Source organism: Equus quagga, chromosome 20 (genome assembly GCF_021613505.1).
Source record: "Equus quagga isolate Etosha38 chromosome 20, UCLA_HA_Equagga_1.0, whole genome shotgun sequence".
Classification (NCBI taxonomy): Eukaryota; Metazoa; Chordata; class Mammalia; order Perissodactyla; family Equidae; genus Equus; species Equus quagga.
In genome coordinates this window covers 43187744-43254006 of record NC_060286.1, presented here as the reverse complement: position 1 = coordinate 43254006, position 66263 = coordinate 43187744, and the positions used below count along the sequence as shown (strand labels likewise).

General features: G+C 55.7%; 3 protein-coding genes across 13 annotated transcripts in view; all 3 read right to left on the bottom strand.

Moving 5' to 3' along the window:
- Positions 1 to 25114: 25114 nt before the first annotated feature.
- Positions 25115 to 39478, bottom strand: TNFAIP2 (TNF alpha induced protein 2). 4 transcript variants are annotated; one of them, XM_046647803.1, is made up of 12 exons: positions 39457 to 39478; positions 35268 to 35644; positions 34269 to 34908; positions 31955 to 32069; positions 31674 to 31796; positions 31369 to 31469; positions 30629 to 30727; positions 29949 to 30072; positions 28920 to 29042; positions 28550 to 28705; positions 28261 to 28382; positions 25115 to 26878 (listed from the first exon to the last, which is right to left on the bottom strand). In XM_046647803.1, exons 2-12 carry the CDS (start codon positions 35629 to 35631, stop codon positions 26737 to 26739), a joined length of 2109 nt encoding a protein of 702 aa, XP_046503759.1. In that variant the 5' UTR covers positions 35632 to 35644; positions 39457 to 39478; the 3' UTR covers positions 25115 to 26736. The 4 variants fall into 4 exon arrangements, with proteins under 4 accessions (XP_046503759.1, XP_046503757.1, XP_046503756.1 ...); XM_046647801.1 differs by lacking the exon at positions 39457 to 39478 and adding an exon at positions 37346 to 37541; XM_046647800.1 differs by lacking the exon at positions 39457 to 39478 and adding an exon at positions 37356 to 37541.
- Positions 39479 to 46303: 6825 nt separating this feature from the next.
- On the bottom strand, positions 46304 to 60549 carry EXOC3L4 (exocyst complex component 3 like 4). Of its 7 annotated transcripts, none has more exons than XM_046647054.1 (13): positions 60409 to 60549; positions 59062 to 59187; positions 55325 to 55755; positions 53754 to 54405; positions 52642 to 52753; positions 52248 to 52370; positions 51762 to 51862; positions 51446 to 51526; positions 49744 to 49858; positions 49060 to 49179; positions 48815 to 48967; positions 47995 to 48116; positions 46304 to 46807 (listed from the first exon to the last, which is right to left on the bottom strand). In XM_046647054.1, the coding sequence occupies exons 2-13, from the start codon at positions 59142 to 59144 to the stop codon at positions 46615 to 46617; spliced, it is 2286 nt and encodes a 761-aa protein (XP_046503010.1). In that variant the 5' UTR covers positions 59145 to 59187; positions 60409 to 60549; the 3' UTR covers positions 46304 to 46614. The 7 variants fall into 7 exon arrangements, with proteins under 7 accessions (XP_046503010.1, XP_046503011.1, XP_046503012.1 ...); XM_046647055.1 differs by having other exon boundaries at positions 48815 to 48964; XM_046647056.1 differs by having other exon boundaries at positions 48815 to 48955.
- Positions 60550 to 65185: 4636 nt separating this feature from the next.
- Positions 65186 to 66263, bottom strand: part of LBHD2 (LBH domain containing 2) — a 9180-nt gene continuing 8102 nt past the window's right edge. For both annotated transcript variants that reach the window (XM_046647023.1, XM_046647024.1), the window contains exon 4: positions 65186 to 65525. In XM_046647023.1, the coding sequence (XP_046502979.1) occupies positions 65428 to 65525 (98 nt within the window). In that variant the 3' untranslated portion in view covers positions 65186 to 65427. The remainder of the gene's footprint in view (positions 65526 to 66263) is intronic.

Sequence of the window (66263 nt, the reverse complement as noted above, 5' to 3'; positions counted from 1 at the left end):
CCCATAGTTTACCAGTAAGAGCCTCCTTCAAGTAGACTACTTGTCCTTTTGACATGTCCGCTGTTAAACATTGGGCACTTTTTTGCTTTTCCAGAACCTTGAGATGTCTCCCTGTCCAGTTCATCTGTATGGTCCCTGAAATATCCAGATAATCAAGCCCGATGACGGTGGACTACTGTCCCCTTACCCAAGTGGGAGCCCAGATCACTGCTTCTGCGCCAGGTGTGTTACCTTTACCAGAACAGATCAGCCTGGCCTCTCGCACTGCATTTCAGCGATTCATTTGGCAAATACATTCTTTTCAATCCCCATCAGTAAAGAGGACCAAATTATTTGCATTTACATGGAAGAGACAGCAGAACACATTTACTGTCCCCAGGACTATTTCAGTTCTCCCCTCTTTGTGACAATGTACTCCACAAAGGCCTTGAAGTCAGCTGAGTAGTGCGCAAGACCACTGTTTTTATAAATTATGCTAATTGGATGTGTTGAACAGGAAGTGGCAAGTACTCTGGATGCACGATTCAGTCACGTGTGTGCCAGAGGGCAGAACATAAACCCTAAATAAATTCTGGGTCCTATACATTGATAACATTTTTAGGGGTCCAGTGTTCTAGAGTATGTGGGGACATTCCCTGTAAGATAAAAGACAAGTTATTGTACATTGTCTCTTCACCATGAGTAGGGCCCAGAGCTGCAGGGCAAGCTGCCCTTCCACAGTGGATCCAATGGTACTAGAAATATCTGTAGTAGACAAAGATGCTATGCGAAATCTCTGGCAAGCCTAATAGGGGAGTCACAGGACAGAGCTCCTAGGGTTCTAGAGTGAGGTCATGACATCTGGAGCAGAAAGACGCTTGCAATTTGAGAAAGAGCTCCTGGCATGCCGCTGGATCCTAGCAGAGTCTGAGCACCTGGCCATACAACATTACGTGACTGTGTGGCCATAACTGCCCTCTCTGGATGGGATATTAGAAGATCCACCAAGTCGTAGAGTCTGGTGGGCCTGGGAGCAATTCATCAGACAACGTAAAATGTAAATGCAAGATCATACGCAGAAAGCACAAATAAGTTACCTGAGTAGGTGACCCAGACACACTTGTTACCTAGCTCTGTCGCACTAACACCTCTCCTTCAACACACACCTATGCCTTCAAGAGAGATTTCCTAAGATTGGCTGACAGAAGAGGACAAAACTTGGCTTGCTTCACAAATAGAATCACTTGATACTTTGGTGCAGGCTGATAATAGATCGCTTCCCCACTCAGGATTGTCCCTAAGGGACAGTGGTGAGGTGAAATCCTCACAGTAGGCAGAGCTGTGAGCAATACACATGGTCATCTGACTTAGGGGAAGGGGCAAGGGGTGAGCTAAGGATATACCTGATTCCTGGGCAACGGTGAATGGTTGGCTGTTCGGTGAGGGAGAAGAAAGGAGCAAGACTGGAGGACTAGCAATAAGGAGGTCTGGGGAAGAGGCATGTGAATGTGAGAGAGTGGGCAGAAAGTAAGCCGAGGTTTATGTCTCACCAGAGCCCACCCGAGAGCCCCCCCCCTTAATGAAGTACTTGACAACCTGGTGGACAAGATGACTCATCCAGCAGAAGTCAGCCAGCCTCTGTCCTCAGCCACCCTAGCACTTGCACAATGGGACCGTGACCAGAACAGCAATGGTGGCAGAGATGGAGGCTGTGCTGCAAGGGCTTCCTCTCACTGAGACCTGTCTCAGCAGTGATGCTGCCGAATGCCGACCTGTCAGCAGAAGAGATGGCACCTTCCACGGGAGCCCTCAGTGCGGTACTGTTCTTCGAGAAGACCAACCACTCACTTGGTCAGTGTATTATATCAGATCTCTTCCAACCAGGAGGGGAAGAAATTCTTCCTCAGCAGAATCAACACCTACTCTGGATATAGAGTTTTTTCTATGTTCATGGCTCCCTGGCCAGCTCTACATTTTGAAGGTTTACCAGATGCCCGAAAGACCTTGCACAACATCGCCTCAGAGTGAGGACCATATGTTACAGCAAAAGAGGTGTGACAGTGGGTTAGGACTGCAGGAACCTCTATTCCTAATACAGATCGTACCACCTGTAACAGCTGGCCAGACAGAATATTGGAATTACCTTCATCTAAGGCACCAAATTTGGGACATCACCCTGCAGGGTTGGGGCTCTGTCCACCAGGATATGGAATAAGCGCTGAACCAATGACCCTTATATGGCACTATATCCAAACAACCAGAACGTACTGGGTGGAAGTGGGAATCGCCACTCTCATCAGCACTCCCAGAACCCCACGTGAAGAATTTGTGCTTCCAGTCCCTGTAAACTTAGGTTCCACTACATTATTATCCAGGAGGTGGACTCTCCCTCCAGGAGCAGTAGGGTTCCACTGAACTTGAAGCTGTGACTACCATCTGGTCACTCTGAACTCTTTATCCTGATGGACCAGCAGCCAAAGAAATGAATTACTCTGTTGGTAGGGGTAATTGACCCTAATTATCACGACAAGCTACCGTGTTGCTATGTGATGAAGACAGAGAGGAATATGTCTGGAACTCAGGCAATTCTCTGGGGCGTCTCTTGGTGCTGACATACTCAGTGAAAATGGTGACCGGGCAATTGCAGCAGCCACATCTTGACTAGAGCAAGGCAACTAAAGGCTCAGACTCCTCAAGTCTGAAAGTCACGGTCACCCTATCGAGCAAGCAACCTAGACCAATTAAAATTATTGTTGAAGGTGAGGAAAATCTAGAATGGAGTGGCGGAGGAGGAAAAGGATGAATAGCAATTGCAATCTCAGCTTCAATTGCACCAGAAACTTATTCTCCTAATTTTTGTGCATTAAACCTTTTGTGGAGGTTGAAAGGAACTGAAAAATTGGGCTTAAAGTGTGGCATGAGAGGATCTGAGTGACACAAGAGGCTGCCTGTAGCTAACACCTCTAATGCCCCGTCACATACCATCAGCCCACTCTGTCTTCGGCCACAAATATAATGGACAGTTCCATGTAAGCTCAGACGCACCTCATACTGACGGTGTCTCAAGGGCCTCAGTGCCATGTGAACTCTACTGCTCTCTGCTTCAGTATAGTCTGCAGAGATTCGATCATCTTGATATTTTGTATGACATCATGCTTGTCCACTATATTGATGACATCATACTAATTGGACCTGTTAAACAGGAAGTGGGAAGTACTTTGGATATGCTAGTAGGTCTCAGATGTACCAGATGATGGGAAATTAAACCCCATAGAATATTTAGTGGAGCGTTACATCAGTGACGTTTTCAGAGGTCCAATGGTCTGGGCGGGCTGAAACATCTCCTCTAATGTAAAGTACAAGTTGATGCTTTTTGCATCTCCTACCACTGAAAAAGAGGGAGAGCTATGTACTTAGATAAGAGGTACAGCTGTGTAAGGGGGCTCTTTGTATTTTGGAGGTAACAAATACTCATCCATTTATTGAGTGATCCAGAGACTTCCAGTTTTGAATAGGGCCCAGAACAAGAGAGGGCTTTACAGTAGGTTCAGGATGCATCTTGAGCCACAAGATCCAGCAGATCTAATGGAAACAGAAGTATCTGGAGTAGAATTGAATACTATTTGGATTCTCTGGGGAGCCCGGATAAGAGAGTTGCAGCAAAGCCCTCTAGAGTATGGGGCAGGTCTGCACCCTTACCAGCACTTGTGAAACAGCTCCTGGCAAGCTATTAGGCTCTAGCTGACATCCAGCAGAGGATCATGGACACAAGTGACTATGCAACCAGAGTTCCCCATCCTGAGCTGTCATCTGACCCAGTGAGTCATAACAGAGGCAGAGGGCAGGCATGCACAGGAGCAATCTGTCATGTATTGGAGGGGGCACTTTCAGAAGCAGGCTCAAGCCAGTCGAGAAGACATGAACAAATTATATCAACAGATGCACCATCACCTCTCTACACCCACACCTGTGGCCTCATGGGGATCTCCTGATGGCAAACTGGAAGAAAAAAGATGGATGTGGGCCAGTGACCCACTTGTGGAAATTGTGCTTTTGTCCCTAAAACTCTGCCAAGTTATAGTTCCTGGGGGACTCCCCCAGGAGAGAATGCTTCAGCCAGGGACATCACAAATTTTGCTAATTATCACTTGGCTACTGAGTATCACTGGTAAGTTTTCCACTAATTGTCACGGAGCTCCTCATGCCAGTGGACCAGTGGACAAAAAGGTAACAGATTCTGATTACCATGAGGAGCTAGGGTTGCTCCTATACAATGGGGGTGGGGGAGGTTGTCTAGAACTTGGGGATTCACTGGGACATCTCATCTTGAGACTTCCAAGAGAAGATCACTGGCCACCACCTTGAAAGGGAATCTGTGATTGGTTGGAATGACACTAGCTTGTTCTCATTAACAAAGAAAAAAAGAAAAGAGGAGGCCCCATAATATAGCGTGGAAGCTAGGCAGAGTAGGAGGAGACCAATAGGCCCAGTGGAGCGAGGGAGGACTGTAGTGGACACAAACATCATGCACCCCAAGCTGTGGGATCTGCACCGACTCGCCACTGACGGACCAGATGAAGCGACTTAGAAGCATGGGAAAGTTACCTCCTTGTCGGGCAAGCTTGTCAATGGAAAACCAAAGATGGGCAGGATCTAGGCAGATAATTCCCTCCCTTTCCTCATTCCAACAAAATGCAGAGGAAAATTTCTCCTTCCAGTCCATCCAAACAAGTCCCACGAGCCAAGCAAATACACCTGCAAGCAATGTGCTTGTCCTTTTGTGACTCCTTGTGCAATGGTAGCCAGCACGTCAATGAACCTCTTCACACTGTGCCCTGTCTCCCCTTCTCTTCCTTCCTATGACTCACCCTCCCAGGGTTTGCGTCTCCCCTGAAAAGCATCAATACAAGCACCTTTGCTCAGGCTGTTTTCTAGGAAACCCAGACTAAGCCATACTTCATTTACCTATTTTCATTTTGAAATTTTTATTGGATAAAAGTATTTAAAGCTGTGATCTTTTCTTTCTGTAATTGTTTCCAATAGATTCTGGTACATAGTGTTTCCATTATCATTAATTTTTAGAATTTCTTCAATTTTAGTTATATTCTTCCTAATTATGTAATAAAGAGGTCTTTTTAAATTTCCAAATGGAAAGACTTTTTTTTTTTTTGAGGAAGATTAGCCCTGAGCTAACTACTGCCAATCCTCCTGTTTTTTCTGAGGAAGACTGGCCCTGAGCTAACATCCGTGCCCATCTTCCTCTATTTTATATGTGGGACACCTACCACAGCATGGCTTTTGCCAAGCGGTGCCATGTCCACACCCAGGATCCGAACCGGCGAAGCCCAGGCTGCCAGAAGTGGAACGTGGGAACTTAACCCCTGAGCCACTGGGCCGGCCCCTGGAAAGACATTTTAAAAAATCAATTTCTAGTTTTACTGCATTGTGATGAGAGAAAGGTGTTCATGTTATTTCTACTTTATGGGTCTTCTTGAGGCTTTCTTTGTGACCTTGTGAGCTAAGGTATGACTGATGCATAGTCATGAATGTTCAATGCACATTTAAAAAAGTAAGTATTCTCTTGTACTTGGTTGCAAACTTTTTATATATATAAGGTAATTTACCTTACTGATTATGTTGCTTATGTCTTCGGTAGCCTTCCTGATTAATTTTGTCCATATAACTTCTGTTAGCCCGAGTCCAGGAGATGTAGAAAGAAAAACAAGAGCAATCAGGTATATTTTAAATGGATCATGGTGGAGAGCCAAACACGATGGCACAACCATTTGGGAAAAATACTCGGCAGTACCTAATAAAGCTAAACATATGTATATCTAGGACCCAGCAATTTTACTCCTGGGTGTGAGTGTGTGTGTCCAACAAAATGAGGGCTTATGTCCCACAAAACATGTGTGGGGACATTCATAGGAGCTTTTTTCATAATTACTCCAAACTGGAACAACCAAATGTCCATCACTGGAATGCGTAAATAAATCGTAGTAAAAATTGTGGTGTAGTCATATGGTGGAATCATTTGCAACAATGAAAAAAATAAACTACAGATACATGCAACAAAAGGGATACATCTGATAGTGTTAGGTGAAAGAAGTCTGACATAAAGGAGAACAGGATATATGATCTATTTAATAGAAAATGAAGTCAAAAACAGGCAAACTTAACCTATGGTAACAGAAGTCACAAGAAAGTCACTCTTAGGGGGTCTATTGCCTGGGTGGTGACACAAAGGAATATTGGGGTCAGGGAAATGTCCCTGTCTTGATCTGCTTTGACCAGTTATACAGATCTAAACATTACATTCAAGACCTGTGCACTCCACTGAACATAAGTTATATCTCAATAACTTTGTTTAAATCACTGTGGTATTTAGATTCAATTAGATACATTTAGAAGAGTGACATGACCATTTTATTTTAAAACATCAATGTTGGCAATATGCCAGAAATTACTTCTTTATAAACACTTTAAACTTATGTTAAAAAAAAAAAGTTATATGGGGGGCTGGCCCCTGGCAGAGTGGTTAAGTTCGTGCACTCTGCTGCAGGTGGCCCAGTGTTTCGTTAGTTCGAATCCTGGGCGCGGACATGGCACTGCTCATCAAACCATGCTGAGGCAGCGTCCCACATGCCACAACTAGAAGGACCCACAATGAAGAATATACAACTATGTACTGGGGGGATTTGGGGAGAAAAAGGAAAAAATAAAATCTTTTTTTTAAAAAAAGTTATATGTTCACGTAAAAAAGTGTGAGTTTAGATTCCAAAACTGTTTGAGCTGGCACCTTAGCAATAAGTGTGACAGTCTATTCCATGCTTTTCCTTGGACTGATTTTCGATGTCATTGGCAGTTGCTGAGTGGCCTCTCCTCTGTTGTGAGAACCCGGTCATAAATCGCTGACTCCACCAGGAGTAAGGAAGGCGGTGGGTGAAGCACAGAAAGGGACGTGCCCGGGAGCGGTGCATTCCTAACTGCCACCAGTAGGGGACAGAACCAGCTCGGTGGAAGAGAAGCTGCGTGTCTGCTGGAGCTTCCAGATCAAAGTGCCCAGGCCAGGGTCTGCAACCTCCCCCTGGACAGCCTCCTGCAAAGCCTAGATGGCCTGTGTCCTCTCTCCCACGGGACCCTGCTCTCTGAAGACTCCCCTGCGGCAGGGGGTTCCTGGCACCCCCCCCTCCGCCCCCTCCCCCGGCATTCTCCCTCTCCCCCCTAACCCCCACTGCGGCCAGCTGTCTTAGCAGCCACGATTTCCACCGCCCCCCAGCATCCAGGGGCACTCGTTCCGTGAGGCTGAGAGCCCCACAGTCCTGGGCCATCTCTGGAGCCGCTGTCCGACTGAGGCCCTCCTTGTGGTGGCCGCGCCCTTCCCTGGAGCTGCCCACCTCTCGTGGGACGTCGCTGGGATTGCTGACCTTTGGAGGAACCTGCCATCTGCCGGGGCAGCCCCAGAGCACACAGGATAGGCTGGGAGGTCTGGATCTGGTGCCCTGGTCCCCAGGGCCAGTGATCTGAGGGATGAGTAATGTGAACAGGGCGGCGTCATCAGGGCAGCATCCAGAACGAGTAACGTCAGCCAGGGATTTACAGGGCGTTGGCGCTGGCCAGCGGCGGGGCGATCACCCCATCCTTTCCGAAGCCTCGTGGGGAAGGGATTTCACACGGGAGTAACGACTGAAGGCAGGCCCGGCCCGCTCCCAGCCCCGCGCCCACTCTCCGGGGCGTCGCTGTGGGTGACCCGGCCTGTTTCCTGTGCTCTGCCCGCTGACCCCAGCTCTGTGCTCTGCCCGCTGACCCCAGCTCGGCTCGCCCCGACACAGACACCCCCCCATCCCGCAGGGCAAGGGGAGGGGCCGGCCCCCGCCTCGCAGCCTCCTCTTCCGCACGCTTCCCTCAGCCCACCTGGCGTTTCTCCTTCGCCCCAGCTCCCATTTCCTGGGCAATCCCAACATTGCGTCGTCTTTAAGCCGATCTAGAAGTTCGCAAGGCAGCTCAGCGCTCGAAAAACGGTTCTGGAACAATCGTTGGATCGTTTTGGAAAATGAGAAGAGTTCCTCTTCCTCTGCTGCTCTTCCAGATTCCAGCTGTACACAAAGCTGTAGGGACCGCGGCAGTCACTGCTCTCAGGGGAGAGACCTGGGGGGCAGGGATCTGCCGCGGCTGCCCCTGCCCCGTGCGGGGTTCGGGCTTCGGAGCTGAGGTGCGCCCCTGGCGGGTTTGGGGAAGGCCCCAAGCGCTCCTGCACACAGTAGGGCCGGGTCTATGTCACGGAGCGGGGAGAAGGTCAGGGCAGCAGGAGGGTGCAGGAGGGCTGACAGGGCCGGTCCTGGGAGACGCTTCCCCACCTCCAAGTTCCAGACTCGGCCCGGCCCTGAGAAACGGCCGCCCTCCGGGTCCAGGAGCCCCTCTGCTGACCAAGCCCGACCCAGCTCCCCTTTCAGACCCCGTGACCCCAACGACAGCTTCCTGAGCAAACCTGCCAGGGTACTTGGTGGCCCCCAGCATGGGCTCCTCCTTCAGGCGGGCGGCTCTGCCCCAGACTAAGACAAGCTGCTCTTAACCCCCACTGCAGGGCCGAGACCAGGCAGTGAGGGCCAGGAGACGTTCCTGCCTGTCCTGGGGGGCCATAACCGCGCCCCTCGCACCCTACCTGGCTGGGCTCTGGGATTTGCAGGCCTGGGGCCTGGCCAAAGCTCTAGGTCGGCCCTGGCCCTTCAGGAACCGAGCGGGCCACCGCCGCCGCCTCCTCCCCGAGCCTAGGCCTCGCCTCCCAGGCCCTCAGCGCCAGCCCGGACCGGCTCCTCAAGGAGTAACTGGCAGAAGGATTGGCCCATCCCTTCGGGAGAAGTCCCAGCCCCACCCTCAGGGGCCCGTCCGCCCTCTGGCCTCGTCACAGATGTGCCAATGTGACGAGTCTCATTTTTAAGTAAAATCCTAGGCGTCCTTTCCTCTACTATATCGACTTTTATTTTTTAAAATTATTTTCTAGTTTCAAAAGCACCTCATTGTAGAAGATGTCCAAACTAAATAAAATATCAAAATAAGAAATTTCAAATTACTCATAATCCCAATAGGCTCATGCACTACACACATGAGTAGGTCTTAAACAAACGCTTTCCCAACGCTGTTTGTACAGAATCCTGGGGGGGGGGGTGTTCCCCAAAAATCTGAGCAAAGAAGAGCCACCCACCATCCCAAAGACGTTAAAGGATTATGTGAAGTACAAACTGGAGCTTCCCCGCTTCCCCCTCAGCCTATTCATCTCTCATCCCCCCCACCCCCCACCCCAGGCATGCGAACACAGCTGTATTTACCTAGCAGTCCTGCCCTAGATATTGTTCTGTAAATTTGCATTTTTCACTTAATGTCATGTCATGGGCATTTTGCCAGTCCGTGAAAATGCACCTGGCTCATTTTTTGAATGGCCACACTGTCATGTGTAGTGTAACTGTTTGTCTCTTTCCCTCTGCTGGGTATTTTGGGATTTTCCAGTTTTCCCTACAATGAGAATCCTTGTATATATAATGACATTTGTCCATTTGTTTCCGATACATACATTCCCTAGAAGTAAAATTGTTTCTCCAAAGATCTTTTTTAGGGTGGGACAAGACTCTCAATTTCTTTATTAAGATAAGAAATCTAGCAGAGATGCAAACCGTTTTCTCTTTGTTTAAGAAATTTCCCAGGTACTTGCACTGTTTAGGAATTCAGAAATGTGATTACACACAACTATGCAGGTGACAGTTATCAAGTAAGACAAGCAAGCAGAGTTCCGTGTTTGAAATTGTTCTCAAAAGCCATGGCAACAAATTCTCAAGTTTTAGAAACATAGTAAGACCCTTCTGCTTAAATAACAGATTCATTGTAACTGAGAAATGAGCAAGTTGGCAGCAGTTATGAATACTCAGACAAACCCCAGTTTTGCACAGGAAAACAAGATTTACGCTCTTGTAAATGGTCTTGAATTAACACCTTATCAAATCAAATTCTTCAATCAGTTTTATAATTCAGAATGATATCTTTCCCTCCGTGATTTCAGGGGAAAGGAAACATCTTAAACTCTTTCTAGGTTCCTTTTATTAACTATGTAGACTTTCATTTTTAAGGCCAGACTCTGGAAATTCATTAGTTGGCTTGAGAAGTAAAAAACGGAACTGTGGACCTCAATTTTACCAAGACAAGAAGTGAAATAAATTAATAGGATCTTAATTAATAACAACTGAATAAGGAGCACATATAATATTTCTTCTCCAAAGAATAAAACCACTTCTTAATGGATACTGCAACAATTAATTCCAAAAAGATCTATGCCAATTCATCCTTCCGCTGATAGGGAGCCAGTTTCCTTACAATTTTGCTGGAACTGAAGGCAATTATCTTGTTTAATTTTTGACAATCTGATGGGACAAAAAAAAGTCTCGTATCTTCGTGTCTGAAAAAAAGGCTTTATTGAGATGTAATTGACATGCAGTAGACTACACATATTTAAAGTTATTTAAAGTAACCAGTTTGATAAATTTTCGTGTGTATATACTCATGAAACTATCACAATTATAAAGATAATGAACATATCCTTCGTCACCAAAAGTCCTCATGACCCTTTGCTATCCATCCCTCCTAGCCCTCTGTGCTCACCCGGCCCCAGGCACGAGAGGATCTGCTTTCTTAGCTCGTTCAGTTGACATTTTCTAATGGCAAGGCTGACGGCCCCCAGGCGCTCTCACTCACCGCTCTGGGAGTGCAATTTTGCACAGCCCCTTGGAGGGCCATTTGGCAATATGAACCTGTGAACCAGCCCTCCCTCTTCGAGGAATGTGTCTTATCGATACTGTAGCATCTATGCAAAATGACACAGGTACCAGTCCCCTCACTTCGATTGTAGAAGGAAGATGTTGGAAACTCCCTGAATGTCCATCAGGAAACACCAGGGGAATGATCACTGTGCGCCCAAACAGCGGGCTCCTGTGCAGCCGTGAAAGACAATGGGAAGTCCTCTCTGCTGTGATGGGGACACTACTCCCACACATGAGGTAAAAGGGGAAGTGTGTGTGCAGAGCAGAGGGTGGCGTGCGTGCCTCTTCCCTATTTGGGGACCATTATAAAAGCCACGACCGTGACCTTGCCTCTCTTACCCTCCCCCACCGCTCCCCTGGGGGCAGGAGGCACTCACCTGGCTAGCAATCGGCACTGTACTAACCCTCTTCCCTCTGCTTTACTTTTGTTAAATTTGTTCCTCTCGTCTCCATCTGTCTCGAAGGAAGGAATCTGTCTTAGGGAAGCTGCTCACATCCAGGGCACGTCCACGTCAGTGCTGGACTGCCCATGGCCTGCAGGTGAAAGCCACATTCTCCGCATTAGCTTTTTGAGTCATGACAACCATATTTTGATCTTCACCTGCTTGCCAGTCTCAGGTTGTGCCTACGTAGGTCATTTATGGAACTCCCAACAAAAATGCGATCGTATGCCAACAGTTTCTACACGTTATACGTGCATTATACAAGGTATGTGTATATTTTTGTGTGTGTGGTAAGATACATATAACATAAAATTTCCCATCTTAACAATTTTTAAGTGGCAGTTCGGTGATATCAAATCCACTGGCATTGTTGTGCAAGTATCACCACCATTCATTCCCGTAACTCTTTTCACCTTATAAAACTGAAACTCTATAGCTATTAAACAGTGACTGCCCCCCTCCCTCCCCTCAGCCCCTGCCAACCACCATTACACTTTCTGTCTTTACGATTTTGACTGCTCTAAGTACTCCATCTAAGTGCAATCGCACAGTATTTGTCTTTTTATGGCAGGCTTATCTCACTTAGTAGGATGTCCTCAAGATTCATCAATGTTGCAGCATTTTGCAGACTGTCCTCCCTTTTTAAGACTAAATAATTAATTCCGTTTTAATTAAGTAGAATTCCATTTAATTCAATTTTAATTCCATTGTATGGATATACCACATTTTATCTATTCATTCATCGGTGGACACTTGGGTTACTTTCACATTTTAGCTATTGTAAATACTGATGCGATGAACATGGGTGTACAAATATCTCTTTGAGACCCTCCTTTCAGTTCTTTTGGGTATATACCCAGAAGTGGAATTGATGGATCATATAGTAGTTCTATTTTTAATATTTTAAGGAACCACCATGTCATTTTCCACAGCAGCTGCACCACTTTACATTCCTGCCAACGGTGTGCAAGGCTTCCAGCTTCTCCACATTCTCACCGACACTTGTAGTTTTTTTGGGGGGAGGGGGGGTAGTAGCCATTCTAATGAGTGTGAGGTGGTATCTCATGGTAGTTTTAATTTGCATTTCCCTAATGATTAGTGATATTTTGCATCTTTTCATGTGCCCACTGGCCATTCATATGTCTTCTTTGGAGAAATGTCTATTCAAATCCTTTGTCTATTTTTTAATCAAGTAGTTTTTTTTTATTGTTGACGTTTAGAAGTTCTCTTCATATTCTGGATATTAATCCCTTATCAGATGTATGGTTTGCAAATATTTCCTCCCATTCTGTGGGTTGCATTTTTACTCTGTGAGTAGTGTACTTTGATGCACAAAAAAATTTTAATTTTCTATTTTTTATTTTGCTACTTGTGCCTCTGGTGTCACATCCAAGAAATCATTGCCAAATCCAATGTTGTGAATCTTTTGATCTACATTTTCTTCTAAGAGTTTTAGAGTTTTAGGTTTATCATCTAGGTCTTTGATCCATTTTGGGTTAATTTTTGCATATGGTGTTAAGTGAGAGTACAATTTCATTCTTTTGCATGTGGATATCCAATTTTCCCAGCACCATTTGTTGAAAAGACTGTCCTTTCCCCATTAATGGTTTTGGCACCCTTGTCAAAAATCATTTGATTATATAAGTATATATTGAGTATATAAGTCAATATATCGACTCTTGACAAATAGATTGACTATATAAGTCAAACGTCTGGACTCTCCATTCTATTCTCTTGGTCTATGAGTATCTTTATACCAAAACTGCACTGTTTTGATTACTATAGTTATGTATTAAGTTTTGAAATTAGTAAGTATGAGCCCTCCAGTTCTCTTCTTTTTCAAGATTTTTTGGCTATTTGGAGGCCCTCGCGATTACATGTTTTACATTGATTGAACTTTAGAATGGGTTTTTCTATTTCTGTAAATAATGTCATTGGGATTTTGATAGCAATTGCATCAAATCTGTAGATTGCTTTGTGTGGTATTGACGTTTTAACAATATTAAGCCTTCCAATCCATGAACATGAATGTGTTTTCATTTTTTATATCTTCTGTAATTCTTTCAGCAATGTTTTGTAGCTTACATTGTATATATCTTTCACCTCCTTGGTTAATTCTTAAGTATTTTATTCTTTTTGGTGCTATTGCAAATGGTTTTGTTTCTGTAATTTCCTTTTCTGATTTCTCACTGTTTGTGTATAGAAACGCAACTGATTTTTGTGTATTGACTTTGTACTCCTCTATTTTGCTGAATTCATTTATTAGTTCTAAGGCTTTTTTGTGGTGTCTTCAGGGTTTTCTTCATATAAGATCATATCATCAGCAAACAGAGATAATTTTACTTCTTCCTTTCCAATCTGGATGCCTTTAATTTCTTTTTCTTGCCTAATTGCTCTGGCTGGAACTTCCAGTGCCATGTTAAAAAGAAGTGGTGAGAGTGGGCATCCTTCCCTTGTTCCTGATCTCAGAGGAAAAGCTTTCGGTCTTCACCATCGAGTGTAATGTTTGCTGTAGGTTTTTCATATATGGCTTTTATTATGTTGAAGTCGTTTTCTTCTATTCCTATTATGTTGAGTGTTTTATCATGAAAAGGTGATGAATTTTGTCCAATGCTTTTTCTGCATCACTTGGGATGGTCATGTGGTTTTTTCCTTAATTTTGTTGATGTGACATATTACATTGATTTTTGTATGTTGAACTATCCCTGCATTTCAAGAATAAATCCCACTTGGTCATGGTGTATAATTCTTCTAATATGCTACTGAATTCATTTTTTTGGTATTTTGTTGAGGGTTTTTGCATCAATGTTCACAAGGGATATTGGTCCGTAGTTTTCTTTTCTTATAGTGTATTTGTCTGGCTTTGGTATCAGGGCTATATTGGCCTCATAGAATGAGTTAGGAAGGGTTTCCTCCTCTTCAAGTTTTTGGAAAAGCTTGAGAAGAATGGGTGTTAGTTCTCCTTTAAATATTTGGTAGGATTCCCCAGTGAAGCCAGCAGGTCCAAGGCTTTTCTTTGTTGGGAGATTTTTGATTACCGATTCAATCTCCTTATTCATTACAGTTCTATTCGATTTCCTATTTCTTCATGATTTAGTCTTGGTAGGTTTTGCATTTTTAGGAATTTGTCCATTTCATCTAGATTGTCCAATTTTTGGACATACAGTTGTTCATACTACTTTCTTATAACCCTTTTTATTTCTGTAGAATTGATGGCAATGTCTCCATTATCATTTCTGATATTAGTGATTTGAATCTTGTCTCTTTTTTCTTTTTTTTTTAAAGATTTTATTTTTTTCCTTTTTCTCCCCAAAGCCCCCCAGTACACAGTTGTATATTCTTCTTTGTGGGTCCTTCTAGTTGTGGCATGTGGGGTGCCGCCTCAGCGTGGCCTGATGAGCAGCACCGTGTCCGCGCCCAGGATTCGAACCAACGAAACACTGGGCCGCCTGCAGCGGAGCGCGCGAACTTAACCACTTGGCCACGGGGCCAGCCCCATGAATCTTGTCTCTTTTTCATAGTCCATCCAGCTAAAACTTGGTCAATTTTGTTGATCTTTTTGAAGAACCAACTTTTGGTTTCATTGATTTTCTTTATTGTTTTTCTATTCCATATTTCATTTATTTCTGCTCCAATCTTTATTATTTCCTTCCTTCTGCTCTTCGGATTCTTTCTTCTGCCCCCTCTATATTAATTTTCAAGGACCACCAAAAACAGTTTGCTTTTGCCTGGCAGGGCCAACAGCATACAGTCATAATGTTGCCTCAGAACTGTGTAAATTCTGCTTTCTGCCACAATATAGTCCACAGAGATCTCTATTAACTTTTTTTACCCTTTGTAACTTGTGCTTCAAAAAAAGCTGTGAAAAAGATTTAATTTGCATAGGAGTCACCCGGGATTGTTCAGTTATAGATTCTGATCCAGTAGGTCTGAGGCAGGCATTCTGCATTTCTAAAAATCTTCCAGGGGATGCCAATGCTGCTTAAGCTTTTTACTATTCTATTAGCATCAAAGTCCTAATACAATGATTTTTTTTTTTAATGTGGTCAAATAAAAACTTGAAAATCTTTTATTTTAATCTATGATTAACTTACTTTTTTCTTTGAAAATTGTGGTAAAATATACATAACGTAAAGCTTTCGATTTTAACCAATCTGAAGTATACGGTTCAGTGTTACACAGCATTATACAGGCATCAAGTACATTCTACTTTTCAGCTCTATGAATTGATCATTTTTTATCTTAACATTCCCAAAAGCATCACACTGGTCCACCACACTGGTGACATTATGCTGATTGGATCTGAGAAACAGGAAATAGCAAGTACTTTAGATGCCTTAATAAGATGTGTGTGAATTAGAGGGTGGGCGATAAGCTACATCCTCCTCCCCCAAATTAAGAGGCCTGTGGTTTGTAAGTTTCTGGGAGTTATGTGGTCTGGAGAATTTTAAAATATCCCCTCTAAGATGAAAAGCAAATTGTCACACCTCTCACCACCTATCATGAAAAAAGAGGCAAGAGCTTGGTAGGCCTTCTGGGATTTTGGAAGCAACGTGTGCTACTGTGACTCATCGACAGAGTCTCCCATAAGGTGCCAGATTCAAGAGGGGACCAGAGCAAGAGAAGGCTCTGCAGGTTCAGGCCACTCCACCACCTAGGCCACCACATCCAGTGGTGCTCAAAACATCCATGACATAGTAAATATGGAAATCACAGCCAAATCTCTAGAATTTTGGAGCAATTCTATGCTCTATTCTGCAGATGACTATTTTCCTTCTGAGAAACGGCTTCTGGCTTTCATTTTGGATCTGGTGCAGACTGAATGTCCAATTATGGGGCACCCAGTGACCATTCAGCCTGAGTTTCCCGGCATGAGCCAAGTGTCAGACTCACCGAGCCATAGGTTTGGTATGGCAGCAGCATTCTGTCATCATATGGAAACAGCATGTGAGAGACTGAGCTTGGGCAGGTCCAGGAGGCACACGTAATGTGCACAGAAGGTGGCTCAGACTCCTCAACACCAACTCTTGTTGCATTGCCTCCCTTCCCTCAGTCCATGCCTATGGCCTCTTGGGCTGTTGAGCACGAAAAACTCAAGCCTGGTTGACAGACGGTCTACACAATATGCTAGTCCCACCTGAACGTGAGCAGCTGCAGCTCACACTCAGAGGTGACCCGGAGGACAGCGGTGCGGGAACATCCCCCTAGGTGGCAGAACGCTGAGCAATACATTTGGTTGTCCCCTATGTCTAGAGTGAGAGATGGCCAGAGGTGCAGATCTCTGCTAATTTAGAGCCAGTTGCTAACAGTTTGGCTGGATGGGCAGGATCTTGGGAAAAACAGAATTGGGAGTTTGGTGACAAGAAAATCTGGGGAAGGGGGCTGGCCCCGTGGCCGAGTGGTTAAGTTCACGCGCTCCGCTGCAGGCGGCCCAGTGTTTCGTTGGTTCGAATCCTGGGCGCGGACATGGCACTGCTCATCAGGCCACGCTGAGGCAGCGTCCCACATGCCACAACTAGAGGGACCCACAACGAAGAATATACAACTATGTACCGGAGGGCTTTGGGGAGAAAAAGGAAAAATAAAATCTTAAAAAAAGAAAAAAAAAAAGAAAAAGAAAATCTGGGGAAGAAGTGTGTAGATGGACCTCTCAGAATTGGTACAGACTATAAAGATACTTGTGTGCTGTATGAAGGCCCACCAAGGGGCATCCGCCTCAGAAGAGACTCTCTATAATCAGGTGGAAGACTAAAGCTCTGCAGAGATGTCTGTCCACCTCTACTAGTTTGCTAGGGCATCTGTAACAAAGTGCCACAAACTGGGTGGCTTGACCAGCAGAAATGTAAGTCTCACAGCTCTGGAAGCTAGAAGTCCAAGATCAAGTTGTTGGCGAGGTTGCTTCCTTCTGAGGTCTGTGAGGAGGAATCTTTTCCGTGCTTCTCATTGAACCTCCGGTGGTTTTCAGGCAATCTTTGGTATGTTTTGGCTTTAGAAGCATCACCCTAGTCTCTACTTTCATCTCCACATGGCATTCTCCCCGTGCGTGTGTCCCCAGATTTCCCCTTTCTATAAGGACAGCAGTCATATTGGACTAGGACCCACACTAACGACCTCATTTTAACTTGATGACCTCTGTAAAGATCCTATCTCCCATAAGGTCACATTGTGCAGTACTGGGCAGTAAGATTACTATATACATTTGGAGGGACACAATTCAACCCAGAACAGCCTCTGGTCCCCAGCCACCCCAGTGCTTTCTCAATAGTCCCACGAATGAAGCAGCTATGCTGACAGGGATGGAGACTATGCGTAGGCTCAACAACACGGACTCCCTCTCACCAGGCTGCCCTGGCTACTGCCGAGTGCCTTATCTGACAACGGCAGAGCTCAGCCCTTAGCTCCTGATGGCACCGCCCCCCGGGGAGAGCAGCCAGCCGCCTGGTGGCAGGTTGATCACGCTGGACCTTTTCCATCGTGGAGGGGCCAGTGATTCATCCTCCCTGGAAAAGATATATTCTGGATATGGATTTGGCTTCCTTGCTCATAATGCTTCTGCCAGCACCGTGAGTCACAGACTCATGGAATGACTTATCTACCACCATGGTGTTCCACACAGCATAGCTTCTGACCAAGGAATTCATTTCCGTTCCAAGGAAATGCAGCAGCTGGGCTCATGGTCAGGGAATTCAGTGGTCTTACACATTCCCTATCACCTGGACGTGGCCAGCCTGACTGAAAGGCTGAGTGACTTACTGAAGGCTCGGGTATAGTGCCAGTTGGGACACAACATCCAGGAAGGATGAGTCTCTGTCTCCCAGGATTCCACACATGCTTTGAACCAGAGACCACTACGTGGCCACAGCCAAAATACACGGGTCCAGGAACCAAGGGGTGGAGGTCGAGTGGGTCCTCTCACTCTTACACCCAACTTTGAGCTCTGCTGATTTGAGGGTCTTAGTCCCTGAGGGGAGAATACTTCAGCTGGAGGACACACAGTGGCTTCATGAAATCAAAAGATGATTCTGCCACCTGGCCATTTGGGGCTCATTATGCCACTGAAGCAAAAGGCCTAAAAAGGGATTGCTCTACTGGTTGGAGGGATGGAGTCCAATTGTTAAGGGGGAAATTGTGTTGCTGCTGCACAGTAAGGACAGGAGGATCATTCCCGAAAAGCAGGGGATTCTCTGCAGCTCCTGTTACTACTTGCACGCCCAACAGTAACAGTTAATGGAAAATTGCAATGGAAAAGGCAGCATGATTAAGGACTCAGACCCTTCTGGAATGAAAGTTCAAGTCATTTTGTCATTTAAAGATCCCCAACCAGCTGAGGTTCTGGCTGAGGGTGGGGAAAATCCGGATGAGTAATGAAAGACCGGAGTGGAATGAGTAACGGGAGAAGAAAGCCACAGAGCTCAAGCCAGAGCTCATAAGCTGTTACAGACACAAGGGCTGTGTAGCTTTGCTTTCCTTTTTGCTTGTTTAATGTGTTTATTTGCATACGTTAACGATTTTCCTCTTTTCTCTCCTTGACATTTGTATTGTATATGCAATCTGTTGGAGGTTAACTTTACGATTCAGTCTTTAGCTAACAGAACATTTAATGGACTGTGACTGAATTTGAGGAGTAATTCATATAGCTTCGACGGACACAGTGATTCTTGACTGTGTCTGCTCATTTTGGAGAAGGGGGAGAGTGTCTTCCCTTGTAGGAAGTATGATGTGTCGTGTTTAGTGGAAATTTTTACAAGGGTTACATGTGTGTAGAAGGGTGCAGCTGGAAGCTGATTGGCGGCCATCAGTCTACTGCCTCTCAGCTCCAAATTCCTCTTTCATTGCCCTGCTTGGGGATTCTGGAACTTTTCTCCCCAGCCTCCTGGTGGAGTGCTAAGCTTCGTCAGTAGAGGGCACTGCAGGGAGGAGAAAGGAGGAAGGGGTTTCTGGTTCACAGGAGTTTCTTGGCTGGCCCCCCGCACGCCCCCCCCGGGGCTGCCTCCCCCCCCCCCCCCCCCCCCCCCCCCCAGGCAGCTTTGCAGCAGGTTCTGAGCACAGCACCTGCCTGGCCTCCCGGGCACCGGCCTTGCAGCAAGTTCTGCTGGCAGAGCACTTCAGTGAACTTTACCGAGGCTGCATGCTCTCCAGTGAGGCCTGAACCTCAGCACCGCTCCAGGGGTGAGGAGATTCCTGGGGATTTGCTCTGTCATTGGAGTTCAGCCTCAGCCCTAGGGTGGTGGCTGTGCCCAGTATCTGCCAAGCCTCTATCTCTAGAGTTCTCTTCACCCTCAGTAGCCAATCCCTTGTTACTCCAGTCCCCTGCTACCGTCCTTCTTTAAACACTCCCTCTTCCAATCCCCGCGTGGTTCCCACCTCTTGACTGGACCCTGAATGATGCAAAGACTGAGGAGGTTCCCCAGCTACCAACACGGGAGGCCCCTCATCTTGACCCCACATCTCTGCCCCAGAAAGGGCAGAGCCATGAGCACAGGGCAGAGATGTGGGGTCAAGAGGACGGATGACTGGAGACCACCCCACAGAACATACTGCCCTCTCCCAGAATAGGGGGTCAGGGGCATGCAGCGGCTGGCCTTCTGAGTTGCCGCCCATCCCTGTCCTTTGAACGGCATTGCTAACTGCGGTCATCCTGTCCCTGTCCCCCTACTCTACGTGGAGCGTGTCAGGCATCTGACTTGTCTTTTTAGTTCACGGGGTCTGGATCAGTTGCTGCCCCCAAGAGCTGCACTTGAGGAGCTCATCCACATTCAGCCCCGTGGAAGATCACGAGATCACGAATGGCCAGCCTGATCCATAACTGCGTGAGACTTCGGGAGATCTTAGAATGGGGGTGAATATATTTTTCATGAGTGTAGTCAGAGGGCAGACTGTGTGTGTGTGTGTGGGGGGGGCGACAATATACTCCATCTCCCCCCATTGAAAGGGAGCCTATTTCTTCAGCCCTCGAATCTGGGCTTGCTCATGTGACTGCCTTTGACCACTGGGACATTAGCAAATGTGACTAAAGCAGAAGTTAGAAAAATGTTTGTGCTCCAGGCTTGCCCTCTCTTGCTGCCAGAACCTTCCCCACTGTGTGAACAAGCTCAGGCTAGCCTTCTGGAAGATATGAGGCCTTAGCTTTTGTAGCCATCCTCCTTGACCCTGACAACTCCCACGGTTCACACTCATCTGCACACACACCAGGGCCACCTGCATGAGAGAGGCTGTGGGTCAGCCTCCAGGGCCAGCCCCAAGCCCTCAGCCAACACTCCCTCCACCCAACAGGAGCAGCTACACTACTGGAGCTCTTAGCTAGACATCCCCACATCTTACTGACCTCTGACAGTCCCAGGTCCCCAGTGTTTCTGCAGGGACAGTAACTGTCCATACAGGAGCACCGACCATCTGATTCACCACAGTCCTGAATGCAGGTTCAGTGTCTGTACCGCCCACCTGGAAGGCTCAGAGACTCAAGGCACATGCTCCCTCCTCCCTGGGGCCATCCTCGATGCAGTCTTCCCAGGTGAGGCTACGGCAGGGACTGTCACAAGCCTGATCCATCCACTAATCCAAGGACTGTCTACTGTCCTAGGGTGAGGGACAGAAGCCAGGGGCTGAGGCTGATCAGTGCCCACCCACGCTGACAGGCATGCCATCTCCCTTTTCTTCACAGTTGCTGTTGTCTGCTCTCCTCTGGGCCTCTTCCCAGCATTATCAGAGGACATCAGTGCCTGCCCACTGTCCCCCTCCACCACTTTGTCAGCATTCTTGGAAGCTTCAGCATCCACATACTGCCTCTTGGTTCCTAGAGCCCTCGGCTTCCAGGATGGCAGCCACACTCTCTCAGGGTCACGCCCCCACTGTGTCCTCATCAATAACTGCAGCATTTCCACCACCTCAAGTGCAAGGGTCCTCCTCTGTGTGAAGATTGATAAAGGGAACTGCAACTAAAATCGGAGTGGGGAAGGCCTGCAGGGGGAGCTCTCAGCCCTGCCACTCTGGTCAGTTACCCCAAACAGGAAGACCACCTCCATCTCTAACAGGAAGGTGTCTCTACTTCACTACTGGGCAGGAGGAAGGAAGGTTTTCTTCTTACCCAGCAACAAGCACAGTCAACCAAAAAGGCCACAGCTCAGCCAATGAGAAGCCATCATCACCCTGAACTCCTACTTTCCTCCAATGAACTTTCATTTTCCCTTTGCTAACTAATGACTTCCTTGCCCCACTCTCCCTTCTGTAAAAGCCTTCCATTTTGTATAACTCCTCTGAGTAGTGCCTGCTAGATGAGATGCTGTCCAACTCATGAATCACTTGATAAGGCCAATTAGATCTCCAAATTTACTCAGCTGAATTTTGTTGTTTAACATCTGCCACAGGAGCCTCCTGTCCCTGCGCTCACTCCTGCGACTGTACAGCAGTATTTTACCGCCCCCAGACCGTGTCCTCTGACCCAGTGCTATTTCACAGCCCCTCACTCTCTCACATCCCCTTGACCCTCCTAGCAGCTGAGACCCCAGGTCCATTGCTATAACCTCTCCTGGTGAGCCCGTCTCACACCTTAGCTCTGCTCATCTCCTGGTGTGATCACCTGACCAAACCATGTTCTCCATTAACTCAACCCTGGGACTCCAGGCTGGCACCTGAGCACCGAACTTGGCTGGAGAAAATCTCAGCCTGCTGACAAACCCACTTCAAGTGGGCGCTCAACATCGGAGGACAATCCCATCCCCGAGATGCGGAAGTCTCATCTCCTCTCTTCTCCAGAAACGCCTGCTGCCATTTCTGAGTTAAACGTCAGATTATACAGTGTTGACATATAACATTCACATGGTCAATAATAAAAAATTAAAACAGAATGTACAGTGAAATATCTCTTTCCCAACCTCTGCCTCCCTCCAAACTCCCTCCTCCCCAACGCCTTCCCCTCCCTCCTTCTCTCTCATTCCCTCCCCACCCCCGCACACACACCTTTGTGCACGTACACTCACAAACAATCACTATTATTAGTTCCTGGTGTATTCTTCCAGGCTGCCTTAATGCACACAGGGGCAAATACAAATGTGTATATCTCTTTCCACGTTTATTTATTTGAAGTCAGCACACCATAAACTGTTCTGCATTGTGCTTTTTTCTCCTTAACATTATGTGTTGGAACAATGTCCCCATCAGAGCAGAGAGAACTTCCCATTATCTTTCACGGCTGCACAGGAGCTCACTGTTCGGGCGCACAGTGATCATTCCCCTGGTGTTTCCTGATGGACATTCAGGGAGTTGCCAACATCTTCCTTCTACAATCGAAGTGAGGAGCCTGGTACCTGCATCATTTGCATGGATGCTACAGTATCGCTAAGATACAGCCCTCGAAGGAGGATGGCTAGTCACAGGTACATATTGCCAAATGGTCCTCCAGAGGGGCTGTGCAAAATTACACTCCCAGCGTGGTGAGCAAGAGCGCCTGGTGGCCGTCAGCCTCACATCCAGAGTGTTGTTACCCACTTGAGTTTCAGACAGTCTAATGAGCCACACCCTCTTTCTGCAGACCTCTCAAACTTAACTCCACAGATTTCTCCTGAGTGCTCTCCCCTCCCCCCAGGCCTTCCCCATCCAGGAAGCAGCCTGTCCCTCTGGCTCGGTTAGGGTCTTTTCAGTGGTTCAGAGACTTGCTCTTCCCTCACACCCCACCCCAGAGCCAGCTTTGTCTCCTTCCACATCACAGCCCTCATCTACGACATCATCTCTCCTCCAGGGAACCCCAGCACCCCCTAAGGGATCTCCTGGACTCCTGTCTGCCCCTGATTCTCCACACAGCAGCCAGAGGGGTCTTTTCAGGTCATACAGCACATCAGCCCCAAAGTCCCTCTTCAAAACCCTCCAATGCTTTCCCTTTACAGCTAGAGGGAGCCCCAACTCCCAGCCCCCACCACGGCCCTCAGACTCCCGACTCGGCCCCCTGCCTGCCTCCTTGGTGAGGCTGGCTCTGGTCCCCACCTTCACCCACCCCAGCCCTGGGAGCTCTTTCTAGAACACAGACCCTTCCCAGTTCCTCCCTCCTGTCCTTTCCTCCCCTGCCCTGCTCTGTCCAGGTCTGTGCAAACGGCCTTGTCGAGTCTGGGGTCCCCAACCAGTTGTCCCCTCCTCAGTGAGCACTCCCCATAGCCACAGCTGGAGCTGCCTGGAATTAATCTCCACTGAGTCACCCCCACTGCATCAGCCCCTGCACTTGAACCCGAACTATTTATTTACTTGCTGCGTGTTTCTTGTGGGCTCCCAGCACAGTCAGCCCTTCAGGGCGGGCCTTGGCCTGCCCTCCCCCCTGCCGCTTCCCACGCAGGGGTTGGGGGAGGGTTGGAGGCCCCCCCACCCCCCCCTCCCCCTCCCTCGTCAGTGTTCATCACACGATTGACTGTGGCTTCCCTTCCTGTTTACAGAAGTGGAGGGGCGGAGGGGAGGTTGGGGCCCCCAAGTCCTTGTACAAACGGAGAGCAAATGACTGCAGAGGGCCTCCTGTCCTGGCTCTTCCCTCTGTCCCCTGCGCTCGGTGACTCACTCTTCCACTCTGGGGCAAATTCTTCCCTTAATGGGGTTTTCCTGCAGGAAGGAGGAAGTTACTCACGTAGAACCCAAGGTGCTGGCCTGGGCTGGGGATTCGGGCGGGATCTTGCGCCTCTTCCTCCCTCCTCGGCGACAGGAACGGCAGGAACAGCAGGAACCGCCGAGGCGCCGCCGCCCACGTCCCCTTCCTCCTCGAGCTCAGCTTGCCCAGCCTGGAGCCGGCGCCCTTCCGAGGGCGGGTGGTGGGCGCAGTGGGCAAGAGGAGCCGCGTGGGCGGCCCCAGGGGAGTTGCCTGGCTCCAGGGTCCCTGCCGCCGCCTGCTGCGCTCCAAGGACTCCCGCCCTCCCCAGCCACAGCTAGGCACGTTCAGGCCTAAATCCACCCCGTGGGTCCGTTCATGTCTGCCCCATCCGTTTAGAACTCCCATCGGGTTCTGGATTCCCGTTTCTCCTCCCAGCGGGTCCAGGCGGTACCATGAGGGAGGGGCGCTCTGTGTCCCCTTCCCTGACCCCTCAACCCCACCCCGGTCCTCCGCCGGAGGAACAAGCAGGAAACCCACCAGGCCGTCGTTCTCCAAGAGACTCAAACCCGCCAGGACCCCGCACCCAGCTGCGGGGGCGCCCCCGACCAGGGTCTCCTGGGGCTGCCATCCTCCTCCCTCCTTGCTCCCCACTGTGCCGCGGGCTTCAGCCCATCCCCATAGGCCCCACAGATGGAACTCACCAGAAAGGGCCTCCCCTCCCCTCTCCAGGCCCCTCTGCAGGGAGCTGACATCCAGCGCTTCCTGCAGGACCCCAGACTCCACAGCGGCTCTCTCGGCCCTCCCGCAGCTCTGCGGAGTGAACTCCCTTTCCCTCCCCGGGGACTCCGGCCTTCCCCAAATCCTGGGCCAGGATAGGGGTGCAGAGCAGAGCCCTTCCCTGGCGAGGGGGCTATCTCTGAATACAGATGGTGGGCTCCCCCATCACAGTTGTAGCTTAAATTCCAGGAATAAGAAGTTAGTTCCCACTGGGCCCTATGCATGGAGTTGAAATAATTACCTGGAGTCCACCCTCCTCATCCTCAGTAAAGGACTGTGGGAGAGGCCGACCTGCTCACGATCCCCTATTCACAGGTAAGCAAACTGAGGCACAGAAGGGTGGAGGGACTGGCCATGCCCCACAGGCAGACCCTTCCCAAGCTCCTGCTCGCAGGTGAGAAGGGGGCAGGAGGGCTGTGGGGCTGGACTCCCTGGGGATTCGACACAGAGCCTGGGAGAACAGGGTCTGCCCAGACTCCAAGAGGCTGAGAAAGCCACTGATGCCCCATCCCCGCTCCCAAAATAAATCACTCCACAGCCACTTTGGAAATCAGCTTTATATCAAGCTATAAAAACCCAGATCCTCTCCTGAGTCCACATATACAAAAGCAGTACTATCAAAAATAATATTAATAACATTAAACACACTAACTCCTACAACTGTACAAGAGCCTTTGTGCACCATTTACACGGGCCAGTTCCCAGCCGCAGTACCTGAAAGAGGGGGACAAACCCAAGACAGCTGGCTCGAGACCCCATCTGGGTACCTTGTGGCTGGGGCACGCCTGGGTCTGAAGTGCCCCTTCTCATGCTGAGGGCCTCAGTAGGCAGAGGCCTCAGAGGGTAAGTGAACCATGTTTTCCTGGGGTTGAACAAGGCGCCCTCCAGGGCAGGGGACTATGTTAGGTTCCATGGCCCAGGGGTGTTAAGATTGCAGGTGGTATTAAGGTTGCTAATCAGCTGACCTTAAACTAGGGAGCTGATCCTGGATGATCTGGGTGGGCCAGAGGGAAGCAAAAGGGCCCTTAAAAGTAGAAGAGCGGGGCAGAAGAGGAGGGCCGAGGTCTGCGACGTGAGAAAGATTCAACCAGCCATTGCTGGCTTTGAAGATGGAAGGAAGCTAGGGGCCAAGAATATGAGCGGCCCCTAAAAACTGGCAAAAGTAAGGAAATTCCTCTGTAGAGCCTCCAGAAGGAACCAGCCCTGCCGACGCCTTGGTTTTAGCCCACTAGACCCATGTCAGACTTCTGACCTCCAGAACTGAAAGACAAGTTCGAGTTTTAAGCTTCTAAGTCTGTGGAAATTTGTTACAGCAGTGATAGGAAACTAATAGAGACACCAAGGGGTCAGAGGTCAAGCTTGCCTGCCCAGACCTCAGCCCGACTTCCAGGTGGAGGACTCAAGGAGGCTGGGCCTGTCCCTGCATGGGAGCAGGCTGAACCTGGGAAGGTCCTTGGGCCTCCTGGGCCATGCTCAGGGGAAGCCCGAGGGGAATGCAGAGAGGGGTCGGGGTCTGAGCTGCATGGGCTGGGGGGCAATCTGGAGGGGGCTCTGATGCTGGCTCTGCCGCCAGCTCACCACATGACCCCACACGCCCCTTTCCAGACCCCAGATAAGAGCTCATCTTTTCCTTCTTTCCCTTCCAGTTCTGCCTTGATTGCAGACCTGAGGAGGCCAGCTCTTCACAGCCTGGGCCGAAGGAAGCAGGATGGGCGAGGCTTGGCCCCTGGCCCTGGGCAGCTGGGAAGGCGCTCAGACCCAGCCATGAGGAGGACAGTTAAGAGGCAGACTGTGGAAGGGCCCCATGGACAGGAGGTGACCCAGGATGTCTGGCCTCTGGCCACTCTCACTCCTGTCTCCCTCCTTTAGTGCCCGCATGATTGACGGTCATTTACAAAGAGTTCCTCAGGTGTTGCCTCATTGGCTCCCCACAGTGGGTGCTCCGCTCCCGCTGGACAGGTAAACAAACTGAGGCCTGTCCAATTCCAGCTTCCCAGGGGCCTGCACCTTGGCCAGGGCTGGGCAGAAGCAGCAGCAGAAGGCAGGAAGCCCATGAGGGGCTGTGAAGCCAGTGCTGGTCTGAACGGCTCCCATGCAGGGTGGTTGCCCCAAGTGGGGTGGTGTCCGATGCTCTCTGGGCACTCACAAGCAGGTCAGGTGGCGAGAAAAGCTAACCAACCTTTATAAGTGAAAATAGGGACTTGAAGGGCTGGTGCACCCCCATGTCGATGTCCAGGATGCTCCGGATGCTCTTGACGTCACTGTTTGACAGGTTCCCCTTGATGGCCAAGATGGCACTCAGGTGGCCTTTGCTGGCAAGGAGAGCATGCCATCAGTCCAGCCCTGTCACCAACTCCCTGCTCATCCCCCTTCCCAGCTCCCCAGACTCCTGGCTGGAGCCACAGGGCCCTGCAGCCAACCCCCTGCCCACGAGGGGCCCTCACTCTCCTTTGCCCACCATGCTCTAGCAGCACTGGCTATCTGTCCGTCTTTAGAGCACACCAAGCTCCTACCCACCTCAGGCCTTTGCACTGGCTGTTCCTCCTGGAATGCTCTTCCCCACACTCTTGACATGAGCAGTTCTTTCTCACCATTTAGGTCTCAGCTAAAATGTCACCCCCCCAGGAGGCTTTCTCATCTCTAAAGTCAGCACCTCCTGTCATCACCACCTTGGTTAAACAATCTTTACAACTTGCAAATATATTTCTTTGACTCATTACTTCACTATTGCTAACCTGAGTAAGCTCTAAGCTATGTGAGGAGGACTGAGACCTGGTCTTTCTTGTACATCATTGCATCTTGGTGCCTAGAACAGAGCCTGGCACCCAGCAGGAGACCACTCAATAATTGTTGGTGGGATGGGTGGATAGATAGATAGACGAGTGGATGGGTAGATGGATAGATGGATAGGTGGATTGGTGGGTGAGCAGATGGATAGCTAGATGGGTGGGTAGATGGGTGCTTGTATGGGTGGGTGGATGAATGGGTGAATGTGTAGGCGCGTGGATAGGTGGGTAGATGGGTGGAGTGGATTAGCAAGGAGCTGGACTAGGCTAAACTGGGTCATTCCAACTCAAGGTCTGTTCAGACTTTCCCTACCATGTCCAAGGACTCAGCCCAGAGACAATGTCCCTGGCTCAGCAGATCCTCAGGCAGCCAGGGGCTAGGCCTCCACTCTGGAATGGGGGCCGCAGGGCCCAGGGCCCAGATCCAAGCTCCCGAGGATCCTTAGGCTGAGTGGTAAACCCCAGCTTGCCTGACTTGCCACAGCCTCTAGCAGACCCTTGGTATCTCTGGCCTCCATTTCCCCTCTGAGGGGCGGTATCATGTATCATGTAAGGCTAAGGCTGTGGGTGATGGAGCCAGACTACCTGGCTTTGTCATCTTGGCACTACCACTCACTAGCTGTGTCACCTTGGACACAGTCCTTAAGCTCTCCAGTCCTCATCTGTAAAATGGGGATGAAAAGGGTCAGTCTCACAGGGTCACAGTGAGGATCAAATGGATGAACTGCTGTAAAGACCGCAGCGTGTGCCTGGCACAGTCAGTCAGTCATCACTTTGCAAAGGTTAGCTCCCAAGACTGCAGTGTCATAGCCACCATCTGAGCTTTACCCGCCCTGGAGGGGCTGATTCCAGTGGGGTCCAGCAAGGCCATGCTGACTGCCCAGGTCCTGTGGTACCCTTGTGCTCACCTGAAGTCTGGGTAAGAGGTGGCATAAGTGGCCACCTCGATCTTGATGGCACTGGGGTCTTGCAGGCGGATGATCTCAGCGAGCGTGGGCAGGGCGTGATGCAGCCAGGCCGCCGGGGAGCCCTGCAGGCACAGGCCTGGTTGGAAGGAGGCTGCCCATTCCCAGAAGGGCACCCAGGGGCCCACAGAGGTTCAGGTCAGAAGTGAGCAGGTTTCAAGAGGCCCAGAGGGGACTTGTGGGAGGGGCAGCCCATCCCAGTGGGGCTTGGGAGGGGCAGGCAGGGGCTTACATTCTGTGTGCAGAAGACCTGGATGAGCTGGGCATTGGCCAGGATGTGCCCCGCCAGTTCCTCCTGCTGCTCTGCCGTCTTGAGGACCAGGCGCCGCTTGCTGAGGCGGATGATGTACTCCTTCACCAGGTGCAGGTGGACGACCTCCATGAGCTCCTGGGGAGGCGAGCAGGCAGGGGCATGTGAGCCATCCGCTGACAGGGAGCCACCACTGCCCTCGAAGCCTCAAAGCCAGGAGTCCAGGGAGGGGCAGATGCCAGAGCAAAGGAGTGCATACGTGTGTGTCCGTGTACGGGTACATGTGTCTGTGGGTGTGTGTCCAGACTGTCCCCCACCGCCAGGCCCAGCCGCCAGCCCAGCACCTCCTCACCTGCCGGAAACAGTCATGCAGTTCTGAGAACTCGGGCAGCCTTTTGCCCACGGTGGAGATGATTTCCTCCAGGGTCTGTGTGGGGGCCGCCCAGCGGGTCTGCGTGAACTTCTTGAACAGTGGCTGCCACAAGAGAGGGACAGGATGTCTGGTCATGCCCTGCAGGGGAAGGGCCGCCAGCCCCAGACATGCACACGCAGACACACACACACTGCCACATGTGGCCCAGTGCAAGGGCGAGGGGATCTCAAGGACTCCCAGAGAACCGGGCAGAACTCAGGTCCCTGTTCACAGACAGCAAGTGGAGGCAGAGTCTGTGTGCCCCCCTCCAAGGTCTACCAGCTGGACTCCAGAGCCAGGACAGCCATCCGCCTGCCCTGAGGCCTTTTCTACCTCCCCTTCTTAAATAAATAAATTCCTGCATAAACAAGGCCTTGTGCTTGGCTGGGCCTGTAAGGACTGGTGCCAACTCATCCAGGGTCCCAGCCCGGCCTTCACCACCACTGGCCACCCACAGTCTCCTGCCCTGGGCAGTGGGGACAAGGTGGGTTCCCATGGAGGGTGGGCAAGGAACCCCTCCTCTTTTTTTCCAGGGACCCCTGCCTCACCCTCTGCTAAAGGAACCAGGGGGTTTCGGTGGATTTCTTGGCCCACAGCGGATGTGGCAGTGGCTGCCAAAGGCTCAGAGCTGGGAGTCAGGCACAGGGACCGGGCCTGGGCAGGAGGCTCTGGGAGAGGTGGAGGAAAAGTGTGCAAACTTGGGGAACTGGGCTGACTCTAAGTGGGGGAGGGGCACTGAAGCTTCTTCTCTGAGGCCAAGCCCCAGGCTGAAGTGGTAGGGGCAAGGTCAAGAGCCTTCCATGGCCCCGTCACCTGGACAGCACCAGCCTCCTGACAGCTGGCCGCATCCATGCCTTCTACGTGCCAGGTCTTTGCATCTGCTGTTCCTCCCCGCTGGAGCACCCTCCCAGCCACTGTCCCCCCAGCTCTCTGTTCAGCCTTTTCCACAGGGAAGGAGGCTCCAGCTACCTTCAGGTCCCCGAACAGGTTCTGGAGCAGGGTGTCAAAGCTGTGACTCTTGAGTTCACTCAGTGGGCCCAGCAGGTGGCTCGGGAGGTCCTGTGATGTCTGCCACTTCTGCTCCATGGATGTCCTGGAAGGACACAGAGGGAGGCAGGGAGGTCATACCAGCCCTACCCAGCCTTCAGTCCCCATACCCACAGAGCCAGTTAACCCTAGGCAAATCTTCCTAAGCCATCTCTTCACTCTAGAACCCTCAATGGCTCCCCATTCCCTGCAGGAACAAGTCCAGGTCATCCCATCCATGCTCCCGAGGCAGGGCCCAGCCTTCTTGCCCCAGCACATGCCTACCTCACATCCTCTTCTAACCCAGGGCAAGTTGCCCAGCCTCTCCACACCCCAGTTTGTTTATCTGCTTAATGTCCATAATCACTGTACCTACTTCATGAGGTTGTTATAAGGAGCAAATCCTTTGTACGAATGCTCCACCTCCCAGCTGTTGCTGCGGTTGCAGGCCCTGCTCATTTCCTCACAGGCCTTGCTCATTTTAATTTCCATCTTTGCTTAAGCTGCACCTCCCACTCCCTACCCCGCCCTTGTCCCTCCCCTCCACCTCTGCTCCCCTTTCTCTCCAGCGGGCTGGCCGGCCCAGTGATTGCCACTCCCGCACCCCCTCCCAGAGCCCTCACCGGAAGGACAGGCAGTTGTTGATGTTGGCGATGACATTGGCCCTGTAATTTCTCAGCTGTTTGCACCTCTCCAGAAATTCACCAAAGGCATGCTGGTAGCTGGTGAAATGGGAAGGGGCACATCAGGACCAGCACAAACGCTGGGACAATAGCAGCCTCCAGCCTACCAGATGGGGCTTACAAAGCACTTTTCCGGTTATGGGCTCCCTGCAGCCCAGGGCAGGCCGCTAGCCCTAGCACCATGTAACTGGCTTCACATGCTAAGGGCCAAGGCCGGTGGGCCAGGGCCCCTACAAAGCTCTCAAGAGGGTGCCAGCCCTGCTCCGCTGCCCCCACTCCTTCTCCCAGGCCCCCTCTATAGCTGGAAGACTGGAGCGGGTGGAGGGTGGAGGGAGGAGTCCTCAGAGGTTAGGAGGGTGGCAGCCAAGAGAATTGTGGGGGTGGAGACTGGGGGTGTCACCTGACAGGAGGCCAGGGTCTCATCCCTCATGGGGCGTTGTCTTTGTAGCTGGAGGCTGCTCAGCTGGGAGCTTTCCTGAGGTGGGTGGTCAGATCACCTGGTGCCCGGGTGGGTGGTACAGGGGGGAGAGGACTCCTGCTCATAATGACAGACACTGTAGGGGCAGGGAGCGGGTGCTGATCTAGCTTGGATCCCCACCTGGGGCACGAAGGAAGGGTGCTGGCCCTGAGAGAGGTGGCTGCAGGGACCCCCTCCTGTGCACACGAGCACACACACCCACCTCTTCAGGAACGCAGCTAGCTCCACCAGCAGCATGTGCTTTATCTGCAGGCCCAGCTCCAGGTTGATGCTCTCGGCCTTGGCCTGGCCCTGGGAGATGATCTGCAGAGGGGAGGGGGGAGCTGAGCAGGGGCCCACCAGGACTAGAGCTGGGGCAGGGGCAGCGGGGAGTATACTGGAACAAGGTGGGGGTGCTGAGAGGCGGGCATGTGTGTGCACACAAGGATGGACTGGTGTGGGCTCTGTGCCCTACACGGTTTGCTCACACACTAGCTGTATGTGTACACGAGGGGCAGGGTATGCTACCTGGATGATGTCAATGGCCAGCTCACTGTGGCAGTGGCCGTCCAACCTCTGGGGGGCCACATCCTCGGCCCAGCGCTGCGACTCCAGGTCCAGGGCGCGGGCCATCATCTCCTTCACACTGGCCTGGGGTGAGGAGGGGCGGGTCAGGGTAGCACGGAGCCCATCACCCTGCGCACATGGAAGTCCCTGCCAGGCTCCCTGCCCACGTCCGGTCTGTCCCCGAGTCTCCTCCCTGCTTCCTTCCCGTCCCTCCCTTGTCCCGGCCCTGGTGCTAGACTCACCACCTCATTGGACAGGAACGTGGCCTCCAGCTGCCGGATCTGCCCGGGGGGCAGGAGGCTCCCAAGCCCAAGTGCTTGCAGCTCGTGCGCCAGCTTGGGGCTGTTGATGATGTCACTGTGGGCAGAGGGGTCTGGCATGAGGAAAACTGCGCCCACGCAGCACCATCACTCAAGCAGGAGCCCACCTCCTCAGCCCGGGTCCCTGGCAGGCCCAGAAGTCTACATCGCCCTCCTCCCCACATTCCCCTCATCCCTGCTTCTCCGCCTCCGATGAGCAGCCTTCCATCTGCTCAGTCTGGTTCAGGCCAAAAACCTTGGGATCGTCGTGTCTCCTCTTACTTACTCTCTCACCCCTCATCTTCTTCTGCTCCAAAATACTGCCCACCCCCCGCCCCCCGCCGCTGCAGTTGATCAGCCTCAAGCCACCCCAGCCCGATGCCCAGCCACCACCCTCTCTCCCCAGTCTCCCTGCTTCTGCCCTCGTCCCCAAAAACCCCTCCTCCGCCCAGCAGGCAGAACCACCTTTCAGATCTGATCTCCTCCCTGCTCTAAGGCCTCCCCTCTCACACAGATAAAACCCAGCTCCTCAAGGGAGCAGCCAGGGGACCAGTCGCCTTCTCTCGGCCTCCTTTCCACTCCGTCTCCTCCCTGCCCTCCAGCTCTGCTGGCTTAGATTCTGCCAGCCCTGTGCCACACAACCCCCCAGGCTGGCGCTGCTGCCCCCAGAAGGTGTGCCAGTCTGAGCAGGAAGGGCTGCCCCCTCTCCCCTCTGAACTGCTCCATGGAGGCGTCTCCACTCACTCTTGTGGTGCCTCTGTGGGATCCCTAAGCCACCGGGGACTGCCCAGCTCGGACTTTCTCTGGAGCTTTTGTCTGCCTGGAAGCTCTAGAATGTCCCTCTGTGCCCTGTCCCAGCCTGGACACAGCTGCGTCCCTTTGCTCCCTGCATTTCTGGCTAGACAGGCCTCGACAATGCCTCCCTGGACTCCCCCTCCTCAGGGCTCTGTACTCAGCTGGCCCCCGTTTCCTGCTGCACTGACCCGAGTGGGCCCCAGACTAGCCCCCTAGGTCACTGGGACAGGAAGGCTGACCTCAGAGGTGCTGGTGCCTGGCATTTCCTGGTGAGTCAGGACAAGGAAGAAGGAACTGGCTCAGGGCTGGCTTGTCTCTCCTGCAGCCCTGCCCTGTGCCAATTTCCCTAGCCCTGCTGACTCCTCACCCCCGACCCCATGGGGTCCTTCCTCCAGCCCCCCAGTGGAGGCTGACCCACCAGCACCAGCTGAGCCCATCTGTCACTCAGATGGGTTTCTGAGACCTTCAGACACTGCTCACACTGTCTACACCTCCAGGCTTGCTGCAGACTTTACACTTCAGGCTGGGGGCAGCCCCTATAGGAACCCCTGGCCTCCCATGCCCTGGGCATTTCCACACAGCAATACAACTGTCTCCCCATCCAGCTTGTGCAAATGACAGGCATGCTCAGGGATCCATGGAGTCTGGGTAACAAGATTCCGGGGGCTGTCTGAGGCCGTACTCAGCTGGTACAGGTACCCTCTGTTGGCACAGCCAGCCTCCCACCTGAGGAGCTCCAGGCCTTGGTGGCCAGAACACAGCTCTGCCACTGGGAGACCCTTCACAACGGGGATCTTTCTAACAGGCTACATGGCCCTATTCCACCCCTGCTCACTGTCCTGCCTGGGAGCACCCCCATAACCTGCCGGATAAATCCAAAGACTGACAAGCTCTGCACAGCTCCCAGGACGTCTCTCTGCTCAGCCTCAGGCCTGGAAGATGACACCCTCTGCCTCCTTCTGTGCCTCACTCCCTCACTTCTATTAGACCGTAAGCTGCCCAGAGCAGGACATTGGCTCCTGTCAGTGGCAGAATTTGATACCTGCTCCTCCTCCTCTGGGCTGGCTTCCTCAACTGACCTTGCCCTGGGCTCTCTCAGACCCTGGCCTCCTCTGCCGCAGCCCTGCTCTAGATTGTCACTGCCTCACACCCTCCCCAGACTAGGAGCTCATGAATGAATGATGAAGTCTCTGGCATTGTCTGTGCCTCAGTTCACCAACTGCAGAATGTGGCTGAGGCCTAGGAAATTAAGGATTCCAAGTGAAAGCAGACTCAGTGCAGGTCCTGCCCCTTTGAGTCCAGGCCTCCTCCTGGCCTTCTCCCACCCGGAGACTGCCCCCAGTGACCTCTCTAAAAACTGGCTCCCTGAACATCGTGACACTCCCGCCCTGCGCAGGCCAGGTCCCTCCCTCCGGAGGAGGCCCCAGCCCAGCACCCTGGAGCCCCGGCGCCGCCAGCTCACTTGGGGTAGAGGTTCTGCACCCAGACCAGGAGCATGTAGGTGTCGCGCTCGCACAGCTCGAACTGCGCCATGGCCGCCAGCTGGGCCGCGAAGTGCTCGTGGTAGCTCTCGGCGTAGGCCGCCACGACGCCGAACTCGGCGGGGAACAGCGGCTTCAGCCGCTCCACCACGGCCTCCAGGTCCTCCTTCATGGTGCGGCCCATGTGCAGGAAGATGCGCTCGGCCTCCGAGCGGCCCTCGGCGCCCTCGGCCGGCTGCCGGCCCAGGCGTTCCTCGGCCGCCTGCGCCACGTCGCGCCGCCACAGCTGCAGCCAGCCCCGCGGGCGCGTGGCGGCCAGCACCGAGGGCCCAGACCCCGCGGCCGCCGCCGCCGCCTGGCGGTCCTCGCGCTCCTGCTCGGCCAGCACGGCCAGCGCCTGGCGCAGCCGCTCGGGCGCCGTCTCCAGCGGCCGTCGCAGCAGGCCGAGCACCTGGTCGCGCAGCAGCGCGTACAGCGCCTCCACCTTGCTCTGGCGCCGCACCAGCTCCTCCTGGCTCGCGCCTCCCGCCGCCGCCGCCGCCTGCAGCTCCCGCTCCAGCGCCAGCAGCGGCCGCGCCGTCTCCAGCCGCCCGCGCTCCAGGTCCGCCTTGAGCTCCTCCACTGCGGCCAGAACCAGAACCCCGCATTAGCGCTGGGCCCGGGGACCCACAGCAAGGCGGCGAGGAATGTCACCTCCCACGGCACCCACATGGGAGCAGGCTGAGACCCCAAAGGTGGAGTGATTCACCGAAACAGGGGAGTCAGTGTCCCATACAGAACTGAAGCCCGGTCGGCCTACTCCCAGCCCCCAAGATCCCAGGGGGCAGGTGAAAGCCGGAGTGGAGACACCTCCAGGCCCATCTTTCCTGCCCTCTCCGTGTCCTAGGTGCGTGGGCCATCCACTCCGATGAGCCCAGCCCTGCCCAGGCCCTGGCCAGCTCTGACCCAAGAACCCAACCCAACCTGGGGCCCCAGCCTACCTGTGGGCAGCTGGCCGGGCGGCTGGCCACCCAGCCCGGGCGCAGACTCGGGGGGGCCCTCTGGCTCTGCTGAGCTGGGCTGCCCCTTCTTCTTCCTCCCTTTGGTGAAGACACTGAACATGTTGGCTAGTCCTTTTGGCTTCTTCTTCTTCTTCTTCTTCACAGCCTCTTCCTTGCCCCTATCGGGGGCTACCTCAGCCTCCAAGGGTGGCACCAGGTCCTCAGAGGAGGCTTCTGACATGGAGGCCTCTGACTCGGCCTCTGACGTGGAGGACAACTTCTGGGGCCTTCTGGGAAAGTCAAGGGTCCCTGGCACAGGCTGCTGGCCTGGAAGGCCTTGGAAGAAGGTCATCATCTTCAGCATCACCCTGCTCAGCCTGTAGGTTGGAGGGGAGGGAGGAATGAAAGGGTCAGTTGTCGCAGCAGGCAGGCCCCAGCTCCCAGCTCCAGGCCCAAGCACACGGCTGGCCATGGTGACAGCACTGAGCGTGCTTGATCTGTTCTCCTCCATATGACCACCAGAGCCCTGGCCATACTCCACCGACAGAAATGCACCAACTCATGCCTCATGCAACACGGTGACTTTGACTCCCCCCTGCCACAGTCCTGCAAGGCAGATGGGATGATCCAGCATTCAGAAGGAGAAATTGAGGCAGGGGAGTGGGGGGTGCTTGCCCCAAGCACATAGCAGGTATGGAGGCTCAGATTAGCCCTGTCGCACTCTCATAGCCCCTACTGCCTCCCCACCAGCCCAGCTGCCTTGTCCCATGCTTCCAGGGGCTCATCCCAAGCTTGGCCAGAGCCACTTGGGGGCCAGGAAACCTGGGTAGCTCCTCACTCCCACTGGCTTCACCAGGTGCCCTAGGCAGAGTCCTACACTGCTGGGCCTCAGTTGCCTCCCCTGTGCCATTTGGGCTGGAAGTTCCACTCCAGGACCAACCAGGGGGTGCTCTAGGGAGCCCCAAAGCCAAGATCTGGGCACTTCTGCCCACCTACCCACTGCCCCAGCTTCCCCTCCCAGTCCATCCCATTTTCATGTCACACACCCCGAGGAGCTAGTGTGGCCAGTTGGCTGGGGCTCTTCAGCCCCACCCTTTGCGCCCAGGCCCCACCTCTGTTCTCTTGGTGGGGTGAAGGAAAGGGCCACCCTGATCAGCAGTGCTGCCCACCAGCCTCCCCTCTGCCCGCACTGCCTGCTACCTCCCCGGTCCCCACACATGCTAGGCTCTATCTGACCTCCAGACCCGGCTCCTGCAGGTCCCCACATGGCATTGCTGCCTCCTGGCCTCTGTGGCACCAAATGCTCCCCACCCTTTGAGGTCCTGCAGCAGCCCCTTGGCCCTGTCCCAGGCCTTGACTGTCAGAGGCAGCTGGTGCAGTGGAAAGAGAAACGAAATGGCTGTGGGCTCAGCTGGGCCACTCACTAGTGTGTGGACTGGATACCCCTTCTTTCATAGGCCTCAGTTTCTCCATCTGTGAAATGGGGAGGAGGACCTCCACCTCCCAGTGCTGCTGAGAGGATGTGGCAAAATCACACAGCCGAGTGCCAGCACCTATCCGGGCCCCAGTCAGGGTGTAAGTCCTGTGTCCCTGTGTCTGTCAGGCCCACCTCAGTGCCCAGGTGCAGCAGAGGACAGGAGAGGCATCCCTTTAAGCCAGGGCTCTTGGCTGGGCACACTGAGACAGGAAGGGGCCTGCTCAGAGTCATACTGTGTGGCCACAGCCTGGGGTCCAACAGTGGCACCCCCTCCACTCCTCCCAGCTGCTCCCCAGGCACACACACCCCTCACCCTCCTTCCCAGTCAGGGTTGAGGTCCACAAAGCCTCCCACAGCCTCTGTGCCTGGCTCCTCCTGTGCTGGCCCAGATAGGTACCCATTCCCCAGGGGAGGACACCCAGGTACTGGCAGGCGGAGTGACTTGGCCTATGTTACCCGGTCAGCCGCCCCCCATTCCTACTGCGAAAGAAAGGGAGACCCCTGCGCCTTTCCCCACAGGCAGCCCCTCCCTCCCTGCCTTTTGCAAGACAGAGTCCTAAGCTGGGAGCGCCAAACCCGGGCCGTCTGCGCCCCGACGCACAGCAGCTCACCGCAGGGGCCTCAGTTTCTCTAGAAGTGGGGCTGCTGGAGGCCTGGGTCCCCAACCCTGTGGTCCCTTCCGCCGCGCCGGCCGCTCCGGCGGGGGGATCCGGCGGGGGCCTCGGGGTCGCGGCGGGTTGGGGGCGCGCGGAGCAGAGAGGACGGACGCCCGGCGGCGGAGGTCACTCACTGTGTCGGGCCCGCTGTCCCTCTCACGGCGGAGCCGGGCGCTGCCTGAAATAGTCCGGACTCCGCCCCGTCCGGCCCGCCCCGCCCACCACAGCCGCGGAAAACCCGCGGGCGGAGGCCAAGGCAGAGTGTGGCGGGGGCTGCCTGGGTCCGGTGTCGCGCGCGGCCCCCGCGGCGGTGCTGGACCTGTCCAGCAGGCGGGGGTCACTACCTCCCACCAGCCGGGGCGGGGTGGTGGGGGCGGGGAGGCAGGGCTAGCGGAGCGTTGCCGGGGTGCATGGGGCGCGGGGAGCAGCATCCAGGGCCAACAGGCATCAGTCTGGCGCTGACCCATTGTCCGACGACGGCTTCTGATTGGCTGCCTGGAAGGGGCCCCCCGCGATCAGGACCACTTACCCGCGTCACAGAGCCAGCACTCACTCCAGTTCCGGGTGATAGGGACGGTCCCACCCTAACTCGCTTAGCCACCCTGAGGATCGCCCCTCTGAGGAGAGTGTTCCCACCCTGAGTATCTCTGTGGCCACACAGAGGCACGAGCAGAGGGCCTTCCTGGAGGAGGCGCCCTAAGAGAAAGGGGGCTGCAGGGATGGTCAGTTATTCACAAAGCACCCGTGCTGGGTGCCTTGCATACACTCTTATTATCAAGCCTTGCTTGAAATGGGAAAATGGCTCAGAAAGGTGAAGTGACTTGCCCCAGGTCACACAGGCAGTAAATAGCAGAGTTGTAAACCACACCCAGGCCTGTAAGATTTCCACTGAAGTACTTTCCCTTTCTGGGACCGGGGCTTGGCCAGGATGGCACAAGGCTGAGACCCCAATGGCTCATCACTCATCACAATGCCAGATCACTTGGCCCAGCTCTGTCCTCATTCAGCGTGGCCTTCAGCAGGTCACACCCCTTTCTGGGCCTCAGTTTCTCCATCTATGCCCTGTGTCTTTGGGTCGGTCATGGGATGACGCCCATCAGGGACTCACCCCCTTCCCTATTTCACGTTCTATAAATTTCTGCCCTCTGGAAAGGACCATGTCACTCAGGAATTTCCCAACTGGGCACCAGCTTCCCTTTCGCTCCTTGCTAGAGCCTCTGCTCCTCCCTCTCTTTTGTTGGCACACAAATTCACCCAGCGGTCTCCCCCTCCCCACTGGTTCTCCCCTCCATGGGCCTGGGCACAGATCTCTGAGGCCTGGGAGGGATGGCCGAGTGGGTGGGGTGGGGGGAGCTGGGGGTGCCCCTGAGGACTGAGAACTTCCTCTTCCTCTGTGGGAGTGGTGGCCAAGTGCCAGGTTGGGGCTTGGACATGGATCCTGTCCCTGGGGGGCTTGCAGGGAGGGGGAGGAGGGATTCAGGAGGTGGCAGTAAGATGGACTCCACCTCTTCTCTTCCTGAGGCCCGGGGGGCGACATTTTTCAGAAGAGCCAGCAGAGCCACAGCACCCCTGGGTTGGGAGGGTCATTCCATGCACAGATGGGGAGAGTAAAGGCCAGGCGCCCTGGGTTCACCCAGCCAGAGGCGATGAGAAGAACCCAGGGGGCCTGGCTTGCTGCCTCCATGGCTGCCTTCTGTGGCCTCATTGTGCAATCCCCCTACTTTCCTGCCAGGCCTCCTCTCCTAACCCCAAACAGATTGGGAAATCGCTGGAGAATCTGCAGCTCTCCGGGGCTGGGGGAGGAGGGCGAGGTTGTTAGGCCTGCAGACCCCACCATCCCCTCAGAGCCCGGGACCCTGATCAGCAGGGCCAGGAATGACAGGGCAGGTGCTGAGCCGCCAACCTCGTCCCCAGCTACCCGCTGGCCGGAGCGTCCTCTGCACAGCCTCACCCTGAGCAGCAGCCTAGGGTTGGGAAGAGCTGCCTTCCCCTTGTGGTTGCACCAGTCACTTCCCCTTCCCCTGAGTTCAGGCATGAGGTCAAGAGACTCACGTACCTGAAGCCCCCAACACAAGGGAAATCCTCTGGAAATGGGGCTGCAGAGAGGGCCAAGTGATGACAGTCAGTGGGGCCGACAGGGCAGGAGCTGTTCTTACTCCCTCTTGACAGATGAGGAAACCGTCCCCAAGAGCCAGACACTTCCAGAGGGAGTCACAGGCCAGCCAAGAATTCCACTGTCAGCAGGAAATGAGCCTCAACTGCTGGTTGGGAGTGTTCCTGGCCAGCTGCTGCCCATTCCCCACCTCCCAGGGGCCAGGCTTGGGGCAGCAGCCTGGCTCCACCTGGCGGGAGGGCAGCAGGCGGGAGCAGACTGACAGTAGACGCTCCAGGTCAACCCAGAAGTCAAACGTGCCAGCACCTGGCCAGGAGCCATGGTCAGCTACCTGCACACAACACAGGGCCTTGGAGAACACGACACATGTGACTCTGCCTCCCTTCCCTCTGCCCAGAAACGACAGCTGATTTTTTAAAAAATTGTGGTAAAATATACATGACATAAAATTTAGCATTTTGACCATGTTAAGTATACACTCAATGGCATTAAGTACATTTACACTGTTATGCAACCATCACCACCATCCATCCAGAGAACTCTTCACCTTACAAAACAGAAACTGTCCCCATTCAACACTAACTGCCCTTCCCCCCCCCCCCCCAAGCCCCTGGACCACCATTCTGCTTTCTGTCTCTATAAAACGGACTACTCTGAAGAGCTCTTGGAAGTGGAATCAGAACAGTATTTGTCTTTTGTGACTGGATTATTTCACTCAGCATAATGTTGCCAAGGTTTGTCTAAGTTGTAACATGTGTCAGATTTTCCTTCCTTTTTAAGATTGAGTAATATTTGATTGTTTATCCATTTATCTGTTGAGGGACACGGGTTGCCGCCACCTTTTGGCCACTGTGAATAACACTGCTATGAACATGGGCGTACAAAGATCTCTTCCACACCCTGCTTTCAGTTCTTTTGGGCAGACAGCTGACTTTTGTTGACCTCCACAAGTGCCAGGCTCCAGGTGCTCTGCATGCGTGAACTGATCGCATCAGGCAATCTTATGAAATGAGTACTCCTCAATTATTCCCTTTTCACAAATGAGGAAACTGAGGCACAGATAGGTCCAGTCAGGTGCCAGTCAGTGGTGTTTCTGGGAGCCCTTTCACTGAGCACCATGCTATATTGCTTCTCCCCCAGTGATTTCCCACTGTCTGTCATGACCTTGTTCTGTCAATTAATTTTTAGTCTTCACCCTCACCCTGTGGGGCAGCAGGAGGGGCGCCTCCAGTTCTGGCAGCCCAGTGGGTGGGGCCAGAGAATAATACAGGGCAGTGCGTGACTAACGTTCCTCCCTCTATTCCACCTTGGGGCTGCCTGAGAGCCTTGTTGACACAAGCTCCCTGGAAGAGGGGGAAGTGGAAAGCGGAAGGAGTGCATTCAGGCGCAGGGGCCAACAGGCACAAAGGCCAGGTGCAAGATCGCACAGGAACGAAGGGACTGCGGTCACCAGGCCTGGCTACACCAGGGGGACCTGGCCAGAAGGCTTGGCCAGTGGCCTTGGTCACAAGAGCAGTGCTGACTGTGGGGTGGGCTCCTTAGACCTGGGAAACCAAGGCATTCCAGGATGTCCCCCAGCAACCCCAGCCCACTTCCCTCTGCAAGATGACTTGCACTTCCCAGTGCGCCAACCGCATTCTCCCATTCTGCTTCTCCCTCACTTCTCAGGCCATCACCTGACCTCCGACCCTTCCTAGGGCCTCCTGTTTCCCTGGGATGCCGCACTCACTAACTGCACTGGATAGAGCTGTTGTATCCCCTGTTGACAGATGAGGAAACTGAGTCTCAGAGACGTAAGTGGATACAAAGGTTGAGGCCTTGAGGCCAGGGTCCCCGTTGCCACCCAGCCTTCCCTGAGAGGGGAAGTTACTTGCTCAGGGTCATTTGCAGCTGCAGCAGACGTTGGCCAGAGTCAGCTGACCTCCCCGGGGACCACGGGATGGCCAAGACAGCTGACCAGGAACCACCTTCACAGGGCATCGCCTCCCACAAGGGCCCTCACCAGACCAGGATACACCAATAGGCAGGGCCCCATTCCTACCCCCACATGAAGCTGTTTACTTGTTAATAGCCCCTCACCTTCCTCCGGGGAGGAAGCCAGGCCACACACTCCTTTTTGTGTTGACAGATGGGGAAACTGAGGCTTGAGGGGAAACGGCTTCCACAGGTGCTCAATGAACCTAGCCTACTTCCCGTGCTAGAGATGGGGCCACTTGGGAGAAAGCAGGGCCCACGAGGCAGCAGGACCCCAATTCCAGCAGCCTTCCAAGAAGCGTAGTACAGGAGGGCTTCCTGCAGAAGCCACCCTTCTAGGCATCACAGAATTCCCCTGCTGGCCCTGGTGGCCCAGCCTCTCTCCTAAAATGGCCTGGCCTTTCACAATGCCTTTTGGTGGTGATGCAAGATGGCCAAGTTCAGCTCCCGCCCCTTCAGGCCTGGGGCTGCCCTGGGAAAGGGCAGCACAGAAGGCGCATCTCCTAGCCGGCATGATTTCCAGAAAAACAGCCACGGAGCCTCGCTCTCCACTGGATCCCGCCCAATGACAGAGGCAGGTCACGTGGCAGGAGCTGTGTGGTAATCCCAGAACTGAGTAAGCCTGGGCCAGGGCAGGGAGGGGAGGGAGGCTGCCCCAAACCACTACAGGTCTGCCGATTCTGCTTCCTAGAAACAGACTGCTGGGGACACCGGGAGCTCTGGTCTCTGGACAATGCAGCGTAATGGTGGGGGCTCGGGCGTGGGGATCACCCGGCCCCTGTGGAACTCTATCACTTATGTCTGTGTTTCTAGACAGGCTGCTTCACCCCTGAAGGTTCAGTTTTCCCTCCTGGAAATGAAGCTGACACATGCTCAGGGTTTCCAGGGAAGGCTTAAAGGAGACTGTGCCTATAAACAGCAATAACCGCTACTCGTAGGGGAGTGCATACCACAAACCAGGTCCTCATCCAGCACATTTGCACTTTCTCATGTAATGCTCCCAATATTACACCAGGAGATAGAGCCCAGAGAGTTGGAGTAAGTTGCCCAAAGTCACACAGCTAGGAAGGCGCAGAGCTGGGATCCCAGCCTAGAGGTATCTGAATCCAGAGGCTAATTCTTAACCCCTGCACTGAATCCCCACGAAGGAGGAAAGCCATAAATCACCGAGCATGGCCCGGCACATGGTGGGTGCCCCAGAAATGGCAGGACTTTTCATGACATTCCTCTTTCCCAAGATCCGAAGATTCCACTTTTCGGGGATTCTGTCAATCTAAGAGCCTTGGGTTCTCCATCGTCTGCCTTTACAGGGCTCCAGAACTGCCTTGTCCCCCAGCCCAGCCACCTTCAGCAAAGTAGGTGCTCCACCAACACCTGCAATTTCACTCTTCATGTGTGTTCCTTGGTAAGCATCGCTACAAACTCCAGCGTCCTACAGGGAGCCCTGGTTGCTTCTGGGGAAGGACATGAGGGAGATGGGAATAAGGAGCCTTTCACCTTATAGACTTTTGTGCCTCTTTAATTTTGAACTATGTGAACGTATCTCTATCCAAAACATTATTAGAGTTAAAAATGAAAACATCTAACAAATAAATTTTAAAAGCTGCTAACAGGTGGATGAGCGTACGTGCAGGCAGAGTGTGGGAATGCCTGGAAGGAGGAAGGTCTTTGCAATGACTAGTCTAGGCCCCAGGCTCCCGGGGGAGAGGAGTCGACCCAGGAGTGGGTGTGACTCGTCCAGTGCCCCCGACCATTTCACTAGAGCAGGGGCCCTGGGAGGCCAGGCTGAGACCCTGGTGGCACTCGCCCATGGAGGTTCCTGGCTCCCAGCTCATGCCCCCTAAGGGGGGGGCCTGATGCCCCCAGCCTGGGAGGAGTTGGCCTTCAGCAGCAGCCCATCTGACTACAATGCCCAGCACTCCACACTGACTGGCTGGGGAAGCACAGTGTCACTGGGGGTAGCCCAGTCCTGGCCCCTCGCCCTGGGCCTGAGGATGGATGGTGGACAGACACTGACCCCAGGGAGGGGGCCCTCTGGCCTGCTGGAGTTCCCAAAGGGACTTTGTGGTAGCAAAGGAAAAAGTGAGAGTGGGGATGGAGGGTGGCCCTGGGAGCCTGCAGCCTCCTCGCCCCTCCCAGGCAGTGGTGAGGGGCTCTGCAGGGAGCCACGCAGCGGGGAAGAGGGTGGCCAGGCAGAGATGGGACCTGGGATCAGCTGGTAGGGCCCAGGACCTGAGCTCTAGGGGCAAAGAGGATGTCCTGCTCCAAGAGAGGAACACAGACGCCGGGCAAGGCCCCTCCACCCCTGTGCGTTGACAGGGGCTGGCTCATTCCAGGAACACACATACATGTGAACACACACATGCTTCCTTATCAGCCAGACAACCTGGTCAACAAGTCCGGAAGCAGCCCTGAGAGCCAGTGCCCTCCCCCCATGCTTGGCCTGGAAAACAGGATGGCCAAGGAAACACTCTGGGCTCTTTGAAAGGCCTTATAGGACCTGGTGGGCAGGCAGAGTGCGAGGGTCCTGAGCACAGCCTCTAGCCCCCAGGGCAGAATGGCCAATGGCCAAAGCCCTGGGTCTGAAGCAGCCCAGGGTCCCCCCGGTCCCTGGCCACTCTCAGGTCTGACTGCACACTCACAGGAGCTGCCATCTGGCTTCCTGCTCAGCCCAACTTGGTCTTGGGAAGCTGACCCCAGCCCCCAGCCCTGCTGGGCTCACAGGAACACACACAGGGGCACATATACCCACCTAGGCATGGAGGTTCCTGCCAGGAAAACCCTGACTTCCTGTCTCCAGGCCTAGAAACACTCAGGAAGATGGCCCCGGGTCTCGGCCTAGATCTTTCCCACTGCAACATGCAGGAGGCTCTTGGCCTTGGCGCCTGTTCCCAGCTTCCTCCTGGCAGCCTTCCCCACTTGCTGGCCTCACTGCCTGGGGATTCACTGACCCTGAGTTCCCCTTCCCCTGCACCCAATGTCTTCTCAGCTTTTTCTTGCAGATCATGGCCTGGCCAGGCCCCTGGGGACATGGGGTCAACAACAAGGGCCTGGCTTTGGAGCTGGCTCTTACTTCCCCCTCCTCAGCCTGGTAGACACAGAGCACCCCCATTTCACAGCTGGAAAAATGAAGGCACAGAGAGGTAAGGCTCTAGGCTGGAAAGCAGCAGAGCTAGGACTGCACCTCCTCCCTCCTCTGTAGCCTGGCTTGGAAACCCAGCCCAGGACCCTCGGCCTGCAGCCAAGGGGCTCAGGCAGGGCCAGGTGCTGCAGGAGGGGGCCTCCATGAGGGGCATGGGACTCAAACATGGGGTGGGATGGCAGGAGCTCCCTGGGGAGAACTTGGCCAGGACCAAACCAGATCAAGTCTTCCTAGATCCCACCCCACCTGGCCTGCGACTCTCACTCAGGCCACTTATGGCCATGGGGTTACGTGTGGGGTCAAGTTGACCTGTCAATCACCTGCCCCGCCCCAGGGAAAGAGGTGCCCCTCTGATACCTCCCCTCACCCTGGCTGTGAGGATCCCAGGCCACCTGTGCTGGGGCCTGGTGGGAAGTAGTGCTGACCTCCACCCTCTGCTGGCCTCAGTTTCCCCACTGCCATAAGGACTGCCTGTCAGTCTCAGCACTCACAGATACCCTGCCCTCACCCCAGCCTGGAGTATGGGAACCCCAACCTCTCCTCTTCCTCATTCCTGCCACCCCCACCCCCACCCCCACCCTGCTGGATTCCCCACTCAGGGAGGTCTGGACACTCCCTTGGCCTCCTGCCTGCCCCACCCCTGGTCCCCAGCCCAGGTGCACTGATGAAGGGGGCTGCCCCTGGGATCTGCTCCCACTCCTCCCAGGACCCCAGCTAGACTGAGACCTGGCTCTGTGCTCCAGCCTTCATGTAAGCGGTGGGGCAGACCTGCCCGGCACTGCCCACTGGCTGTCCACTGTATGGGGAAGTAGGCCCAGAGGGAGCTGGGAGAGACATGTCCCCCACCCACCTAGCCCTGCAGCCCTCCAGGGCCCTTGTCCTGTCCTTGGGAGACTCAACTCCACTGGGCTCTTTGAACCTTGGCCCACCTGCAGTTACCTGCCCCCACTTCCGCCATGCTCAGGGTCAGGCCCAGAGAGACAGTGGGGGCCTGCTGTGGAAGGGCAGAGGGGAAGGCACCTGTCGCTACCTGCCTCGGCATCTCCCTGTAAGTCTCCCCAGACAGTGCTCAGCCTTCCCGGCAAGCCCAAGGCTGCCAATGCAAATGGGTTTCCCAGCAGCCTTGCCCAGGGGCTGGAGCCCAATTTCAGTGCCAGCTTCCCGGTACAGAAGCATGGGGGCTATGTGCAGGTGCACAGTGGAGCAGTCTCCTTGCAGCCCTGCTTCCAGAGCTCAGCCCAGCAGGGTCAGCCCCCCATACACACACTCCATGGGTGACACTTGCCCTGCGGCAGCCCCACAACTTTCACGGCTGGGAACGCCCCCTCACATCTAACCCAAATACCTCAACCTGCAAAACAAGTCTTGGCCTTTTCTTATTTCTCAGGGGCCCAGGGCTGCTTAGAATGGGACAGAGCAGTGCCCACCCCTGCTGGGCCAGGCTCACTTGGCACATGAGGTCAGTGGACCCAGAATCCCAGGGTCAAAGCCTGCTTTGCTCTGCAGCCATAGGCCTGGGCCTTCCCAGCTCTGGACCTGCCTCAGTTCCCTCATTGGTACAATGGGCAGGAAAGGGCCATCCACCAATGGAGTCATCACAGAACCTTCGAGCCCAGACCTCCTGCTCCCAGCCAACTTGGTCCTGCCCACCTCCTTAGTGAGGCACCATTTTAATTCACATTTATTTTAAAAATAAATACTCTGTTTTCTTTCAGACTGGGGGTGCTGCTGGGCAGTCAGGCAGGGAGGCCGAATTGAAGGGAACACTCCCCCACAAATGCCTGAAATGCCTCCAGCATTGCTGTTTCTTCTGGCCCAGCAGCCCTGCATGGCCGAGGAAGAAAAGTCCATGGCTATGGGCTTCAAGGTTGGAGGCAGGGCTGAGTGCCTTCTTGGGCTCCTAGCTTGAGGGGCAGTAGGTGGCTGACCCTCCACCCACGGCAGCCCCTCTCACCCAGGGTGGCCCCCTCTCAGGCCCAGGCACGCTAGATCCAGGTGATTAGCAAGTCCACGGAGGTGGGCACCTCAATCTCTTCGAAGAGCACACGGCCCACAGCGGCCCCAGAGCCCCCTGCCTTGGCTGCAACCCTCAGCAGGTTCTGGGCGTGCTGCAAGAGGCGCTGGTTCCGACGGCGGCCCAGTCGGCGCAGTGCCAGAATGGCCAGCACGTGGTCCTGCCTGCAGAGACATACAGGCCCTCACTGTAGACCCAGCACCTGCAGTGATACTCCAAACCCCAGAGCGAGGGGACCTCTGGGCTTGGGCTGGAAGCATGAGTGCACCCGGCATTCCTGGAACCTTGTCTGAGACAGGCTGGAATGAGGAAGGCCAGTGGGAACAGTGCTCCTGGAGCGGTTGGCAGCATGCCCTGGGGGTGGGCCTAGAAGGGTGCAGAGCTGCGTGGAAAGGGGAAGGGGCATGCCCAACAAGGGAAACAGCTGTGCAGAGGTACTGGTTCACAGTCACCAGAGAACAGGTTCAAGAAAGGTGATGGAGTGTGTGTAGGGGGAGGATGTAGCAGCTTGGGGGCGGGAGGTCCAGACCAGGGGTCACTGCCAGCCTTGGAAAGGAAAGGAGTCAGGCCTCCTCCCCCAAGCACTGTGCAGGGAGCCACAGCCAGGCAGCAAGGAGAGAGGCTGCGTGGAGGCAGGAGGCAGATGAGGAGTGTGGAAGTTGAGTACCCTATGGGGCTCGAAGCTCCACCCCCAGGAGCCAGGGAGGGCGGGGCCTGCCTTGGCGGAAGCAGGAGGGGAACCCTGAGGCCCTGTGAGAGGGCAGTCACTCTCAGCCAAAGGCAGAGAGACAGTCCAGGCTGGTGGCAGGGAATTTTCCCCGGGGCCGGCCGTGGAGCTGGGAAGGGGCTAGGCCCGGGGCTTTCTGTGGCCTCCCCATCCCGGAATCTCCAAAGCCATGGAGAGATTGGGGCTGGGATTTCCACGGATTCGATGACTCACCAATCGCCCCAACACACACCCTGGTGTCACAGCCTCCTCCCACCTGGCTGGGTCTCAGGTGTCTCCAGCTTCCAGAGAGGGCTTTCTCCCAGAGGTGGGGGCTGTGCCTCCCCCAAAATCCCAGGGCAAGGACACGTCCCCACCATCGGATGCCCCAGGAGAGGCACCCATCCCCCATCAGACTCCAGGGGTCTCCCCATCCCACCACCCTACTGAATGAGGATGGCTGAGAATAGGTTATGGGGGAGCGGCCCCCCTCTCCCACCAGAACAAGCTAGCGCCTCCCTCTGGCTCCTCACCTGTCCACCTACAGCCACAGGGACCCTTCTCAAGGCAGGAATCTCTCGACCTCAGGGCCCCCGTGGTGGTCAGTCAGTTGGAACCCCGTGGGGGAGCAGGAGGGGTACGGACCTGATATCAGGGTAGCTTCCAATGAGTGTCTCCAGGTGGCGCTGGATGTTGTCTTTGTCTGTCTCACCCAGTATGTCAGCCACACATGGGATAGCTTGGCCCAGCCACGTGGCCTCAGAGCCCTGTGGAGATAGGGTGACATGTGGGGGGCTGGTAACCTTCCCTAGGAGCCCCCTCGACATTCCTTCCTGAAACTTCTCCATTAGTACACCAGTCAGCCCTCCTGCAGCCACCACATTCCCACCGTGACTGCCTCCCACACCGTGGAAGGGGAAGGGGACGAGGGCCTCAGCACATGAACTCAGCCACAGCGCCACAATATTCATCTTCCCTCCCCGCTACAGTGGCTGAGGTGTCTTCTCATCTCTGCTCAGACGGTAAACCGAGGCCCCAGCATGGAAGTCCTTCTGGAATCTTACAGCGAGTGTGGGTGCAACCAGCAGCCCAGAACAGGGGCATATGTGCAGAGAGGAGGCGCCTCAGTTCTAAAGGCAGGGGATCTGGGCTGGAGGAGAGGCCTCCCACAGGCCCTGCCCATCAGATAGGGCTGCAACCCTCACCCCTTCTCTATGCCACCCCACAAACTGTATGCAAATATTTGCAAAGTACCGCCCCCCACCTGGCCCTGCCTAGCCATGCCAGAACTCCCAACCCCTCTCCAGAGGTGGAGAGTGGGGAGAACCCTCCTGTCAAAGCCCACCCCGCCGGGCTTTTGCAGGAGCCGAGCTGAAATGAGAATAGGGGACGCTAGTGGAGGGCCCCCGGGTCCCAGGTCCCCAGAGGCGGCGAGCGCTCCAGGACAGTCAGATGATGCTCCTACCAAGCCCTGGAAGGTGTCACCAATGGCCTGGGCTTCAAGGCCCATCTTCTGGGAGGCAGTCATGCGCTCAATGCCCCGGAACCGATCGCGCGGCCTCAGCACCTGCGCCAAGTACTCACGGATCACATAACGATGCACCTCCTGCAGAGTCTCCTGGGCAGTCCAGGAGTCAGGGTCAGGGTCAGGGTCAGGATCAACACCCCAGCCCTGGGCACCCCCACCAGGGCCCGACCCCCTGGAGATACCTGCGCCCATGGTGGGGCCACGTGTTCAAGGTGGAGGGCAAAGGCCACCACCTTGTCCATGAGGGGCAGCAGCACGTCCTGTGTCAGCCAGGCCCTGGTGCACAGGACCTTGAAGAGTGGCTTGGGGCAGAGGGGTGGGAGGTCTTCTAACCATATCGTCCCCATCAGGGCCTCCTCTGGACCCTCCCCTCAGAGCCCCATGCATGTGTCCTGACAGGGGTGTTTCAGGCCAAGGGACCATCTGTCACCAGGAAGAAACTTTGGGGGGCTATCTGACTCCTTTCTAATGTCACCCTGGTGACATCTTCTCTCCTAGCCACGAATGTCACTAGGCTTTTCTCAGGCACACCTCCTCTAGGCCCTGGGCTCCAGTGGACAGGGTTCAAGTTTGAGCCTCTGGTCAGATCTTGCTTAGGGGAGCCCTGGGGTTGGGTGAGGAGCCTGCTTCCATGGACCACCCCCATCTCTGAGAGGTGGAGACTGAAGAAGGTCGGCATTTCCCCACCATCCCTGCTCAGCTGGGAACTTGTCTGGGTCCCCTGCCCACCCCCAACATACCACCCCTGAAACTGGCCCTGGGGTAATTGAATATTGTGACTTGGGCCCCCAGGCTGTAGGGCACAGGGGGACCTGGGGCACCTGCTGGGTGTGAGAAGTAGGGAGAGAAGGGCACATCCCACCCACCTGCACATCACGCTGCAAGCCCTGGAGCAGCCGCTTCTGGAAGTTGCAAGTGGCAACCATGAGGGGCTTCTCCAACTCCTCAAAGGTTCCCGGGAACCTAGCCAGAAGACTGGTCCTGGGAGGGGCCAGGACAGGTGACCAAGGGGGTAAGGGGAGCAGGCTGGGAGACAAAGCCAGGCAAACAGCCAGGCAGGCTAGCTGCCACACCAACTCCATTCACTTAGACTATAATGTAAAAGGCAGCCCGTGGGGCTGCACAGTGTCGTAGCCCTGGAGCAGAGTCAAGTGAGGGAACAGCACGATGCCACGGGAGCCGGTCCTAGAGGGGTAGGTCAGTGAAGCGGTGGTGGTGACCCCACTGCATAGCAGAGCTCCCCTGAAGCAGCTCCGGTCCAAACCTCTGTCCCCTCTTGGTGAAGGGACAGTGCAGCATGGCCATGCCATGCCTGGCACAGGAGCCCTACTTTGAGCCTCATAACTGCCACCCTAAAGGTGACAATGTCCCCATTTCACTGTTGAGGACACTGAGAACCAGGTATGCCCAGCCTCCAGCACAGGGACACAGAAAGACAGGCTGAAGTTCCATCCCGGGCTGGGCCAGAGGCTGCCTACCAAGGGGCAGCTCAACCTCGGGGTCCCCAATGGCCAGGACCAGCGTGGCACAGATTAGGGATGGGAGAGAGTTAAAGAAGCAGAGCTTCATCGTGGTCATGCTTCGCATTCAGACAGGCCTGGTTCAAGTCCCAGGTCCAGCAGGTACTGGCTGTGTGACTGTGGACAAGTGGCCTTTCCTTTCTGAGCCTCCACTTTCCCATCTGTACATGGGAACATGGCACTTGGGATGAAACACATCAGGCGGGGAAAGCACTGGCCCAGTGCTGGGCACATCACACGTGCTCCTAGAGAGCGAATACCAACTGTGTCCTCTAAGGTACTGACTCCCCACACAGCCCTGGGGAGCAGGTGCTCTGATCTCCATTTTTCAGATGAGGAAAGGAGGCACAGAAAGGGCAAGTGACTTATCTCAAGGCACACAGCCAGCGAGTGGCAGAGCTGGGATCTGAACCCAGATAGGGTGGCCCAGAGTCTGCGCCCAAGGTTGCTGGCTGCCCTGCAGCAGCTGATGCATCCACAACAGGAGGACACCGAGGCTGGCCTAGGGTTGAAGGCACAGAAGGAGGGCAGCCACTGCTAGCCCAAAGGGAGGGCCTCTGCCTCCGGGAGTGGGGGGTAAGATGGACTTGGGGCCCCACCCCAAGCATAGCCCTGGGGGTGGAGTCAAGGTGGGCTTGCTGGAGGACAGAGTATCTCTAAAAAGGACGAAGGCTGGCTGGGCTGAAGGAGGAAAGAACCGGAGCCCAGGGTGGCAGGGACCGACAAGGAGGCAACAGGCGGGGACTCCGCTGGCTGGAACTTCTCCGCTTCTGCTCGGCCTTGAAACTCCCAGCATCCCTTCCAGGGCCTCAGCTCCACGGGGCGGAGGAAGGACCTCACAGCGGGGCCGGGGAAGGGGGCCATCCCTGGAAAGCCCGCGCAACCACAGTGGGGGAGGGACCCAGCCCTTAACCGCCTGGGTCCAGACTCCTCTCCCTTTGGCTCGCCCGCCGTGGCGGGAGCCTTCCGCGTCCTGGTTCCCGAAGCTCGCGCGCCCCCTGCTGGCCGCGCCGGGCCCCGCCCCTGCGGAGGAGCGGGAGAGACCCACCTGAGCTCCTCGCAGGCGTTGATGTTGGCGCCAAGGTGCGGCTCACTCAACAACTCTGACTCCAGGCAAACTTTTTCAAACCTGGGGGTGGCGTACCGCAGAGGCCTTCGGGACCCTACCCGGCCACACTACGGCCCCAGGTCCGCCCTCCCTCAGGTCACCACGCAGACCCCAGGCCTGATGAAAAGGCTCCTCCTTCCCACCAGTCCTGAGATCTCGGACTCTGAGTAAATAGGATCGCCCCCCAGGACGATCACCACCCACACCATGGCCGGCCTCTCCACCCACCCCACCCTGGCCTAGGATGCGCCCGCACCTGGGCACGAAGAGGCCGAGCGCCCTGGCACAGATCCTCAGAGTGGTGGCCTCCAGCTCCGCGGAGATGGTGCCGGACACCTTCACTTGCTGGGCCACGAGCTGCAAACGATGTCACGTGCTGAGGGGGCATCGTAGCCCCGACTCCGACGCCCCTGCTTCCTCTACCTAGTAGCCCAGCGACCTCTCCAGCCCGTCCCACTCTGTCTCACTGTCTCGGCTCCAGGTTCCAGCGGCCCCAACCTGGGGTCCCACCCTCCCGACTTCCCATACCCACACCCACCTGCCAAGCTGGGAGCTGTGCCCTGGAGCTCCCAGCCTCCCGTGCGACCCGGGAGCCCCTGATCCTGCCCCACGTGGCCCTCAGGCACCCGTCTAATGGGCAGGGGAGGTTAAGATTGGATTGGATAGCTCTGGGTGTCCCCACTGCGAGTGGGACCAAACACCGCCTGAGGCCCAAACACACATCCCTCCTCCCGGGCAGCACCATATGGACGTCGATGGACAGCGGCGTGTGGTAGCGGCCTTGCAGCACGTCCGAGGCCTCCGAGGCTGCCCAGCGGCTCTGCTCTAGCTGCAGGATGCCATCGAAGCAGCTAGTGATCTTGGTCTAGCGGGGAGGGGACTGAGGTGAGACCCTCCCAAAAAGGAGGTTCTGGTGTCCCCTACCTCCCGAGCCCGGCCGCCCGCCCTCGAATACAAGGGCTACCCTGCCGGGGCACAGCTTCGTGCCCAAGCCCACAGGGTAACGAGTGGCTCCGGCCCGAGCCTTGGCCGGCACCGCTGCAGCGATGCTGGGAGAGGCGCCTCTCTACAGTGGCGTGGCAGCCGCGCTCAACCTGGACCACGCCCCCTCCGGCCCGGCCCCGCCCCGGCCTTACCTCTAGGGAGCTGGCGTAGTCACTCTCCAGTCGGGCCCACACTTCGGGTGCCAAGAGCGGGGGCAGAGGCTCGGCGGGCAGAGCTAGGTCCGAGGTGCCCAGGAAGTCAGGACTGGAAGGCAGGGCAGGGGCTGAGGGCCTGGGCGGGGCTCTGATGCGACAGCGGCTGCCCCTCACTCCCTTAAGAGCCTAACGCCATCACCAGAGAGCCCCGAACCTGGACTTCTGTTCACACGTTCCGCCCCCCACTAGGCGTCCATGCCAAACATCCGCCCCAAGGTTCTGACCGCTGGATTTCCTGGCACTCTTGCAATCAGCTGTGCGTGCACAAAATGCATAAGGACAGCTGTCCAGATGGACCTCGGCCAGCCTCGGGAGTGACCTCTATCCTCACAGTCAGGGGACACCCAACAGTGAGCTCTAGGCTTCCCCAGCACCACACAGCTCAGGGACCCGCCACTACCCAGCACACACCAAGGAGGCCCAGATAGGGGCGTACACCTGTCTGAGGCCACACAGCAAATTAACGAGACCAGGACTTTAGGCTCCCTCCTCCCACCTCTTCTGCCTGTGGGGCTGGGGAAGCACTCAGCAGGAGGAGGAATCCGCCCCCATCACACAATCACACAGCGCTGACCCGGAGGTGGAAGCTGCCAACGGGTTGGGCCTGCGCCTAGGTGCCGGTCCAAAGGGGAGAGTGTGGGTGAACCCACGTCAAGCGCCGAGAGCCCATGGCTGTGTCCTGCCTGGAGGGGTGTTCGTTTCTCCCTCGCTCAAAGGCACCTTGTGGACTAGCACAGGCCCTCTAACCGGGCTCCTGCCTGGGTGAGAACCTCCCCTAGGACACTTTCAGCTTCAGGAACAGGCCCATAGGCAACCCCTTAGGAAAACCCGGGCGGGAGCGCGCTGTGGCCTAGGACGCGGAGGAAAGAATGTCAAAGGCCCCGAGATCTCCAACGCCCAACGGCCGGCCAGCCGTCTCCCAGGGAGGAAAGGAAGAAAGGTGCCTAGCGCTCCTCAGAGCTGGTTCCCGAAGGCCTCCCTGTAGGCAGTGCCAGGCGGGCGGTGCCAGCCCCTCCTTGCCCTCCCTGGCGCCCGGACCGGGGCCTCACCTGCCGTAGACATTGGCCACCCAGTGCAGCAGGACGTAGAGCTGCTCGCAGCCGCGGGCGTCGCGCGCGAGCTCCTGGAGGCGCTGGGCCACCGCGGCGTGGAAGGCGCGCAGGTAGGCTTCCCACACCGGGAAGCCGGCGGCCGCATAAGCGGGCTGCACCTCCCGCTGCACTCTCTGCAGGTCACGGCGAACCAAGCCGCCGAGCTCGTCCAGAAGCCCGGGCAGGCCCGACGCCCCCTCGGCCGCCCCCGGGGCCTCCCCGGCGCCCACCAGCTGCACGCGCTCCCGCGCACTCCGCCGCACCGCATCCTCCCAGTGCTGGCGCCAGCGGCGCGGCGTGAGCAGGAAGTCGCCGTCGGCGGGGGGCGCCGGGTGGGCCTCCTCCTCGGCGCGCACCACGCGGGCCAGCTCGGCGAGCACGGCCGCGTCCACGCCGTCCGGGCCCAGCGTCTCGCGCACTACGGCCCCGATCTCCGCGGCCAGCCCGTCGTAGTGCAGGCACACGTCCATGGCGCGCCGCGCGAAGCCCGTGGGGTCCTGCTCGAAGGTGCGCGAGGCTTTCTCGGCCACTAGCCGCGTCTCCAGGTGCCGCAGCTGTTCGAAGGCCGCCAGCAGTTGCCGCTGAGCGATGAGGTCGGCCACAGACTTGCCTTTTGCAAGGATGGGCGAGAAGAGCGGCTGTGTGGGGGACTGCCCCAGGACCTGGGCCCAAACTAAGGCATGTGGGTCCCGTTCTGACTCATCCAGAGCTGGGCTGCCTCCCCCTGGAGCTCAACTGAAGGCCTGGTCCAGGAGCTACAGCCCCACTTGCCGGGACGGACCTTCGGAATCACCTTTGAAGAGGCAGAACCCCAGGCCCCAAGCCTGGCTGAGAACAGCAATTTGGGGCAGTGCCTGCCTTCCCCACTTCTAACCCCTGCCTTCCCCCCTGCTCCCACTCCCACCCCAGCTCTGGGGAGCTGGACCAGGTGGCCTCAAGGGCAGTGCTGACTGCAGGCCCCATGGGGTCAGAGCTCAGGCTGGGCGTGTCCTGCAATGGCCAGGCTCCTGTCTCAGTGTCCAGCTTCAGCATTTCTTGCTGTTCCCTGCTCTTGGCCAGCCCCTAAGCCCCAGGAGCCCTCTACCTCCACCTGCACCCCCCCCTTCAGGCCCAACTCCAATGCATCTCCTCCTGGGCAGCCCCCCTGACCTCCCCTCTGGCAGCCATGGCTCCCATGCATCCTCTGTGACCCTGTGATCTGAGAGGGCTAGTGCCTTGTCCAGCACTCTGGTTTGGCCACGAGCCAGGCTGCGGAAGGCTATGGAGAGGCTAGAAGTCATGCAGATCTGGGTTCAAATTCTGTTTCTCCACTTTCCAGCTGTGAGACTGGAGGCAAGTCACTTAACCTCTCTGAGCCTCGCTTTTCTCCTCTGAACAATAGACTCTCTCCTTGTTGTAAAATGCAGTTGTGCAGGGGGCGGGGTGTGGGGGAGCTAGGGAGGAGAGCCTGTTGGGAAGCCTGGGCTCCGCTGCTCCACTCTCTGGCCTCGGTTCTCTCCCATGTGTAGTGTTGTTTGTGAAGCCCTCACCTGCCTTGGGTTCCAGTTCCTCAGGCCCCATGCCAGTGGACGACCGCTGGCTGACACCGTCCATGACCCTTGAGGGCATGTCCAGGCCATGGGCTGCCCCTGGCACAGCAGTGGCCTGGGACTGGTCAGTGGTTGGGCCGTCGTTCAGGGCGCGCCGTAAGGAGCGGAACAGGAAGCGGGAGCTGCTCCGGAGCAGGCCCCAGTCCTCCTCAGGGGCCTGGCCCGAGGCCCCCTGGCTCACCCGGGAGAAGGCCCGCCGAAAGGTGTTCAGGCCAAGCCGCCCGTCCTCATGGTGGGTGCTGGGTGCATCCACACTGCTTGCCCGCCGAGTGCCCTGCACTGGGGTCTGCGGCTCTGCAGGCTGCTTGGGGCTGTGCAACTCCGGCCCAGAGGTCACTGTCTGTGGCGATGGCATCTTGGCAGCAGGAGAGCTGGGGGTGCAAAGGAGGTTCAGGAGGCCCAAGGGGCGCCCAGCCCCAGGGAGCAGGCACTGAAACCGTTGAGAGCCCTGTGGGGCCTGGTGGGGCTCAGCAGCTTGGTTAGGGAAGCTTCCCCTAGGAGGTGCCCCCAGGCTGTCACCAGGCAGCTCTCGTGGCCAGAGCCTTCTTTGTACCAGGCTGCAGCTGGTGCCGAGAGGTAGACAACCACTTCCTTCAGTCAGCCTTACCTGACACTAGTTTCCCCCACCTTCCCCCGCCTTCCCGCACCAGCTCTGCCAGGCCAGACCCTCCCATCGAGAGCCAGAGAGGGGAAATGAACATGCAGGTTCTGGGGCACAGTCCAACCCACATCTCATATTCCCCGGGGCTGGGCCCAGCAACCACATCCAGGACTTCCTGGACCTTACTTAGGTCCTGGGGCCTAAAATGACCCCTCCCCAGCATTGCTGCCCCTAGAGCCCGCAGCTCACCCCCATTCAGCTCTTCAGGCCTAACTGCTTCTGCTCGAAGGGGAGCTCAGGGACCCTGGTGGGAGAGCAGCCCCTTCCCCAGTGCCTCAGACCTGGAAGGAGGCGGGATCAGGCTGAGGGCCCTGGCCCAGGCCACTGCAGCTTATCAGGGCCTTGCAGCCTGCAGAGGGGTGGGAGGGGCCACAGGTCTATATTTAACCAGGGGTTGGGGGTTCTCAATGCCATTTCTCTGCATTGCATCTCCTCCCCAGCCCCAAGGTGTGTTCTGGCCCCTCCCACATAGGAGGTGGGGAGGGGATCTCTAGGGCATGGGGTTGTGGAACAGGGGCTGCCCCTGCCCCACCTGAAGCTCAGAGCCTTCATCACCCAGGCCCTGCCCCCCGCCATGGCCCAGCTCTGCCCACACCCCCTTTCAGCCCGACCTGGCTATGTTTGATTTTCTGGCTTTAGGTTAAGCTAGGGGTGGGAGAGAGGAGAGAACCTCTTTGGCCTGCTGGGACCTTCTGCCTACCCCATTGTGGAAAGGCGGGTTGGGGTGGTGGTGGGGTATTAGGCCAGCAAGATCTCACTTTAGCCTTGGCGAAACTGGGGCCAAAAGAAGGGCAGGACCTGCTGAAGTCAGTGACCAAGCAGAGGCAGAGCCCCCAGCCCATTCCCAGGCCCTCCCCAGGACAAAGGCCAGGCTAGAGTCAGCACCTGACCCTGGGGCACCATTGAGCAGGAACCACCTCTCCTCAGACCTCAATTTGCCTGGGGTGAGATGACACTGAATGGGCAGGGCCCAGACCCTCACCCACCCCTCACGCCCTCCGGTGAGATGTCTGTCCAGGGGCCAGACATGCAAGGGATCGGCCAAGGCCTACCTTCCTCTTCCCAAAGGTGACCGGCAGCTAGAAGGAGCCTCGCTGAGAGAGGGGCAGGCCCAGGTGATTGATGGGGGCCTTATCAGCCCCGCCCCGGCCACAGGTCATCGTCCTCCCCTGGCGCCAGGACCCTGCCCCCAGCTCAGATCAACCCACACATGGTGGGGAGCTGTCACAGGAGCCATCTGTCCCCCACACTCCTGCCCCCCAGTGCCCCTCAGCACCCAGCAGGGGCAGGAGTGGTGATGAAGAGAAGCATTCCAGCCTGTGCTGCACTCAGACGTGCTCCAGGCTCTGTCACCAGGGGGATGTGCAGAAAGGACAAGCTGGGCCCTGTCTTGGTTGGGGAGAACTCACACTTCGTAACCACCTACTGTGTGCCCAGCCCAGTGCCTGGCACACATCGGATCACCATGACAACAAAGTTGCAGGATGTCGTTCACCCCATTTCATAGATGAAGAAATAAGCTCAGAGAGGGTCAGGGTCTTGCTTTAAGCCACACAGCTCAGGGGTGGCAAGTCTAAACTAATCCAGGTCTGTCTGGAAACCCTGGAGCAGAGGCTGGACTTCCGGTCTCCCAGCACCAGCAGGTCAGAATTGTTGCCCAAGGAACCCTTTCTCCCCGCAGAGAGACCCGAGGTGGGGGCAGCTCCCAGTTTCCAGGAGTGAGGTCAGGCTTCGAGGTATCCCAGGAGGCCTAGAGGCAGATTCTGGGGGAAGGAGGAGCAGCTGGCTGCTGGGTCTCGTGGGACATTACACAGACAGAGACTTTGGGCCCACCCAGCTTGCCCAACCACCTTCACCCCAAACCAAAGCTACAATGAAGGCCCATCGAGGCCCCCAGCTGGTCCCTCAGCCCCCTTGACCCTCCTCCCGCAGCTTCCCAAGCCATTCTTGACCTTTCCAAAGCACACGTCAGCCTGGTCATTGCCCTGCTTTAAATGCTTCTGTGGCTCCTCACAGCACACAGGCCAAGACCGAGCCCCACAGCCTGACATTTGAAGCCCTCCCATCCCAAACTGAACCTTCTGCAGCCTCACCTCTGGGCCTCCCTGACCTGCACCCCTCCAGCCACTTCTCAGTCCCTGGCAAGTCCAGCCTACCGGCTTCCGCTCAGGCTGCTCCCTCTCCTGGCTCCCCCTCTTCGCTCTCCAAATCTGACCTCTCAGGACCCGGGGGTGCAGGTGCCCCCACCTCTGAGGAGTCCTTGGGCTATGCCGCACCACCTGTCTGCTCAGGAGGCACTTGGGACTGTCCCTATGGTGATGGGGCCCTCCTCACTGGCCTGGGAGCCTCTGTCCCTCTGCCCCCTCCCTGTCGCCCCAGAGCCAGCCTGGAGGAGGACTGAACCATCAGTGTCAGGGTCACCTGCTGCCCTGGCTGGCCTGGCAGCGAGCTATGCTGATGTCTGCTGGACTGGATTCCCTGCTGACTCTACCTGGGCCCCCGCCCTGTGGGGCCTCTCTCTCATTCTCTTTCTTTCTCTGGCTCTCTGTCCCCATTGCCCTGAGTCTCCAGAGGCCCTGGCTTCTGGGCCTGAGACTCTGCGCTGCCTAAGCTTCAAGGCCCAGGAGACCCAGGCCCATCTGAGCTCTGGGCCTCTCACTCTCCAGGTCAGGCCAATGCACCCACTGCAGGGAGAGCAGCAGGGGTGGGAATGCCACCCAGAAGACGTGGTCATTGGGAGCTCCCATCTAGGGCCACCCATCTGTGACCAAGAAGTCAGGTCTGGGCTTCCCCTGTGCCTACCCTCAGCCTCAGCTTCTACCCCCTTTTCCTAGACCTGCCCTCCCAGGCATCCTTCAGTGGTCTCCCACCCTCCCCACCTACCCTGGGCCGGGGCCATCACCCCCTCCTTCAAAGCTCCAAACTAGCCCCCTGGGCAGGTGACTGCCTGCACCCTGGGCCATACCCTGGCAGGCCTGTGTCTCCCTCTTACCTCCCACCTGCCAGCCCCCATCACCTGATCACAGGTCCTGACTGCTCTCCTTCCTGGACCCTTGATCCTGTCTCCTCGGAGCAAGCGGGGGTGTCTTGCCAAAACATACACCTCCCTTGAAACCCTTCCTCGCAAGCTAAGATTCTTCTCCTGAAATTAAGGAAGAAGACAAGCGTGTGTGTTCTCATCATACTATTCAATATTTGCCTGGAAGAACTAGTTAAGGCAATAAGGCAAGAAAAATAAGAGGTATAAATATGGGGAAGGACCCGATAAAACTGTCATCATTCATAGGTGACATGATCATCTGCTTAGAAAATAGCTTTCCTGTACCCCAGAAAAGCCTGTGAGAAAAAGCACTTAGAAGGCTCCTCTTCTCAGTAGCAATGAAAAATAAAGCCCTCCAGGAGGGGCCGGCCCAGTGGCTGAGTGGTTAAGTTTGCGTGCTCCACTTTGGCACCCCAGGGTTTGCCAGTTCGGATCCTGGGCATGGACCTACACACAGCTCATCGAGCCATGCTGTGGTGGCGTCCCACAGAGAAGAACTAAAAGGACTTACAACCAGGATATACAACTATGACTGGGGCATTGGGCAGAAAAAAAAAACAACAGGAAGATTGGCAATTCCTCCTTACCTGAGCATTCAAGGCCCTTCCTAACCGACCCCTCCAGCCTCATCTCCCACTCACTCGCCACCCACTCTTAACCACTCATCTCTCCTCCACACTTTTGCACAGGCTGTTCCCTCTGCCAGCTCCTTCAAGGCTCAGCAAAAGAGGCTCCTCCTCCAAGAAGCCTTCTCTGATCAGCTGAGCCCCAACCATGGTCAGCCTCCCCTCCTGGTCTCAGTCCCGGGCATACCTTCTCCCATAATTGAGGGACAGTTACAGGGTGTGGGTCATCCACCCCCTTACCAGGAGCACCCCAGGACAGGGAGTGGGCCTGACCTAGCCACTAGCCAGGGCTGGTACATGGCAGGTGCCCAAGGAAAATAAATCGATAAGCAATCTAAGGTAGGAATGTAAGCCCACGGGCGTGTCCACACTTCTGCGTGTCTGGGCTTTGCAGATCTGTGTGTTGGCCTGAGTGTGTCTCCCTGTATGTGCCTCAGAGGGTCTGCAAGTGGTTCTCTCCATGAGTCCATGTGTCTGTCTGTGCCTGCATGCATGTCTTTATGTCCAGGTCTGTTTATCTGCTTTCTCTGTGTGTGTGTCCACTGTATTTGAGCTGGCACACTGGCCTGGGCTCCGAGCTGAGGCCCTTGGCCAAGAAGGCCACTCGCAGAACGTGAATTGTCCTCAGCCCTTTGAGTCCCCGCCCACTGCCCACAGCACCCCCGTCAACCTCCTGCTCCACCTGTGTGACACATACCTGCTGAGTGAGTAGGCACTGGGGCCAGGCAGAAGGGGCCACCAGGAGGAGCTGGCCGAGCTGGGCCCTCAGAGCCGAGCCCAGGCGATGGGCCCGCTGGAGCAGCCAGAGGGAGTGACCAACAGCTGGGACTTCCCAGCCGTGGTCAGTACCCCTGGACCCACCCGCCCCACCCCCAGCCTCACCCTCCACCTCAACTCCGCGTACTTTCACTTTCAAAAATGTTCCCACCCCCTTCCCATTCCAGAGCAATCACTCCAACCTTTGACTCCTGGCAGCCGGAAGCTCAGGCCGAGGATCAGTGACTCAGTGACCGTAGGAGGGGAGGACCAGGAGGACAGCACTGGAGTGCTCAGAGGCTCCAGGCAGTGGGGAGTGAACACTGCTGGGGACTACTCTGACTGCCAGCCCTCCTGTGGTCAGACTGAGGCCAGAGGGAGCAGGCCCCAGTTGGCCAGGGCAGAGCAGGGGGTTGGGGGGGTGGGGAGTGGGGGGATGGGGAGGTGGAGGGTTTGAGGAAGTGAGGGGGTGGGGGGGCACCCAGCCCACAGCGTCTGAGCCCAGAAGGACCCCTCCCTCCTTGGCAGAGATTCTGGCACCAGATGTGGCTGCCAAGCTTGTCCTGAGAGTCCCTGCCTGGCACTGAGAGCCGGCAGAGCAGAAGCATGGGCCTTGGGGGGGTGGTCACAGTGACAGCAAAGGGAACAGATGTTGTAGGCCATTCAGGAGCTAGGAGAAGGGAGGAGCCCTAAAGGACTGACAGGATTTCACTCGGGGTGAGGAAAGAGGGCATTCTGGGCAGAGGTCAGCCCATGGGCAAGGGTGTGGAGGCAGGGCCTCAGGCAGGTCCCTACTCCTCCACAGTGGGCCAGGTGGGAGGCATTTCGAGGGGAGGGTCACTGAGACTTCCCAGAAGAGCCTGGCCCCACACCTTCATGGGGGGATTCCGCTTCTGGCATCCAAGAGAGAAACTTAGGGAAAATCCAGAGAGGACAGATCCAGGCCTGTCCCAACGGGGCTGGAGCCACCGCGGCGTGGGGCAGAGCAGGGGAGGTGCTCTGGGCAGGGTGCTGAGGAGAGCAGAGACAAGCTTGTGGGTTAGCGTACGAGGGCTGCCGTAAGAGTACCACAGGCGGGGGTCTTAAACAGCAGACATTTATTTTCTCAAAGTTCTGGAGGCTGAAAGTCTTAGACCAAGGTGTTGGCAGGGCTGGTTTCTGCTGAGGCCTTGCTCACTGGCTTGTAGACGGCAGTCTTCTCCCTGTGTCTCCTCACATGGTCGTCCTTCTGTGTGTCTGTGTCCTGCTCTCCAATTCTTATAAGGACACTGGTTCTATTGGATTAGGACTCACCCTAATGGCCTCTCTTTGGCTTAAGCACCTCTTTAAAGACCTTATTTCCTAATACAATCACCTGCTGAGGTAGTGGGAGTTAGGACTCCAACAGGAGAATTTTTTGAGGACAAAATCCAGCCCATAAAAGATTGGAAGGCACCTGAGATGCTATAGCACCCAACTGCCATCTGCAGACAGCCAAGTCAGACCCAGAGATGCCAGCACCTCCTCCAAGAAGCCCTCTGGTTTACCACTTGAGCCTTCTCCCTGAGCCCTGAGTTCCCCTCTGTGAGGTGGGGTCATAGGAATCCCAGCTGAAGCCCGTGAGGCACCCAGCTGGTTGGATGGCCCTTCCCCCCCAGCTCAGGCTGACCTGCCCACTGACCTCCTTCCTGTTCCACATGTCTCCAACAGTCAGAGACTAAGAGATGGGAGGGGCAAGCACAACTCAGGAGTCAGAAAGGGACCCCCTTCACCCCCTGCACCCAAGGTGACCACCCACGTTCTTCAGTAGGAGTCCTGGGGCAGCTGTATCCTGCTGGGAGCCCTGGGACCCCTGTCAGGTACATGTTCTCTACCCATGTTGCGTTGGGACACTGACTCAGAGAGGCATAGGAACCTGCTCACAGCCACACGGCTGGTGAGAGAGAGGCCAGGACTCCAGGTTTCTACCTCCGAGGACTGGGTCTTCCCATGGTGCCAGGCCCTGGTGGACGTTGCCAGCTGACCCTCCTGGTCTCCTGCTCACAGGGTACATCAGAGTCCTGGGACCTCCAATTATGGGTCACCTCGAGTCAGGAGACAGGTCCCTGAAAAGCCAGTGGCACCCAGGGTCTGGGGGATTGCTCCCAGACCTCTCCCCGACTCCCAGCTGCACCCCACACCCACCCAAGCCCGTGCCCACTTTTCAGCATGAGGCCGGGATGGTTCTTTTATTCTATTCCTATGTTGTTTTTCCCCAACTTTCTCAGTAAAATCTCTTTGGAAAAGTCCCAGCCTTGTCTCAGAGGAGCCTCAGGCACAGGCCTGGCCAGGGTCAGGGGAAGGCAGAGTAGAGGGGGCAATTGAGAGGGAGTGGCACAGGGAGGACCCGATGGAGAGTACAATTCCACCTCCCCCAGTTGAGCTGCACAACCTTGGGAGGGGCACTTCTGCCTCGGAGCCTCAGTTTACTCCTCATAAAATGAGGTTATTGTTGGAATCAAATGGGTTCACCTCAGTGGAGGACCTGGCTCCCCGGTCAGAAGGGGCAGGGACAAGGACCAGATGCTTGCCTGTCCTATGGGTTCCTGGGAAGCCAGGCTAACACAGCCCAAATGTAGATGCCAGAGGCAGCGAATTCTACGTACACTCCTGCCTGGTCCAGGGCAGAGGCCAGTCGAAGAACAGGAAGCCTGGGCTCCACCCTCTGCGCCTCACCTGCAGTGGGCCTGGGCAGGGGACTGCCTCTCTCAGAGCCTCAATCTCTCCGAGACGAATATTGCAGAGTTTAGGTGGCCCAGCTGGGAAGGGCACTGGACAGTGACGTCCGTTCTTTCCGCAATGACCCCAACTGACGCCGGGGCTTGCGGGGTGCGGGGTGAGCGCCACAGGATGATTCCAACCGGCGTTCCCTGGGTCGCCCAGCACCTGCGTTCTCAGGGCGGGGCCTCGGGAGATTCGGGGCGGGGCTATCGAGTGGGCGTGGCATGGATCTCTGGCACCGCTGGTACGGCTACCCGGCTACCGCGCACGCGCCATGGTTAGGGTCTGGCGCGTGGCGGTGGATGGACTGGGGCCCAGCTGGTTTTAAAGGGGCCGGGTCTTGTGGGATAGGGGCCCGCGCTCTGCGGGGCAAGCAGATCGGCAGGGTCGAGATGCTCTGCCCGCCCGCACTGGACTGCCTCCCTGGGTCTTACCCCCCACCCCCAGCTCTGATTGAACTGCCCTGTTAGATGGTGAGATCCAGAGTGGCATTGTGGTATCCCCTTATGCTTGGGTCTCAGGCCAACCAGCTCAGCTATTTGTCAGCACTGGGACCTTGGGAAAGTTGTGTTTAAATGAATGTAAGACTGCCTGGGAGGGTGGGGATGAGATCTCAGTAAATGACACCATCTCCCACCTCACACTGCACACTAGGAACCCAGAAATCACCTCTGCTTCCTCAGGTCCCTTCCCCCACATCCTATGTGTCAGCAAATCCTGGCAATGCTTCCTGTAAAATATCTGTCGTCCTCTTCCCCCACGCCCCCCTTGTGGAACAACAGGAAGGACAGGAGGGGAAGGACAGGAAGGACCTTGAAGGACAGCCCAACCCCTCTCTTAAGCTATAGACAGGGAAGGGCCCACGGAGACATCCTGGGCCTGTGTACCGGGCCCATGGGGCCATGGAGTTAAAATTAAAACAAGCTGCCAGGCAAACTTCCACACCTCCGCCTCCCACCTCTCCTGAATTTGGGGGATGGGCTATTTTTAGAGGGAAGGTGTGTTGGAGAAATGTCTTATTCATCTTGGAGGTTAGCAAGAACAGAGGGGCCTGTGTTTCCCGCCTCCCCCTCCAAACTTACCCGGCCTTGTTCCACCCTGCCTGGGCCCAAGGACTTTGCTGAGCTAACATTTGTGCAGGGCTCCCCCCACCAGGCCAGACCCTGAGCTTCCTCAGGCCAGGTCAGGCTGGCCCAGGGCAGGGGGCTAGGTTGGAGGAAGGGAGGAAGGGAGGCACAGCTAGGGGGCAGGCCCTGGCGGTGATCAGGTATCTGCCCCCCATGCCAATCCCGACCAGCCAGCAGGGCTCCCCTTGGGCAGTGGGACAGAGCCAAGAGGCAATGTCCCTGGACCCCAGGGAGAGACAGAACCCTCATGTGGGGCAGGAAGAGGGGCCTGCCCACCCAGTCTCCCACATGGGCTCTGGGGCTAGCTTGGTGGCTTCCCAGCCTCAGGGATCCTGTTATAGCCAGGGCTAGGACTAGCCTTGGTCACCTCACTTCACACTTCAGTTTCTTCATCTGTAAAATGGGACTTTGCAAGGATTTAATGAGATCCAGCCCAGAAGAGGGCACCCCACCCCACATACCATTCCTGTACCCAGGGTGGAGGGGGATGAAAGGAAGGACTCCTGCCCTCAGGGTCCAGCCAGCACTGGAGGCCCCAAGGAGGGCCTGGAGAAAGCTGGTCCTGCCTTGTGCAGCTTGGCTGAGGTAGAAAAGAGCAGAGCAGAGGGTCTTAGGCAGGGGTGCCAGAAGAGCAAATGCCACAGCCACTGGAAAGCCCCACCAGCCACCCTCTGTGTAGACCACCCAAGTGGTCACTCACTTGGCACTCAGCCTGGTCAGCCTGGGCTTGGAGCCGAGGCCCTTGCCTGAAACACCACTGGCAGAACCAAAATTGTCCTCAGCCCCTCGAAACCCTACTGAATGTGCCCACTGACCACCAGGAAGAGATTTATTTCAGCTTCAAATCATGGAAGAAGGAGGGATGTGACCCAGACCCTGGGCCGTGGATGGGAGAGGGCAGTGGCTATGGTTCTGGCCAGTCTGGTGCAGCCAGAGGCAGTGGCTTGGCTCTGCCCACTGGGTGCTGGGCAGGCCCAGCCCTCTCTGTGAGTCAGTTGGGCCACCCTGGGGCTGAGGCCCTCTCAACTGTCAGAGAGCAGGGGCAGGGTGGGCAGAGCCCTGGGACAGCAGAATCTGGCCATGTCCTTGTCTTCTCACTGGGCCGGGGGGTCTTGGTCCTTGGAGCAGGCACACTCGCTGCCGGCGTCATCCGGAGCCTTCCCTGGCAGTCCCGGCAGACTCAGTGAGGGGGCTGCAGGAACATAAAGGCCTCCATGTGGTGGGGGCTGCGCTTACCACATGTTTGCAAGGGAATCTGTGAGCGTAGGGGCTGCAGCTGGGCAGGGCAGGCACCGGGGCAGGGCAGGCCACAAGTTGCCCATGGTGAAGGAGGGAGGGGTGCTGGATGTGAGGTCTAGGCAAGGGAGGGAGGACAAGGCCTGGCTCTGGGAAGAGGAGCACCCCTCGCCTGGCACACCCACCAGAGTAAAGGGGTGGCAGATTTGGGGGATCCAGGGCAGACCTGGGGACCTCCCCAGTGCCCAAGTCCCAGTGGTTACACAAGGTGTGGCCCTGGACAGAATCTGACAGAGGTTGAGGGGACTTTGGGGAGAGGTGGGGGTTAGGGCATGGACAGGCCCCTTCTGGGCCCGAACTGCAGCGGGCGGCTGACCAGTAAGGGCTGCTGCCAGGGCCGGGGGAGCCAGGAGAGACTGACATCTAAGGAGGGGAGCGGGCAGTCAGGTTGCCAAAGCAGCCCCAGCTGAGGCTGAATTCATTTCCTCACCTGGGGACAGACTCCCCAGGGAACTTCAGGGGACAGAACTTCCCGGGCACAGCTCACCCATCATGTGCCCCCCACAGAGGCCCCCACTACCCCGCCTGCTGTTCCTCGTGCCTCAGACCTGGCCCTGGCTGACCCCTCTCCTCACCACGCCTCCTCCTCCCAGAAGCTTCCGCAGCTCTGGCAGCCTCTCGGCCTTTAACCAGG

What these genes read in the sequence shown, in the direction of transcription:
- TNFAIP2 (XM_046647803.1), bottom strand. Translation starts at nt 35,631, where the DNA reads ATGCTGAAGATGATGACCTTCTTCCAAGGCCTTCCAGGCCAGCAGCCT. An exon ending in ACCTGTTCGGGGACCTGAAG is followed by an intron (nt 29,043 to 29,948) that starts GTAGCTGGAGCC and finishes CTCTTGTGGCAG; the next exon opens with CCACTGTTCAAGAAGTTCAC. An exon ending in ACCTCTTACCCAGACTTCAG is followed by an intron (nt 26,879 to 28,260) that starts GTGAGCACAAGG and finishes TCTCCTTGCCAG; the next exon opens with CAAAGGCCACCTGAGTGCCA.
- EXOC3L4 (XM_046647054.1), bottom strand. Translation starts at nt 59,144, where the DNA reads ATGTTTTGGCAAGACACCCCCGCTTGCTCCGAGGAGACAGGATCAAGG. An exon ending in TGTCCATCGACGTCCATATG is followed by an intron (nt 51,863 to 52,247) that starts GTGCTGCCCGGG and finishes CATCGTTTGCAG; the next exon opens with CTCGTGGCCCAGCAAGTGAA. An exon ending in GTGACACCTTCCAGGGCTTG is followed by an intron (nt 48,117 to 48,814) that starts GTAGGAGCATCA and finishes CTATCTCCACAG; the next exon opens with GGCTCTGAGGCCACGTGGCT.